Source organism: Benincasa hispida, chromosome 6 (assembly GCF_027475165.1).
Source record: "Benincasa hispida cultivar pf3 chromosome 6, pf3_genome.v1.1, whole genome shotgun sequence".
Classification (NCBI taxonomy): domain Eukaryota; kingdom Viridiplantae; phylum Streptophyta; class Magnoliopsida; order Cucurbitales; family Cucurbitaceae; genus Benincasa; species Benincasa hispida.
Window position 1 is genome coordinate 17,713,856 of NC_143483.1, and position 72,089 is coordinate 17,785,944.

The following is a 72,089-nucleotide window of genomic DNA, read 5'->3' on the forward strand; positions in this document are numbered from 1 at the left end:
TTTTAGAAGCATACTTATATTGCTCAAGCAAAAAGTTCATACTTAGGGGCTGTTTGGGGCGTAGAGTTGAGATAGAATGTTTGGAGTTGTGGAATTCATATATCTGTAGAGTTCATATGTCTGTGTTTGCGGTGTAGAATTCGTATATCATGCCGTTTTTTTAAAAAAAATTATTTAATGATATGATTTTATGATTATTATTTTTGTTTTGAAACTTTTTAATTCAATAATTATACTCATTTTTGTTCGATTAAAATATGGATTTCAATTTTTTCTTTTAATTTTTAATTTTTTTCTTTTTTTTCTTTATTTATTTCTTTCTTTTTTGGGCAATGAACAATAATTAACTCATTACATTTGTGGTAGAAATATGTTTAAATAAAATGAGAAACCAAAACAAAATCAAAACTTTTGATTCTAGCTATTTTTTCTCCATTAATTTTATTATCATTTTTTTTCTTCCCATTGTTGATTTATATTTTTACTATGTCAATGAATTTTTTTAATTAAATCTCTATCATCATCGTAACAGTCGATGAAATCTCACCACATTTCTTCAACAATTTCACTTTCATTTCCTCTAAATTTTGAGGATCGTCAGAGAACAAATTCCATTTTTCACTAACTTTTGCTGGAAAATGTTTCAATATTTTTTTTTTTCATTTTATGGTTTTTTCTGGTTATATGTTACATACATTTCAACTACATGCATACTTTTCGTCTGAATATTTTTAACACTTATTTGATACGTGAATTCAATTAAATAAAAATATTTTTCATAGATTTTTACATATAAACATTGCACTTAATGTAGACAAAATAATATTTTTTATATAATCAGCAACCCTACAACATATTTTAACAGTCATCAGTCTTATAGTGGTCATAAATGGTTGTCGAAGTTGATTATCGAATATGATTTTTGCTGGAGTTTGTAGGCGGAGGTGGTGTTCGGAGCCTGAAGTTTGTTGCATGAAGGTGTATTGGAGTTGGTTATCGAAGTTTGTCACCGAAGGTGGTTTTCGAATCCCGGAGTTGGTCGGAAAAAAGTGGTCGTCAAAGTTGATCGTCGAAGATGATTTTTGCTGGAGATTGTAATCGGAGGTGATTGTCGGAGCCCGAAGTTAGTCGCATTAAAGTGGTATTGGAATTGGTTGTCGGAGTTTGTCGTCGAAGGTGGTTGTCAAAGCCCTTAATTGGTCGTCGAAGTTGCTCGCTCAAAGATGATCATCGAAGGTGATTTTCATCAGAGTTTATAGTCGGAGTTGGTCATTGGAGTGTTGGGATTGATGCCCTAAATCTCGTAGGGTCCTATAGTTTGTAAACCTTGTATGAACAAACATTTATGTGATTAATAATATTTTATATTTTATTCACCTTGTCTATGAAATATATGATATTTTAGTTACATTAACCACAAATCAATAAACGAACATCCATGGTTATCGTTGTAACTTAAACATGTACATGGAGACATACAGGTCGATCATGTTTAAGTAATAACCTAAATGGTCTATAGTATATGAATAAGACTAGGTACCTTATCCTAGTGACACTACGAGTATGACCCGCTTTGTAGGTGTTACAAATGTTGTAAAAGGCTACAAATGATATGATTATGATCATTCATGTATTAGATATGAGAGCGGAGATATTTTATACAAAAGAGTTTATATAAGACCGGACCACGAAATGTTTAGTTTCATTATATAACGTCATTCATAATAGAGATTTTCATTTCACTAGAATAACCATAGGTAACATGACATTAATTATGAGTGAGTTGTGAACTCTTGTCTATAAGAGCAGTCATTTGATTTGTATGGGTGAGAGTGGCCAGATCGCCGACTTAACAAGTCTACCATTTTGGGGATTCGTCTTATTGGAGAGTTGGGAACTTAGCTAAATTTCTCCCTTAAGGGCTGATTTTGGGTCTTGAACAATGTGGCACCATGCCCTCTTCTGGCCCGAGAGGGGTTTAGTCATGGTGAGACTATGATCTATTATTCATTAGATGGATTGACGGTACTTAATGAGTTAGATGTAGATGTAGGGGAAAGATGGTAATTGGACCTAGCTGTACTTACAAGTAATTTGTGAAGGGTAATCGTACTGTCGATTGATTATATCCAATTGACACGAAAATATATTTGTAGTGCGACTAGTGCATCTATCGGTCTTTAGTGAAGTATAGATGATGAATAGTGTAATTAAAGAATTTAATTAATTATTCACATACCGAGCTTCAAGCTATAGGTCCATAAAGTCCCCTAGGTGACTTAAGAGGATTTAGTTGAGAATCAAGTTTTGGATTAATTTGAATTGTTCAAATTAATAAGAGGAAATTTAATTATATATGATATAATTAAATTGATTCAATTATATGACATAATTTATATAATGTATTTGATACGTTATTGTTTAAATGGAGGAATAAATATTTGAATATGATTCGAATATATTTTTTATGAATTAGATTCGTAGTTGTCAAATTTAATATAAATATGATTTATATTAAATGTCATAAAATAGAGGGGAAAAACTATAGTTTATATCGTATACAATGCAATATTAAAAATATAGGTTATAAATATATTATGATAAATTGGTTATCATATTTATTTATAATTATTAATGATTTGATAATTAAATTATTATTTTTTCTCTTTAACCACTTTCGTGAGAAGAGTTTTTGTGGAAAATTGGGATAATAAAATATGATTTTTATATTTTGTGTCAAACACGAATTGGTTGAGAGCCTATGCAATGGACTCCTTCAACTATATGATTGAAGAAAATTCTATGTGATAGCTTGTTCTTCATTCAATCGTCTTCCATCTCCAAACCACTAACTCCTTCCTAACCAAGATAGCCATAGCCCACCACTTTTGGGTTCTCACCCCGAGAATACTAGGGTCACTAAGTGGTAGTGTCATCTCTTTTGGTTCTAGACTTGCTGCTGTTCGATGAGAGTTTGTTGCTTGTTTGAAGAGTTTGTGAAAGTTCAAGGGATTAATGCGAAGAAGAGTTTTTCAAAGGTATAATCTCCGAACTTTGTTTCTTATTCAAAATCATGTTGTAATATAGTTTAAATGCATAATTTGTATGTTTTATTGTAAATGTGTATTTCAATCAAAATGAGATTTGGACGATCCACTTCTGCTCATAAGTTCTTTGTAAAACGAGTTCCTTCACAGAGTTTGTTGTCGGAGTTAATTGGTCGTCGGAGATCCTTCACGGAGTTAGTAAATTATACTCGATTTGTTTTTGTAAAATCAAAATACGAGAGATATAACATATTATAAATAATATGATACTTTATATAATAATTGAACTTATTTTAACACATAACAAGTCTATAAACAAATCTAATATCGGATTAACTACAACTAATCAGATGACTTATAAATGTATTATATTAACATATTCGAACAATATTCAAAGATTTTAAAAAAAAAATCACATCATTTTAAAACTTGCTACTAAAAAACATAGAAATAAAAATGTTAAACTGCCATTTTATTTTTATTATCCAAGTTTAATGTCTTTATATGTAATTAATTAGTCTTAATTTATTTTTATTTAAAATTTGTTAAAGAGTAATAATAATTTTAATAAAAAAACAAATATATTTTAAAGATTTATAGTAAAAATATTAATAGATAATTAAAAAAAAAAACCTAAGCATTCATGATAATTTAAGATTTATTAAAAGGTAAACGAAATAAAATTGGACAATTGAAATATATGAACTAAAATTAAATTATGTTAAAAGTATAGACAAAAATGGTATTTGGTTTAAATAAAAAAACCGTTTTTGCTTAAATTTCCATTAACCATAAAAAAAGAAATCAGGCCAAAAGATCAAATTCCCCTTTCCGACACAGCGTCCGGCTATCGAGAGCTAACCAGACGGTTCAAACACTGAGCACGGCGGCGTCTTCTTCCTTCGTCTGTGGGTCGGTCTCTAACCTTCAACTCCTCTGGTTTGGAGCTTGAAAAGAGTCTTTATTCTATGTTTTATCGAATAATCTTTGACATGAATTCAAAAATTGTTCGTTCTAACGAATGAAACTATATGGATTATTGGATACTAAGAAAGTTGGGATCAAAACATGTCGAACGTATTGCGTTTTAGGTTGTCTTGATTTGAAGATGAAAAGATGACAGTCTGGTGATTTTGTTACTGGTTTGGTTCAATTAGGTTAGTATTTGTTGTTATTACCATTTAATCTGGGGGGTTCTTTGCATTGTTGTTTATTGGAGTAAGATTAGAAAGTCCAGTTTGCTCTTTTATTCATAATCAGATGGATCATTCTGTTTCGTAAATCATGATCTTCCTGCTTGATTTCATATATCTATAGTTTGTGATGCTTCTTATTCAGTTGCCTCATTCATCCTTTGTCTGTTCTAGGGTTCTTTCTGCTGTGAGGGGTTCTTGTGAAACTGAACTACATTGCTTTATATATATATATGGTAAAAGTCCTAATTTGTTGATCTTATTACTCATAATATCATATATTTTATACTTTAAAAAAAAGTTCACAGAAAAGGTTTGCCTCATTTTATTTCAATTGTTGGGTTTTAAATCTTAAAGAACTATCATGTTTCAAGGTATTTCACACCTTAAAGAACATCGTCTATCTTCTTTTTGATCCTTTGGCAATTTCCAAAGCTGCACAATGCTGCATAATTCATCATTTTCACCAAACGTTGTTGTCCAGAATCAGATTGATCCCATGGATGCAGCAGATGCCAGAAACTTTGTTGTGGGAGATACTGCTCATGCAGAAGTTGATGGCTTTAGGCATCAAGTCGATGAGATTTTTCTGAAGGTTGACAGGGTAAAACACTGATATACTGTAACCTCATTGTTCTGCACTTATTTTTCTTTCTGCTAGGTTTATTGCACATTTGATAGTTGGGGCATACGGCTGGCTTGGCAGACCCAGTATTCTCTGGCTGGGTGAAGGGTGACTGTTTGATATCCATTATCTAACAGTCATCATGAGGGTGCAATTTGCCCCACATATGTGCAAATATCATCTTTTAATTCATCAACTCATAGACTTGTATCTTTATCAAAATCTGAAAAACAAAATGACTTGAGAGACCAGTTTCAAATTTTAGGACAGCAATGCTAACATTAAATAGTAGTTCAGCTGGATCACACCCGATTTTTTTGTCCGGATGTCAAATATAATCACGTCACTTCCCCAAACTATAAGGATTGAAAAGTATTCTTACAAAATAGCAATCCCTTTTCTCGTCAAATTGTTAGTTTCAAATCTGAGCTTTCTTCTTTCCTTGCAGCTTGAGCAAAGCGTGAATGAGATAGAACAGTTCTATTTGACATTGAAAAAGAAGCAGCAAACTGGTAGTAAAGGTAGCTCTATTGTAAAGGATAAAGACAAGGAAAGACATGTTCCAAGTATTAAGAAGCAGCAGCAAGAAGCAGCTCGCAGAGAAGCTGCAGCTGCAAAGAGAATGCAAGAACTCATGCGGCAGTTTGGGACAATATTGCGTCAGGTTACCAACTCACTGGCATTCTGTTCAAATCTTTTGCTAATTGTTTGCGTTGTTTCCTGTTTGCGTTCTATCTCATAATTGGGTGCCTTTCTGATATTGGACCTTCCTGGTTGTTCCTTGAGAAATTCATGCATTCATACAGGTGGACTTGTCTTTGCATTAAATTTAGTGCTCTAAGATTAACGTCTTTTTCGGTATAAACATTTCTGTGTCCCTTGTATGCATCCTTAATTAAAGCTATATTGTCTACATTTAACCAACTTTGACGACATATAAATAATTAACTCCTTGGAATGGAGTTATTTGAAAATTGTAAAGCTATAGCTCCCACATTTGGACATATGGTCATTATATTTCTGCATTGACTTTCAGATATCACAGCATAAGTGGGCCTGGCCATTTATGCAGCCAGTAGATGTGGAAGGTCTTGGATTACACGATTATTATGAGGTGAGGTCTATATCCCTCTCTAATAAGGTGCATGAATTTCACATTTTCTTCCAAATCATACGGGACTACCCGCAGATTTTAAGCACTATTATGGATATTTCTTCAAATGAAGATTTTGAGAGATTGACTAGAGGAGGCTCATCTTTCATGCCTGTATCACCTTTTTTGTGTGTGTTTCTCCAGTCGTTTGTCTAGATTGCGCTAGTTTCATGCATTTGTCTTATGGTTTGTTCTTCTATTCTGTCTAAGCTGAATATTCAATATGCATACATTTACCTCAAAAATGTTTAAGAGGCATGGGTGTGATTATGGAGTTAGCTTCTCCTGCCATTAGGCGTGACTGCATGGGCATATTTTAGCATTGTTTGGTATGCACTCAGGTTCTATAATCCTTCAGGTAATATATGTACTCTATTTATTAGGTGATTGACAAGCCAATGGACTTCAGCACAATTAAAAATCAAATGGAGGCTAAAGATGGTACTGGATATAAGAATGTGAGAGAGATATGTTCCGATGTGAGATTAGTCTTCAAGAATGCAATGAAATATAATGATGAGAGAAGTGATGTCCACGTGATGGCCAAAACTTTGCTTGCAAAGTTTGAGGAGAAATGGCTTCAACTTCTGCCTAAAGTCACTGAAGAGGTAAGTTGTTAGTGAGAACGGTTCTTGAATGGATCCATATTCCTTAATCAATTCATGGTGCCTGGGAGTTCTGATTCTTCATAAACATGGTTTCATTTGTTTTAAAGAAATGTTAAAAAATATGGTTGAAGTTCTAAAAAGACCTCACCTTCCAGGAAAAGAGACGAGAAGAGGAGGAAGCAGAAGCGCTGTTGGACATGCAGCTTGCTCAAGAGGCTGCTCAGGCAAAAATGGCTAGAGACATAAGTAATGAGGTTTGCTATCCACCATGTTCCAAGGATCTAGCTATTTAGTGAGAGTCCTTTTTGCTCTTTCTATTAATGGGAAACGCAACAGATTGTTTAAACATGGGTTATGAACTCTTTTCAGATTTATGAGGTAGATATGCAACTGGACGAGCTTCGAGAACTGGTCGTGCAGAACTGCAGGTTTATTCTCACTTTTCTTATTTCAAATTTCAGCTTTCAAAGTCGTTTTCTGGTAACATGCATTGATATAAATGCATGATTGCATTCTCCTAAAGCATATTCAGAAGTTGGCATTTGACAGGCGTGTGTTGTGTGCCCCAAATAAAACTTTTACCAATTATATGTAATTCCATTTTGTGGTTGAGGGTTGGCAATTTATTGGGATGATGTGCTTTGTGACATTAGAACATGACTTGCATTCCATAAATGGAGTGTACTAATACCATCGTTGGAATGACTTGAATATGTTATTTATGTATTTTTCATCTTCGCGTTATTTACGTTTGACCCTAGGGGCGCCTCTGTTCTGTATTTTGAATAATTTTCTCCAGTAAAATTGTTCTCTTTCTGCCTCGTGGACGTAATTAACACATTGTTAGTGAACCATGTAAATTTGTATGTTGATTTTTTTACTGTCTACACTTTTTTTGTTTATTTTTATTTGTCGATTTGTAACACTATCATTGTGTGGTTCAGAAAAATATCAACCGAAGAAAAGAGAAAGCTTGGAGCAGCCCTCACCAAATTGTCTCCAGAAGATCTCAGCAAAGCGTTGGAGATTGTAGCTGAAAATAACCCAAGTTTTCAGGCTACTGCTGAGGAGGTGGATCTCGATATCGATGCACAGGTACCTCCTTTCTTCCTCCTTGTCTGCCTCGTACTTGTCTATGACAATGATTAATCGAGTTTATTGCTGCATCATGTAGAGTGAATCTACCTTATGGAGGTTAAAGTTTTTTGTTAAAGACGCCCTTGAAGTTCACGCTAAGAGCTCAGCGAGCACAGGTGGTGGCAACAACCAAAACCATACAAACAGCAATAACATCAATAGTAACAACAAAAGGAAAAAAGAGATTTGTGATGCTATAGCCAGAACAGCCAAGAAAAAAACTAAAAAGCCCTCTTCTTGATACAATAGATCAACTTTGAAGCTATCGAATCTTATAGTTGCTTTTAGTTTGTTTGTTTCTGTAACATGCTGCTGAAAAAGGGTATTTCTGAAGTGATCGGTGCCTACCTAACCTGTAAGTGTCGCATTCTTTCTCCTGTAATTATACTTTTACAGCTCGTCGCACGTTGAAAGGGCAAACTCGCTATTCGCTTGCGAAATCGTCGAGTTATTTTTTCCTAGGGAGGAATCTTTGGGGATGGAAACCGTTGATGTAAACCAAATCCTGAATGTCATTAAAAGAAAACTACCCAAATTTATTAAAAGAAAACTACCCAAATTTTTGGAGTGCAGCAGGACCAGAAACACATCATTGCAGTGTAGTTTGTAATGCCTTTATATTTCCATTAGATGTATGTATTTTGGTAGTAGCAATAGTTTTGAAACATGTTTTACTTGAGTGTTTGAATTTTCAATTTTACTCTTAAAACTCTCTGAAGTTTTGGTCCTTATATACACATTCAAACTCTTTTATGGTTCTAAAATTACTGCTTGGAACTTTTAGCTAACCAAAAATAACTTGACCTAATTATGAAGTGAGATAGGAACTCTTGTATTTCAATTTTGTTGTTTATTTTTACTAAACTTTGATAGTTGAATTAGTTAGAATTTGTGTTCCAATTTTGCCGTTCAAGTTTTCTAAACTTCGATGTTTGAATTAATCAAAATCTAAATCTAGTATAACTTTCATAATGAACTTAATTTTGAATTGAGGTGGATTCTTTAGGATTGTTTTTAAATATAGGAAAATGAGTCAACTTATTTATAAATATAGGAAAATGTCATTTTCTATTTATGATAGATAGTAATATTTTGTTATATTTAAAAATATTTTCAATAGTTTTGCGATATAAAACAATTATCATTTTTTTTATTTATAGTTAGAGAGTTAAGTTGTTTTATTTTTATTTAAGTTTAAGTGAAAATAATGTTTATAAACTTATTTTTTATAAATCAAAAGATAAAAACCAAATAGTTATCAAGTAAGTAGATTTGAGATATTTTTAAATTTCAGACCTCTTGGATACAATTCTAAAACTTTTGTAAAAGCTTCTAAGTAAACCTTTGTAGTAATTTTAAAATGGTTGAAAATACTTTTTTCATTCTAAAAATTATCTAAAATAAACTTTTAATTATTCAAAATCAACTTTAATACCAGGAAAGATGCGTTAAAATTATAAATTAAATATTGAATTTATTTTGAGTGTGATTAAAAATATGTTATTGATTTTTTAGTACAAATTGAGGATGAGAAATTTAAACTAAGGACTTCTTTTAGTTCTTTTAGAACTCAGTACATATAGATGTTAGTAGTTTTTGTTGATAATATGTGATTGATTTTGAGTAATTAAAAATATGTCTCATATTTTAAACACGACAAAAAGTGATTTTAATTTCGAAATCGATTAGATATATACATTTTGACAAAATGCAGTCATGGCCTCGTAAAATTATGTAAAAAAAATAAAATAAGGGATGGAAAAAAAAATTCGAGAAAAACAAATTATTATTATGGAAAGCTTAGTAAATAAGAAGAGCGTCGCCAATTACAATTGAGGAAAAAACAAAAAGTCAGGCAGCGACAGCGAGGCACTATTGAAATCGGTTCGAGGGAGCTTCACTGACTAGACTGACTCACTGAACGAACACCGTAGATCGCTCTGCCGGTCTCAACTTCACCACTCGTAAACAACCTGGTAATTCTCTCCTTTTCTTCTTCGCTTTTCTGTTTTAGAGCTTCAAAATTCTACAGAAACTTCGGTGATTTCTTAGTTTGCTATATTAGGATTCCTTCCGCTTTCTGTTTTGTCGCTTGGTTTGCTCGGAAAATGTAGCGAACTGCATGTGGCGCACCGTTCTAGGGAGTAAATGGGTGCTTCTCGATAGCCTTTATATAGGATGTAAACGTCGTGTAATCCTGCAAGTTTTCATGAATATACCATTTCTCGGTCAAATTTTGAAAATTGAGCTGAAGTTTTCTTGTTTGCATCTTTAATTTAATGTTTTGGTTGACTCTTTCTGTTATTCTAGTTGGTTTCGTGAGGTTACATATCAAGTTTGATTAAGCAAACATATTGCGTTGCTATTTTGTTCCTGAAGGGACATGTTTAGCCAAGGCTTTCTTTTAGGTATAGCTTTATCAGTGGAGGTCAGTGAACGTTGGAATAATGGAGGACCGCACAATATTTATACGATACATGTGCTTTTTGAAATGGAACTTTGTGTTATCTAATATGATATGAGAGCACATAAACCTTGACAGGTTTTTGGTTGAACAAAAAAGATCCGATCCAAAAATGGTGAATCCAGAAAAAGACATCATTTTGCGGGCATGTTGAGGATCCCATATTGAAAAAATGGAGAGACCTCAGAATGTTTATAAGATACACATGCTACTTTTCTTATTGCCAATTGCTTTTGAGATGGAATTTCATGTTACATATTAGTCAAATTAAATCATATGAAGGGGTTAGGCCATCGATCCTGATTCAATATTCACGGAGGAGTAAGAAAGGTAGTTTAGGGCTGGAGTTGGTTATGCATCAGGGAGGGACCACAGAGAGAATGTTTTGAGAGTGAGGGTTGTACATTGGTATATAAGGGAGAGTAGGTTGTTATTATGTTTTTATACTTTTTGTCTGCAGAGAATTCTCAGAGAAAAGGGGAGAGATTACCAACCCTTTCGAAGTGGCTGGGAGCTTTGTACTGCCTTGGGGGATTTTGCCCTTTTCATAGTATATTGGAGATAGTGAGGATGATAACTTACAAAAGGTTTATTTGTTCATAGCAGTCGTGGTGTTAGGAATGATTCTCACATAACAGTCATTGAAATGAATCATCTTATTTATTTAGACAGAAGGACATCCAGCATAAGATGATTGTGAACAACTCTGAACTTTTTATATTTTGAAATAGTTGTAAGATTAAGTACGTTGCCCTTCCCAAAATTATGCATTGGTTCTATGCTGATTTGGCGGAAAAGATGTAAAACCAGTTGTGTAGATAAGGTTTAATATCCTGAAAGTGAGAGTTTAGAATTGAGTGCCTGATGTTACTACAAAAGTGCAAAAAGAGGGCCCATTTAAATCAAAACTGATAGCAATCTTTTGTTTTCATTTTCATTTTTGACCAATCATATTATGACATTCTCATATTGAGTTGCCAAAAAATTCTTACTATAAATGTTCAACATGCAGGTTATGGAGAACCCAGGTCTAAATCACCCTCCTGAAGTAGATTCACTACGAGATGATTTTGTTGAAAGCTCTGCAGAAACTCAAACGCCTTCGACACAAATTTTTGAACAAGCAAAGCTGTTAGATTGCCAACACAAAACTTTACCAGAATCTGACTGTTCTGATGGGCAAAGGCATGAGGTCACGGAAAATGTTGAAACTGAGAAGTGCAGTTCAGAGAAGACCCAAAAGTTGGAAACTTTAGCTGTTGTTTCATCTGAATCAGAAAAGTTCAATAATTCGGAGAGTTTGGAAAAGATGGCTGATAAGGGCTGTACGGAACTAGCAGAAACTGACATTCTTAACATAAAAGAAATTTCTAACGAAGCTACAACTAACGAGTCTGGCTGCAGCAAAGTAAAAGAACAAGCTCAAGATGAACCTCAAAGTTCAGACAAGGGTGCGTTTATTTACCTTGCAGTACACACTCTTTGTTATTATTATTTATCTTAAGCAGGATACTGTTGAATGTAGACATGACCTTCCTTTGTTTCATCCTGCTTTTTGCTGGATAAGAAAATAATTTTATCCAAGGAATGTGGTGGGGTACTAAAAATTGTTGGTGGTTAGGGACAGACGTTCATGTGAAAGAAGAAGTAGAGAAATACAGCAATGCTGAGACTAGCATGTCGGACAATAAAATTTGAAAAGGATGCAAAAAGAGATCTTGTCCTTCATGTCTATGAGATAGTTATCAAGTAGCAAATATTAGAAACTTTCGTTTTGATTTCCCAATTAAAAGATATCCATTGTTCAAAGGAGTAAGCTAAGCAAAGTTGATTTATGCGTAAGATTGTCTGAGATGTGTAAATGGGCATGGAGCTCACAGTTTTGCTACACCTGTTGCCGAAATCTATTTATTATTATCTTTTATTACTTCTTTCAGCCACTGGTGGAGGTTTAGATGCATCAACGTCACATGGGAAGGAAATATCTGCGACAAAGGTTATTCAAACTACAAAAAACATAAAATCTGTGAGTAATTTTGATCATGGGTATTATTTATTTTGATCTTATTTTTTAGCTTTCTGCTAGATCTAGGAAATTAATGCATCCTGGTCACTTGTTTGATATGCAGTACCGATTCAATGTGCCACCCAAAGTACTACTAAATATTTTCAAATTAGCCCTTGGACTTGATAGCTTCTTCTTCTTCTTCGTATTATTATTATGTATAGAAATTTATCTCTCTTCTCCCTCCACCTTCCCGTCAATAAATTTTTCTCTGCAACAATGTGAAAAGACTGTCGATAATTTTATTGTTGTAGCTCACAATGGCCTCTTTATTGGATTGAAATGTGGACCACTTATCTCCCCATGTCTCCATTCTATTTAAAGGCCAGAAATTTTGTGGATTATTAAGGTGCAATAACTTTCAGGAAAGTGCTGAAGTCAAACGCAAGAATCCAAAGCGTACATTTAAGTCAGAAAAGGAGTTTCTTGAATTTACTTTAAAGTATCAGCAAGTTCATGCAGAAAGAGATGCAGGCAAGTAAAGAAGTGAACAAATGAAAAGTTTCACTTTCACAATCTTGTCTGTTTTCTGGTTCTTTTTATATTTGTTCGAGATGATGATTCATGTGGGTTATTAATTGTTCTGCTAAAGGGTGGTGTATAACAACTAATTAAACTCTATGCCTACAGGCTACAAGAGTAGTATGAACTAGAAGTATGAACTTTGTTGATTGCTATTAGATTGCTTGGATGTTCCCCCTGTATCTTGAGTAAAGCCTCTGTCTTCAGTTCAGACTTGTTGGATTGGAAATGAAAATTTTCTTTTTAGCCGACCTATGGGCAACGAAAATTTGCTTTTATATTTTCTTTGACAGTTTTCACCTTTTTGTTAACTTTTTATAGTATCAAGCCGAAGATAATCCACAATGCTGCAGTTTATGTCAGTCTTATTATTTTTCTTTTTTTGAAAGATATATCGGTCTTATTTTTGGTTACTGAAAAGTTTTTGTAGTTTGTCTTCGCAGATGCTATTTTACAGTATTAGCATTCCTTTATTCAATTATTTGGAGGTCAAGAAAACTTTGTGGGCGTTAATAATTATTTATTATATTATTATTTCATTTGGGTGAAAGATATGAATATGCTAATAGCCTGTCATCTGTCATCTATATCTTTCTCTTTTCAGCAAAATTTTTGTCCTGTACTTTCATATTCAAATTAGACGCATTCTGATTGATACTTAAGTTTTTAATTGCATGCTATGGATTTATAATGTCATCATCTTCTATGCACAGCTATTGTTGTACGGGACAAGTTGGAGTCACTATGCAGGGAGTTGCAACGTCAAAATAAAATGCTAATGGTATGATCTACATATTTAATCCATGCAAAAGTTAACTTTTTTAATTACGATTCTAGCCTCAGTTTTGTGATTTGTAACGTTTTGGTATTGTACTTCTATTTATCTTTATTTAGTTATTGTACTTCTATAAATGTATAGATTTGGTTTCCACATGTTAATTTTGACGTGACACTTGTGTTAAGTATTTCCAGTTGAAGTGTATGGTATTGGCCAGGCATGTATGTTTTGCATGCCACTTTTAGTGGGCCAATGCCAGAAAATAGCAATCGGGAGCAGGATTTGGTTGTTTGGACATGTTCTCTTTCATGTTATCTAAGGCCTCGTTTGGAAACCATTTGGTTTTTTATTTTTTGTTTTTTAAAAATAAGTTTATAGACATTACTTTACCTCCAATTTTCTTCTTTTGTTATCTACTTTTTACCAATGATTTAAAAAACCAAGCTAAATTTTGAAAACTAAAAAAAGTAGCTTTTAAAAACTTGTTTTTGGAATTTGGAATTTGGCTAAGAATTCAACCATTATATTTAAGGAAGATGCAAATCATTGTAAGAAGGGAGGAAATAGGCTTAATTTTCAAAACCAAAAACTAAAAACAAAATGGTCATCAAACAGAGCCTAAATTAATTGATTTTAGTATAACTTAAATTTAATTTGCTTTATTAAATTAATGTGTAGGAGAAATAAATGAGACCACAATAACAAAAATTATCTTTTCAAATAACTTTTAAAATAAAACTTTAAAACTTGAAAGTTTTATAAGAATAGTCTATCCAAAACAGTTTTTTAAAACAACATTGGAAGGTCATTTCAAGAATGCCTTAGTGAATAAGTTCCTTATTATCTTTCCAAAGATTGAAGCGTTGAAGGTTGGATCCCCAATCCCAGAACTAGGAAAAAAAACCAAAATAAAGTTTGAAATATACGCTCAAACTGTGCCTCAATCATCTTCTTTCTCCAATTTTCTCTGAACCTCTCTTGTATGCCTTTTTTTTTTTCTCCCGTATCTTCCGACTTCCATCTCTATTATTACTTTCCTCTATTTCAGTTACCTTCTAATAATTAATAATAGCTACGTGAATCGAACACAGGACGAATGCAAACGGGTCTCAACTGAGGGACAAAGCCTCAGAACAGAATTATCAGTTAAGTTTCAAGATGCAATCAAGGTATGATTTTCTTCGAGTAACTTGATCAGAAACTCCATAAAATAATTAAAAAAATCTAATGGACTCTTAACTAACAATTCCTCCAGTAGAATTGTCTGATGGATTTGAGGCAACAATTGTTAATTTTGATTTTCAATTTTTTGCCAGCTGCAGTTGGTTACTAATTCTCTTTTATCTATAACAATTTTGAATATGTGTGCAACAATATCTTGAGAAATGTCTCTTTGATTTTTTCGATATTAATTTTTTTTACTAAGTATTTATACATCGATGGTATTTACATTAGAAGTTAAGACTTCATTATGGGAAGATTTCTTCAACCCCCCCCCCCCCAAAAAAAAAAGAAGGAAGTAAAACGCAAAACTTAAAAGTATGGCAAAGTAGGGGAATATGTTTCTAGGATTGCAAAGTTAATATTAGTAGGACGAGTTGAGTTTTAGCAACTTTACGAGAAAATGATCTGCAATGAAAAGAACTTATTAATGGGTTTTGAGTGTGTTTGGGATACCGTGCCTTCTTTCTTTATTTAAGGTTGAACCTTCTATTTTCCCTTTCTTCTTTACACTTCGTATTTATAGAACTGATAGTGTCTTATAAAAAGAAATTATAATGATAAACACACTTTTAGGGTTTGTTTGATAACAAATATATTTCTGGTTTCCTGTTCGTAATTTTCCCGTGATAATTGTTACTTTTTCTTTTCTTTTCATACACCTTAATTCTGAAAACAACAAAATTAAGGCTTCATTTCGCAACAATTTCATTTTTAGTTTTTTGTTTTTGAAATTTATACTTGTTTTATCTCAATTTCTTTACTCAGGTTTCACATTTTTTAAAGAAACTTTTGAATTCTTAGTTAAATTCCTAAAACAAAAAAATTATTTTTTAAACTATTTGTTTTAGTTTTCATATCTTGCCTTGGATTTTGAAAAATTATTAGAAAGTAGATACCAAAACAAAGAAATAGGTGAGTAGTGTTTAAAAGTTTAATTTTTAAAAACCTCATGATTATCAAATGGGCCTAAGTTTCTTGTTTATGTCCCTAGTTTTTTCCAAAAACATCGGTTAAAGTATTCTTTTATCATTTTTACTTATAAAATGCGTAATAAAAATCTAAAAATCAATATAACATAAATTTTTTCATATCTAATTTTTAAAATTTATTATCATGTAAAACTTTTTTTTTTCTTTGGGTAACAAGAAACAATAAATGGTTACCAAACATGTTTCTTCATAATGTTATCAAGCACAATTCCATTTTTTTTTATTAAAAAAGACGAAAATAAGAAACAAAAATGGATATGTTACTGAATGGGTCCTAAAGTGTGCACGTAAATTGACATTGGTGAAACTTGACAGGCAAGTCTAAAGTTGGGTTAAGAGAATGATGACTCCTCTCTTTGTGGTTGTTATTATTTATTGTTATATTCCTCTCGTTGATTATATTTCTGTGCATTCCTTCGACAGGATGTTAGCAATAAGCTAGAGGAGCAAAAGGATGAATGCCTTGCACAGCTGAAAGAGAATGAAACGTAAGACCATATACATTGTTGAGAATATGTTTTATGCTAAAAAGTTAAAATAAACGTATTTTGTTTCTTTAGAAGAAACTGGTATTTTGTTTCTTGTTTTGTTTTTTTTGTTTTATTATTATCATTATTATTTTGCATATTTGCGTGAAGAATAACCTAGAATAAGCGTACATAGGAACAACTACGTTTCATTGTTATTTGAGCATTAGCAGGAGCAACCTACAATTACTGCATGTCATATTGATATTACTATTTTCTAAAAGTGACAATGGTGTTATATATTCTCTTACTGTATTGGCAGGAAGTAAGACTCATTACTTTTTTCTTTTTTTTAAATAAGAGAGGCTACACTCTCACAGTAAAGAGAAGAATATATGGTGTAAAGATGTCGATAAAAGTTGAACTGCATGAGAGAATCTTTAAGGACTTGAAGGACTGAATGCCCTGATCTCTTTGCCCATGGGAATGGATTGGGATAACAACAATAGCTCGTACTAAATGGAAGTTGAAAGAAGAAAATTCCCCAGAATCAGGCAGAAATAAAGCATCTGTGTCATTTTCGAGGGAAAAGATGTTAAAGAAATGAGGGAACATTCAGTGTATTAAAAAGCCCTCCCAAGCAGGTGCCTAGGTTCAAGGCGTAGGTTTGGCGCACGCCTTTTGTGAACCCCAAGGCTAAAAGCCCGGGGTCTTGGGGCTTTTTTATTATTTAAAAAAATAGTAATAATTAGAGTTTTTACTTATTTATTGACTAAAAAAGACCAAATTTATTCAACCTAAATACAAAATTTATTGTGTTTAGGTTTTTTTTTTTTTTTTTTTTTTTTTTTTTTTTTTTCCTTCATATTTCCACTGTGACTATGCCGTCTCTTCTTTATACACTACTTTTATAAATAGTGGGACTCACAAGAAAAAAGTCCGCACTTGTTTTTGTGATTTGCGCATAAGGCCATAAGACAATTATGCTTTATTGCGGCTCGGGCTTTAAAAAATATTGGGGACGCTGTTTGGAGAAGGCTTGAGCCTATACAATGGGCTTCTTGAAAAACAGAAGCTCGTTCCTTTCTAAATTGAAAATGAGCTAGAAATCAGTTAAACAATGAGAAAGGGAATTTCATGGATTTCTTTTGAGTGCCACTAGACTCCCATATTTGTATCAACCATTTGAGCGATGCCCAAACTTCCCAAAAGTAATCTTGTGCCAGCAGAGACTCGGGCTCTGGCGAAGACTGGGAGAACAATTGGGTTCTTCTTCTTCTTCTTCCTCTTTTTTATTTTAATTTATTTTCATTATTTTACTTTTTTCGTTAATGGCTGTAAGAGTAACATTTTTACGGTCCCCTTTGATGAATATCTCCTTCCTTGGCTTCCAATTTTAAGTTTTTTCATCCTTATCCTTGGACCCGTCTTTGCTTTCTTTGAGCAATTAGTATATTATAGTTTCTGAAGTAAACAATATCAACATTTTAGATTCTCCATTCAGAAACGATGTTGGTAGTTAATAAGGAATTGTACCCTTAATGTGACATTTCTTTCATTTGGTTTTACTAAATTCTTGCATACCATGTCCAGCTTAAGGAACAAACTGAAGCAGCTTGTTGATCAGTTCTCTCTTTCCGAACAACAATTCACACAAAAGGTAAAGTTTACAGTTTTGCGGCTGAGGTTAGTATGGCTTGGATGTTTAACTATTTATTTTGTACGGCCGAATTGATTCATAATGTTTTGTACATGAATGCACAGTTGAAGCAGAAAACACTTGAACTTCAGCTTGCTGATCTGAAAACTAAGCAATGTGAGGAGAAATTGTTTCAGGAACAATCTCAAATGAAAGTATATGCAGAGCAAATTTCACAATTATTGTCAACAGAAAAGAATCTGCGTTTACAACTAACAGCTGATGGAGAAAAATTTCAACAATTTCAAGTAGGGCTTGAGTTTAGCCTTTTTTTTTAGAAAAAAAATTAATTTAGAAGTATATTTCATACAAATGGCATCTCGTTATGCCATTTAAAGAATGACTTACCAAATTAACCTAATCTTAATTTATGTATTGATAATGTTACAGGATGCATTAGTAAAAAGCAACGAGGTATTTGAAACCTTCAAACAAGAAATTGAGAAGGTACCACCCCCCAAATCTCTCGCTCAAGATAGCATTTCAGGGCATAGTTCTCGAAACGCCTTCTTGTTGCATGATACACTCGATTAAACTTCTATTATACATGCGCTCATCTCCTCTCAATTCTTCTAAAAAATATATGTAGATGACAAAATCCATCAAGGAACTCAAGAAGGAAAATTCATTCTTGAAGAGCAAATGTGAGAAATCAGATGTTACTCTGATTGAGCTTCTTGATGAGGTATATTTATATTCACTATAATTTATTTTACACTTGTTTGTGATTCGCTATAATTTATTTTACACTTGTTTGTGGTAACATCAAACAGTAATACGTTGTTTGGACTTAGTTCATTGTTTCTAATTTAAATAATACTTTAAAGAAATCGTAGCTTGGCTGGTAAAGATTAAAACGACTGCAATTGAAATTAGTAATTTCAAATTACTATTCATCACAAGTCCATGATTTAGGAAGAAAATGGAATTAGTTCTAAAATACAAAACAAACTATTTAAAATGAAAAAAAAAAAAAACGTTTAAAAGATGGCTATCTAAATATATGTTCGTTGGATTTTTGTTCTAAAATATAAAATGAATAAAAAACATCGAACCATCTTGTGAACAAACCCTTGGAATTCAATTGATTCATCATATGCTTAGTTCTGTTTTCAGCTGAATTTATGCAGGTATATGCTTGTATTGTTACCGTATTGAGTGAGTCTGATTTTATTTCCAACTAGTTGTTTTATCCTTAGTCATTTAACCTTCTAGAGAAGTCGGATGTTTGAATTTCTGCTCTCATTTCTTGTTTGAACGGCAACAAATTCAGTCATTTGTTCGTTGACTTTCACGGTTTATTAATTGAATCACTAGACTAGTCTTTACATCAACCATAGTATTGGATTTTGAGTGAATTCTGGTTGAGCAGCGTGAGGGCTTGAAGAAACAGCTGGAGAAAATGAAGAACCAGAAGGAAAAGCTCGAATCCTTGTGTCGATCACTACAAGCGGAAAGGAAACAAAGTTCTATGGGAAGCAATAACTCTGATTCACCTTCAGTTTGAAGTCTTAACTTATTTTGTAAAATATGATATGCTTGAGAGGATTTCAATACCTAACTCATATAATTTGACTGTCTTCAAGCTGAGGAAATAGTTATATTGTGATTTGAAGATCACCATGTCCATTACTATCAGCTTTTGTAGGGTTAATATTGATTTTTGTTGCAGAAGGGGGGAAAAAAGAAGAAAAAAGAAAGTCTTCTTGTTTCTAATGAACAGAGTTATGAACCCAGTTGCAGTTTTGAGATGGCTTGACACTATTATATTTGTAAATTTCAATCTGAAATTTGACATGTTGAGCTCCTCTCCCTCTGTCCAAATTTGAACTTTTGATGACTAATATTTGATTTCTTTACTTAGAAAATAATGTGTTTATCATATTGACTCTTTTAATGATATTTGGTTTTTCTCTCTCTTTTAAACTATAAGATTTTCAAATTCTAGTTTGCAGTGATTTTAATTTATTGTCTTTTTAGTTTTAGACGTGGTTGAAGATTTATTTGGATTGACTTGAGAAAAAAATATTTTTTAAAAAACTCATTTTTAAAACATTTGTGATAAAAATTTATTAAAATACACCTGAAAAAAAACTTATTAAAATACATTTGAAAAGTTATTTTTAGTGGTTGTCACATTTTAATTTTGTCCAAAATGACTTGTTTTTTAAATTAAATATTTGAAAATCTATTCCAAACACACGTGGTGAATAATTTCAATAGAAATTTGCTACATATTTGTACCTAACGTTAAAATTGTAAATGGAGCAAACTATACAACTAAGGATTTTATAATAATTTGGCATCACAAATTGACCATGCTTTAGACCCACATTTCTAAAATTCAATGAAAAAAACCCATTTTTCTATTGGTAGTTATTGAATGAAATTTATTAAATTGACTCATAATTTAATAAGTGACACACTATATGTATAGTAATGTGAAGATATTAATTTTTTTTTTCTTTAAATTAAGGGATGTTTTCAAATATTGCATAATGAGTAAACTTATTTACAAATATAACAAAATATTATTGTCTATCAGGGATAGACAATGACATTTTGCTACATTTAAAAATAATAGTTTTTCTATTTAAAACAATCATTCAAATATTGCATAATGAGTAAACTTATTTACAAATATAACAAAATATTATTGTCTATCAGGGATAGACAATGACATTTTGCTACATTTAAAAATAATAGTTTTTCTATTTAAAACAATCATCCTTAAATTTAATATAATATTAGGACTATAAACGAAATTACAATTTTATTTAATGTACTGCAAATTGTATAAAAGATAGTTCTTTAACTTTGATGAGGGTAAATTTACTTGACATTTTGAAGATCTTCACTACATTTACAAATTTTGAACGGTGATTTCATATAATTCATATATAATATTATTTGTTTATATGACGAACAAATAGTAGAAAGATGTAAACAACTCGACCAAAGAGTTCACATACACACTTTACCTATCTCTTGAAGCAATGTACAAAATTTCATTTATGAACTTGCTGTTATATTTACAAATTGCATCAAATCAATCAAATGTTTTTCTAGATTATGAAGGGAATGCATAAAATCATAACTTAAATAAATATCTTATTCTTATCCAAAACTTGAGTTTAACTAGATTGATTTAGACATATGTCTTCGATCAGGAGATCAAAGATTCGAATCTACTTACTTTCAAATATTGTTGAACATAAAAAAGAAGAAGGAAAAGAAAAACGAGATGAATATACTATCAATTAATTTTTCCATAGTCATGAACATAAATTCTCAAAAGTTTAAAAATGAAAATTAAAATTAAATTATAGAAAGAAATTTTAAGAGAAAATTGAGATTGAGGCATGGAATAATATAACAGTTGATAATTTAGGAATATTTTATTGAAATTACTGTAGAACTTTACAATAAAGAATAGGGGATAAGACATAATGTGAGGGATTTAATTTATCCTAATTGTTAATTCAATTTACACTTACAATCATCATCTAGAATAGTATGACAATTCAAATTACTATTCTAAATCATCATCTCTTTTTAGATCACAATTTCCATTTAACATGCAAATATGAATATAACTCAAGAGTAATTGACATTTCTAAGTTTCTGTTCTAGACCCCTATCACGTTTTTGTAGGTCACAATTTTCATTCGACATGTCAATATGAGCGTAACTCAACGATAATAGGCATTTCTACACTAATAGTAATTTTGAAAAAAAGTCAAGTGTAATATTGAAACTTAAAAGAAAAAGTGGTTTTTTTAGTTAGCTTTAAATATATAATTTAAAGGATGTATTTGGGGGTAAACACTATCCTAAAACTATAATAACCACCCATAGTAAATACTATTTCGTATTCCCAATTAGTTATAGTTAATGATATTGCAAAACTCCAATTTGTTATAATATTTATTATTTGCTACCGTTTTTACTATTTTACATTAATTATTTTTTTTTCTTTATTAGAATGTTTACTATTTTTTTTTTCAAACTAAAACAGTTTACATCTCAAACACATAATAACTCAACTAAAATAGTCTACACTTCAAATATCAATTATTATAACTTAACTTTAATAATCTAGGACTATAATAACCAACTCTTTACCCCAAATGTCCCCAAAGTAGGTTAATTTTCAAAGTTAGTCCCTAGGGTTTGAAGAAAGTTACAATCTAGCCCTAATGGTTTATAATTAGAATTTAGTTCATATTGTTTGATAAAATACTTGTGATAGGGATTATTACGAAAATTTTATCAAGCTGTACACACTATTTATGAGATCTTATCAAAACACATAAGGATAAATTTAAAAATTATAAGGATCAAATTCTAACTTTATCCAAATTATAGAGATCAAATTTGCAATTTAACGTATACTTATATTTTATAGGTTAAATTATAAAGAACAATCTTGAACTTTTTCGGTTGTTTAAAAAATACTCTTATATTTTCAAAAATTGCAATATTACCCTCGAATTCTCATAAATGTTTCAAAAATATCCTTAGAGAAGAAATTATTTAGAAGTTGGACGAAAATTGAGATGCGAAACAATGGTGTAATAAATGATATAGAACGAAAATTTGAATCACTATATCATTTTAGGACATCACCATACAGCTTTAACTTTTAAGTCTCTTCGAAACTTTAAAGAATTTATACTCTAAAATTAGTTTTGAAACGTTTATAAAAATTTAAAGATATTATTGCAACTTTTAAAAGTATAAGATTAAAAGTTGAAAGGCAAGCGTAGCTTATTGAGGTGGCCGTGGCCCCCCACTCTCAGCGCATTCTTGCATTGCAATTCGTCTATATAATCCAAAATCTTCCCACTCAGGTTGGTTACGGCAAAAAGCCTCTCTAACAAAAACCGTTTTGTTTCATTTCTTTTCAATTTTCCCACCTCCATTGATGTAACCATTGATCCTTCTTCTTCTTCTTCTTCTTCTTCTTCTTCTCTGCAATGGACGTCGACGGCAAATCCATCGACCGTTGCAGTTCCAGAAAACTCCAAATCAATAACAACAGCGTTGTTGGAACCGACTTCTTAGAGACTAACAAGGCGGACAGAGCAATGTGGCTCTTGAAATGCCCGCAAGTTGTAACTCGTGCTCTTTCTAATTCGCCCGATGGCCCTTCCCGTCCGGTCGCTAAGGTCATCGTTTCTGTTGACCCACTGCAATCGAATGACGATGATGATTCTTCCTCTACTGAGGTATATGATGACGTTCTGCTATGGTGATTTTGGTTTTGGATTCAGGGCTCTCTTCTTATTGCATTGTGTGATTTCTTCTGTTTCTTAACTTGCTTGTGCATGCTTTCCATTTTAGGTTGGCTTGTGCTTTTATTTTTCGTTTGGTATTGTCTTTATCTTAGGGCTTTGTGTTTGTTTCTGTGTATGCATTTGCCGTTCTTTTTGTTTATAATTTGTTTCCTTTGGAGCTATTCGTTGATTACTCGGACTTTATATATATATATATATTTTATCTTTTTGTTCTTTCCTTGTGTCACTGGTAATGGAAAGTTTTGTTGTTTGTTAAAGTTTCTATGACGTGTGGTTAGTCTAAATTGCTTTTTCACTATTGTGTTCTCGTGATGCTTTTCTATGAATAAGACCCCTCTGGTTTACATGCTTGCTTTCCTAACTACCAACTGGTCCCTCCGGGGACATCCCATAAAATTTCCTAACTACCAACTGTGTTTGAATACGGGGGATCAGGAATTTTTGGAGATTAGAAAAAAAAATAGTGTTCTTATTACTCTTCCCTGACTAAAGGGTATGTTCCTTTCCTAACAATCAGCTGTTGTTAGTGATCACTATCAGTCCCCAATTTCTCATGTTTAACCTCGCTCTGAGCCTATGATCAAATGGTTCGGGTCCATGCTCTTGGTCATGAATATTTCCTCACCATTTTTCCTTATTTTTATATTGGAGTTGTGGATGGTGCATAATTTGCACATCGTTATGTTCATAATGCCTGAGACTGACAAGGCAGGGTTTCGATGTTCCAAATTAAAAACTTCAAATGCTTAACGACCTTTATCTTCTGCTACTAAAGTCATTCGTTAAGAAATTGGTGATCGATTGTGTGAAAATCTATGTAACTCAAGGGAATATTTTTTTTTTTTTTTTTTTTTGTTGTTGTTGTTGTTGTTGTTGTTGTATGCATTGATTCTTATTTCAACAAATGGGTTGGTGGGTTCTGCATCACAAGGTAAATTATCTGGTTTCTTTCTTTGAAAATGGTACTCATTGGGTGTTTGAATTGAATGACATTACTTTTAAAATGGTAGCTCATATGTTGGCTACTTGTGTGCGGTGAGCTAGGTATTCTGAAGTTTGGTTAGATCACATTCTCCAGCATGAAATGGTGACCTTGGATGATACTGTTTTACCTGGAGTTCAATGTGATTGAATTTAACAATGGTTTGTCATTTTTAGCCGGAGAACTATCCAAATTTTTATTGCTCCTGTATGGCTGTATATATGCTAGCAGCCTAGAGATACTGACACCATTTGTACCCTGTATACCATCTCGGAGTGAAGTGATAACCGCTTTGTTTTTTCTCTCCTTTTTTTTAACAACTATGGTTGTCGGTACAAATCCACCTATTTATGTTATTTGAGTTCTATAGGTTTTCATACACCCAAATATTGTAGGGTCATGTGATTGTCCAATAAAGTTAGTCGATATGTTTGTAAGTAGCTTGGTTGCCTTGAAACTTACAGTATGAAGAAAAAATATCTTAAAGGAGTAACAGTACTAATCTTTAGATTGTGAAATACTTTATCTTCCAAAACTCCCGGTTTAGAATTTCTTGCTATCATCTGAAAGGAAGGAAACAAATCGTAGTTGCCCTCTGATTTAGTAGCATGTTAAATAAGATGCTCTGTGGAATAGTTGTGACTTGTAAATGGTTTTAGCTAAAAATTACAAGACCTTTGGATTGACCACATGCAAGGAGGCTTTGTAACCTTTTAGTAAGAAAATATATGTTTATCATAATTTGACTGATGTAACCACAATGTTATGATTCCTTGCCAACCTGTAGTGCTAGCCGTGTCATGTTAATGATTCTTGCTTCTAAATCATTTTCAACTGCATTTAAAGCACATTTCCAAGATCGTTCATTGCTATTTCTCCTTTAGTAAACTATTAAGATCTTTGTCATAGAAGACAAAAACTTTATCCATGAAGTGGGAACAAATCCATGTGTTACTGAGAGCACACATTTAAATTTTGATTTCATAAAGAACAAGATCAACCTGTATTTGTGATGTATGTCTGACAACAAACGACTTTAAACATGAGTCTCTTGGCATATAATCCTAAGAAAAGTTTCAGTGATTGTTTCATAATACAGGACTTTGGTCGTCCTTTTTTTTTTTTTTTTTTTTTTTGCAATTTCAATTATCTCATCTAAATCTTCTAAAAAATGTTTCCTCTTGGCACTTGTAATTGTCCTATTATTAATACAAGAGGTTGGGGATAGAACTATTTGCTTACTCTCTGATGATGAATAACGAATATCATAGCTCTCGTATCCATGATTGGAAAGTTTTATATTAGCCTTGGGAGAAGGGTAATCTCCTTTGGGGTCATAGTCCTTGCGGAGGATCTTCATGTAGCTCTTTTCTCCATGGTGAATCCCTCTCCCTATGATTATACTTTCTTTATCTTGTTGTGGAAGACAATTTTTTTTGAAGAAGGTTAAGTTCTTCATGTGGCAGGTCTTTCACGAAAGAGTTAATTCTTTAGATAGATTTGCGAGGAAGTTATCCTCCTTGATAAGGTTGTAGTGCTGTATCCTATAGGAGCACAGTTGAGGATGTGGACCACCTTCTATGGAGCTGGGGAATTTTGCCTTTCTGGCTCAAATTTGTTCTTTAGGCGTTTAGTTTTTGTTGAGTGTGATCTTGGAGTTGTAGCTTTATGATTGAGGAGTTCTTTCTTCATCTGTCCTTTCACGGGAATGGGTGTTTTTTGTAGCATGTTAGGGCTTGTGTGATTTTGTTGGGCTTTTAAGGTGAGAGGAATAATATAATCTTTAGAGTGTGTGGTAGGACTTCAGTTGATGTTTGGTCTTTTGCTAGGTTCCATGATTTTCTCTAGGCTTTAGTGGTTAAGACTCTTTGTAATTTAATAACATCTTGAGGGGATGGTCAAATACCTCAAATCACTTGGCTATATTGTAAGTTTTCATCCTTTACCTTTCAATATAGTTTGATTGTGTTTTGGTTCCTATCATAATTATCCTCTTAGTTGCGTTATTTGCTTGATTGGAGTTCCTTTTTATAGATCGACTCCTTTTGTTTAGACTTTATTTTTGTATATCCTTGCATTCTTTCCTCTATTCTCAATAAAAAGCTTATTTTCTCATTATGAAAAATATTGTTCTATTATTAGTAGTTAGTTTGTGCCTAACATATTCTCACTTGCAAACGTAAAAAAAAGTTATCAGTGATCACCAAGTTGGGCCTAATTTTTTTTTTCAAGCATGGCTTCTTACATTGGTTATTATTTGTATTAAAGGAGAATCATGAGAATAATTATATGATCATCCATTGTTTGCTTTCTTCAGCTAACAATGGCTCTTGATTTTAGTTCACTATGGAATTGGCTGGCACTGACTCTGGAAATACATTAAGGTCATACTCCTTGAATATGTCCACGGACTTCATTCCAATGTCTGTATTTTCCGAGTCATCACAAGGTTGGTTTATGTCACTCTAGCCGCTTATTGAAAAATGACTCATGAATATGATGTTTTAAATGTTTGTGAGCTGGATGAACTATTACTCTGATTGTGATCTGAGATTGAATTTATATTATGTGTTCAACTGGTATTGACATGTTCGTCAATCTTGGATTTGAATAAATATTTAATCTTATTGACTTCAGACCATATGTGCATTAATAATTAATTTCAGAATCTGTCTGATTCAATATTAATTATTAACGTTATATTAGTAACGTCATGACTTTGATCATCAATACCGCTCAGTTTGTTGCTATTGTCTATTTCGAATAGAGGTTTGGGCGTGGGAGATATCTTAATAGTTAATACAGTTCGTGCTGGATATTTATATAGTGTGTTGTTTAAAAAGAAAAAGACAAAGGAAAAAAAATCTTGTAACGTGGGAGTTAGTATGAGAGTCTGTGTTCAGTTGAACCTGACTCCAACGAGTTATTAGGCTTATGCTTTAATTTATAATTAGGTGAGATGAAGTTTTTTGTTTAATATTGCCTTCCAATCCTCTTTAATTCCTTTTCCATCCAACATCTGAAGTGTCAAGACTCAGTCAGGTATCTTGCAATTTTTGGAGTCTTCTTTAAAGTAATTATATCTGAAAGTTGTTAACGTGGACTACTGATCTCATACTGGTCTCATACTATAGCTAGCACTGTTGGAAACTAAAACATCTTTACGGGAGATGGGGTAATTGATCTCGATGCACAAAGCCACATTCTGATCAAATTCTGCAGAAACATTTTACGTATTTGCATATTAATAAGAGTTGATCATTTGCGTCCTGACACATTTATAAGTTCTTTCCGCTGAGGTTCTCTAATGTTAGTAGAGGAGATTTCCATTTATTGAGTTATAGTACAGAGAACTTCTATTCAAATACCAGCATGATCTTTCATTTTGAAATTTTCTACTTTGTACATGACAAACAATAAAACTTACAAGTTGTGTGTACTAGAGATTGACTGCAAGAAAACGATAGCAGCTATAACTTCTATTTTTCATCTTGAAGTTTTATAATATTTTTACAGGATAAACATATGTAACTGATAAGCTCTGTGGGTTTACTTAAAATATTTCAAATTCTTCTTTCCCTTTAGGGAAGTTTACAGTCGAAGGGAAAATACTAAACAAATTTGACATGAAGCCACATGATCAGAATCTTGAGAGGTATGGAAAACTCTGTCGTGAAAGAACTCACAAGTCTATGACCAAAAGCAGACAGATTCAGGTCTCCTTTGTAACTTCTTATGCAGCATGCTTAGATGTTTGGTTACTTTACTTATTTCTCTGTCTCACGTTCTTCTGGTTAAAATTTCCAAATATTCCCTACAGGTGATTGATCATGTCACAGGAGGACATATGAGGCCTATGCCAGGGATGGACGTGTTATCGTTTGGAGCTGCAGTAATTATACTGTCTTCATTTCTACTTTGTTTGATATTATTAAGTTAAATTGTGATTTTGCCTGTGCTATATTTAAATACCCTCGTAGTCAGTCAAAAGTTTGTCCAAATGCTTCCAAAAATTAACTTTTCTAATGTGAATATGTGTGATGCTAATTTTGGTACAGGAGAAGAAGAAAGTGGTGAGCAAGGGATCGGAAACAAAGAGGTTGAGAAAGGAGCGTGGTGAATTGGAGAAGATTATTTTTAGGCTTTTTGAAAGACAGTCATATTGGACGTCAAAACAATTGATTCAAGAGACTGACCAACCTGAAGTAAGATTTTTTTTTTATTTTTTGATATATATATATATATATATATATTTTGAAGAAACAAAAAGAGTACATTGACTTATCACAAAAGGAATGAAGCCTAAAGTCGGAAGGGTGAAAAACTCCCTCCCCCAGATTAAACTTTGAGCTAGGCTATAATTACAGAAAACAATTCTTGCATCTTAGTCACCGTAAGGAAGAGTTCAATTGTACACCTGTCTTTCTTTCTTCCTTTCTTTTTTTGATATCTATGAGTTGTCAAAGCCAGCTTACGCACACTTCGACTAATCTCGTGGGAAACCCGTCTGACCCTACAACATTTGGATGTCAAGGAAACTCATAGGATATTAAAACCTAGTCTGGTCACCATAGATTGAACCCATGACCTCTTAGCTCGATTGTACACCTATTGACTACTAAGCTTGCATGTATAGTTTATCATCTCGTTTATGCAGTTTATATAGAATTGAAACCACATTGGTAAATACAAATATAGATAAATGAAACTGTGGTTTTATGCCGATTAGCTTTTAACATGTTATAGAGTCTTACATTGCGGTCGACTCAAACATATTCCGGAATATAAAACTAAACTGTACTTTATATCCACTCCCTTATTTTTCATTTGGGAGAAGGGCACACATCTCTCAAACATCTGCATCCTTGGGAAAGAAGCAAATCAACTGCTCACTTGAAACACTAAAGTTCTAGTTGATATCTTGATTCTGATTCTGCTTCTTGGATTGGTTAAAGCCTGGAACATTCAATCTTTCTTTTTTTGCAGCAATATATGAAGGAAATACTTAAAGACCTTTGTGTCTACAACAACAAGGGTGTTCATCAAGGAACATATGAGCTGAAGCCAGAGTACAAGGAATCAGGCGAGGAAGCGAAACCATGATAGGTGAGGTATGTTCCAAAGAACTGAGAAATGACTTTGGTTTTGGTATTTGACTAAACATTTACTGGAAGATTTGTGTGTGGAGGGGAGGGGGCCGCTCTTTTCTTTGGCTTTTAAGTTTAGGCTTAGAGGATTTCCCCATTCTCAACTCATCAGTAACCACTGAAATTTTGTAGAAATGTGAACCGATCATCGGCTTCCTCCCGACGGTATATTGTACATAGTGATCACAGTTGGTTGCTGCTTTTGATCGTAATTTCTGTTGAAAGTTATTTTGTAATTTGTAATTATTGATTGCTTAAAGTTGAACTCATGGATATCCACATCAGATATACCATAGGAAGGTTCTCATGTTTCCAGGTTCATATATTTTCGATCTTATTTTATGTCCCCCTTACTCTATTGAATTACTTGCATTTTTCATTTTATTTTTTTAGGTTCAAACAAAGTTATGTCAACTACTGTTGAGTTATCTTTAGGTTGGTTCGTGAGCAATCCTTCATCCCTTCTATAATGATATAAAATTAAGAGTGTTCTATTTCAACCTCCTCAAGTTTACTTCCTATGGTCAATTGGAAAATCAAATTAAAATCATTTTTGAAACTTTAAGGACTCAATAGAAAACTATATATATATATATATTAATGACGAAAAATGTTAGTTTTGAAACTTTAAGGGGCCAAATACAAATGAAATTCAAATCTTTAGTACTGTATTTTACTTAGAAAATACCTAAGTTTGTTACAATTTGATGAAAAACTTCATTTAAAAAAAAAATGTTATAAAGCTAAATATTGATGGTTTGATTTTTCACCGTAGCAATTATTGAATCAAAAAGCGCAATATTCAACTATATCTTTAACTTTTAAGAAGATATTTACTTTATTCTATGATCACTCACAAAAGATCAACAATGTAAATTATAGTTTATTTCAACAAATTTTATTGGATAAGACTATAATATTAATTTTCCATAGACATGTTGATATTTCTTTTGATATTTTCACATTTTCATGGGTTCGACATCGGCATGAGAGATGTATCGATATTTCTATTATATTATAAAAAAATCTATGAAACACAAAAAATAAGCATCAAAATGCTAGTAATATAAATATAATAAATAATATACATGTTAAGAAATTTGAAAATCATAAAATATTTATTTACTAATTTAAATTTATTTTTTGAATCTTTTGTTTTTCTAATTATTCCAAAAAATCCTTTGAAATTGATATTTTCATTGAATTTTTTTGTAAAAGTAAGACATCAATATTTTCATTGACATCAACATTTTAAACTTTGGATAAAACATCAATTACATCTTCTTCAAAAGTTGAAAATTTGGCTCATTATTTTTACCTAGAAACAAAACGAGGTAGATTGTAGATGGACTTTTTATTTTATTTTATTATTTTATTCTTATTTTTTTAAATGTTAGTTTTTAAAACTAATTAGAAAAATATAATGGCACACAAATATTTTTATAAAATATTGTTGTTTAAACCCAATTCCCTATGCCTAGGAAACTACTTTGTTTAAAAATAATAATAAAATTATAAAACGTTGCAAGTTCAATCTTTTTCCCCACTTTGTTATACCCATTTACCATCCTAAATTTAATGCGATATTCTGAACGTTTCCTCACCTTTTTTTATAGTCTCTTTACTACATACATTTTAATAGTTATACAATTTGTTAGCACATTTGTCATTTCCCTTATCATGCATTTTTTTTCGTTTTCTAATAAGTTAGGACATTTGTTATTTCCATTATGAAGCATTTTTTTTTTGTTAGTACATTTGTCATTTGTCATTTTTATAACTTCAGACATATACAATTAATTTACTTTAGAATTAGGGAAAAATGTCGCTTTTAATTAAAATGTTAATTTCAATCTAATAACTTAATGTGTCCCCCAAGACAAATGTCACTGATTTCGAGCGGGTTGTTGTCGATCTTGGACCTTTGGTTCCTGTGGTGCCTTTACAGGCGTTGTGTTAAGACCTTAATTCTTGAGCACTGATACAATTGATGAAACCTTACAAACAACAGAGCCAGGGCGTGTGCATGGAAAACGTATGGGTGAAGAGTAGGGCATGTGACATAGGCAAGCACGTGCATGGTACCAGCATGTGAGATCCTGCAACTACCTATGGAGGCGCATGCAACAAATCAATGTGTGCGCAAGCACGGGCATGGCCCAGGCAGGCGATAGCGCATTCAAAGGTGGAAGTGAGTTATTCTATGCAATAGTGGTTATTCTACGCAATAGTGGAAGGGAGTTGTAACTCTCCATCTATCCATCTCTCTCGCTTAAAGTTATAGGAAGTTTTTTGTAGAGCGAACAAAGAGAACATAATGATTGATCTTGTGTTCTCTGCAAAATTCTCTCTACCAAAAACCAAGATCTCTCTAAACACACTTTTATAGAAATGTTGTTTTGTAAAATTCTCCCCTTCCAAAAGATCCTACAATTCTGATTCTATCCATAGAATAGGAAGACTTCCAAGTGGTGGTGTCCTTATTCGTGGTTGTTATTGTTGAGGAGGAATTCTTGAAGAAAGTCTTCAAGGAGTTCAGGAAAGCATTGAAGAAGGTCTTCAAGGACATGTCTTCTTCCCCTATAAAGCATGCTATAAATTTATGTTTATCATGTTCTGTAATTTCTTTGTTTTTTTTTTCAAGTTTTCCAATATTTGATGTTTCACATAGGTTGGGATATGGGCTTATGTTTAAGGTTGGACTGATCCAAGTTTGACCCATATAGTGCTTGAGGCCCATAGGGCTTAGGCTAGGGCCAAACCTAAGCCTTTGATTCTTTGGGCTGGGCTGGTTCGACCCGACCTAACGATGAGACTGAAAAAGACTTTGGAGATTGTCTAAGGCATTTATTTCTTTAGGGATTCATTCTTTCTAAGAAAGATCACTTGCATTCCTTGAGAGGAAGTTCTTTTCCCTTGCAAGCTCAAGAAATCAAATTGGCTCCATTATAATTCATCAAGGTGGAGTCTTGATGGAGGGTTCCAATACTAGTTTTGTAGAGCCGAGCATGTCATGGGTCTCATGACATGTACCACTAGGATGTACATATTCCTTATTCATATTATAATGAAAAAGGTTGGGAATGAGTTTTTCCATACGTTGGCTAGTGTTTACTCTATTATTATGCTTGTTGTTTGTGATGTGCAGAGGTGCACGTTGGTGTCATTCTTTACTCATGCACGTGGGGCGCATGGATCTTGTGAGCCGCGCGATGCGGGAGTCATGACCAAAGTGACATCAATAAGAGTGTTCCATTTCGTAAATAACCTACATGAAGAGCCATTTTGGAAAAGGGGAGGGTTCACTAAGGAGAGTATCCTTAAGCTGCATGGGGTAAAAAGGCGAAAAGGTATATCCTAAACTTGACATCGTGATACGTGTATGGTATAAATATTGTCCATGGTCTCCTGACCCATCTATATCTTTGAACGTATGTAGATGAGGGACCAACTTGAGAATTATAATATTGTCATCATCGAGGTGAATGGACTAGCATTATTAATTTGGCTTTGTGTCTACATCTGTGCCCGCGTCATTAGAGGCATGTCTTTGATGTTGTGGTGAACCTCATCATGTTCAACTTCCTCTTCTTGAACACGTCTTCTACACCTAGGATCAGTTCAAGGTACAATAGGTTTATTGTACATATGGTGTAGTTGCTCCATGTATCTATCACCATTGGATTTGTAGATCTTCTAAGAGATCATGAATGTGGTTGAAACATGATATTTGTAGATGATAAAATGACTTAGACAATATTTAAATAAATTTAGATTAAATAAAAAAATTAATTATAATACATATAGTTTGACCAAAAGATGCTCTCTCACGAGTAATGTAGCGTATTGTGATATTTTGATACCAATATATATAATTTTGAGTCGTATCTCCATCATGCGGATCAACTGAAATACCAACTACATTTCTTAAAAAAAAAAAAGAAAAAAAAGTAGGGATTTAGTTGAAGGAAAGTGGGTTTCGGAATAGGACCTCTCGACGGCTGTTTATTTATTTATTTATTTGGAATGGGACGTCTAAGAATCATGCACAACTCACAAATCCGACGAATTATTTTTCTTCTCTTTGGAACGTCTGAAGTGGCGAGGAGAGGGAAGATGGTTTAAAAAGATGTAGTTTACAAGTTGAAGCTGCGATCTATTGCAGTCGTGTTTGTCAAATCTCGTATGAAAAGGTTGGAAGTTCAAGCTGTGAGCTCCTTTTTTTTTTTTTTAAACAACACAGTGGGCTGCTCTTGGGGAAAATGTACTTTAAAGATGTTCGCAAGTTCAACTTGTGAACTTCTTTAAAACTAAAATATTTTTATAAACAATTTTGGACTACAACTTTTTTTTCTTTAAGTTCGATTGTAGATAAATTCATTTTGTAATTAAAGTTGTTTTGTTCTTTATGAAAAATTTATGAAATAAACTAAATTACAGTCTAAACATACTCAATAACATTTGTTGAGCTAGGAAACAATTTTTTTATTCATCTCATTCCCACTAGAGATGATCATTGAAATCGCTAAAATCAAATCGAATGTTAAATCGAATCGAAATCGAATTGATACCGAATTAATGTAGTTTGGTTCGATTTGATATATGTTGAGACCGAATTATTGCGGTTCGGTTTGGTTTCAAATCTGAAAATTGATTTGAAACCAAATCGAATCACTTCTTAATAAATATATTAAAAAAACAATATAATATATATATATATATATATATATATATATATAAAAGTTTTTTTCATTTTCCTTAATCCTTAGGGTTTCAAATCTCCTCTCAAATCTCATCTCGCGTCTCATTCTTCGTCTCAGACTCTTCATTGCCATGAGTCGTCTGCCACCTCTCACTCTCCTCTCAGATCTCACGTCTCACTTTCCGTCCTCTGTCCTCCGTCCTCAAATTTCATTTTCCTTCCAGGTACCATTGTTTCTTTTTCTCTTGCTTCATTTTCCGTCCTCAGATTTCATTTTCCTTCCAAGTACCATCGATTACTTGCAGTTAACCCACACATAGGCGAAAATCTGTCTTTTGTCGCATGAAGAAAAATTTCATAAGACGTCTCATAAAGTTACTTCATGAGACAAAAGATAAAATGTGAAACTTAAACTTAGGACCTCACGTAAAGCATTTCTATCTTGAAAACAAACCATGATAAATGCAGTCTAGTTCGATTCGGTTCGAATTGAACATACGGTTTGGTTCAAATTGAACATTAGAAAAAACACATTTTGAAATTTGCGATTCGGTTTGATTTGAGCTCCAAAACGAACCGAATCGAATCGTGAGTACCCCTAATTCCTACATTTGCTTAGCCAGGAAAAAAATGGTAAATACGATGGAAGAAAGAAATAATCAAGCAAAAGAAGGTAATGTTGGAATTAATTTAATAATTAATTCATATGTGGATAAATTAAGTAGCAATTATATCTGGGCTATTTGATGGGCATATTGTGTGATCTTAATTATGAGTCCATAACTTTCCATATAGAAGTGTGACCTACTGAATAGAAACCAACCTATTGGTTCTAGAAGGTTATGGTCCAAAAAATACTATGCCTCTCCAGCCTCCTATCTCGTTATGCTCTAAGTTCATAATCTTAATGCTTTCTAGATTTTGGTTTTTAATCCATGTTTAGATCCTAAATATTGATTGTTCTGAATAGTTATTTTAGTATAATAATTAATAAAAAAAATTTTCATAAATAGAAAACATGTCAAACTGTTTAAAATAACAAAAAAAAAAAAAAAAAAAAAATACTGATAGACACTTATAGATTTCTATTATCATCTATTAATGATAGACTTTTTAAAATTTCTAACACTGATAGATACTGATAGACATTTATAGACTTCTATTATCATCTATTAATGATAGACTTTTGTAAATTTCTAACACTGATAGATACTGATAGACACTTATAGAATTCTATCAACCTTCATTAGCCTCTATCAAAGAAGATCAAAATTTTACTATTTTGTGTAAATAGTTTTCCTTATTTTTCTATTTTTGAAAATTTTCTATAATTAATTGGGTTTTATGAATTTTCCAATAGGTAATGCCAATTTAATAACAATTTTGTTTTAGCCTTTTGTTGAACTTATGTTTGTTTCCTTTCAATTTTCTTATTTATTTTCAAATTTGTTAAAGAAACATTTAATACTTTGGTTGTTTTTGAAAATATCAATAAGTGGATAACAAAACTTATGGAGCTATGAAGGTTGTTTATTTGATCTCTATACTTTGTGTCTAATAGGTCTCTAAACTTTCAATTCTATATCCAATAAGTCTCTAAATTTAGTAAGTATGATCTTAAACCTTCAATCCATGTTCAATAAATTCTTAAATTTCTAATTTCTTTGTCTAATAAATATTTGACATAATTGAATATATTAGACACAAAATTGAAAGATTAGATTTTCATTGGACACACCATTTAAATTTATTTGTTGAATATCTAATAAATATTTGACATAATTGAATATATTTATACACAAAACTAAAAAGATGTTTTTTTTTCTATAAAATATCTTTTAAAACATTACATACAGAAATCTAAAAATTAAAAAAGAAAAATCCAAAATTTGCAAAACAACGGGAAAGGTTTTTTTTTTTTTTTTTAATATAACAATACTAAGAATTAGGGATCAAACCATCGCCATCTAAAAAGAAGGTGATACCAATTACCATTGGTTTAAGCTCACTTAATTAGAAAGTAAGGCCACGTTTACCCAGTTAGACTGGAAAATGATGTAAAATGGTTGGATTCCAATAAGTGAATTAATAGAAATGGGCCTACCGTAAAATGGGTGGATTGTGTTTGATGACGTTTACCCAAAATTTTTTCATAGGTAGTGTAATTGTGATTTAGGACGTTTACCATCCGACTTTATTTGAATGGTTAAATTTAAATGACTAAACAACAACCCATAGCGTTTAATCAAATTTTTCCAAACGACATAAAACCCTTGAAAAGCACTTGAAACTGCTTTATTCGCTTCTTATTTAGAGAAACAAAAGAATTTGAGGTCTGCACAGTGCTACATGCAATGTTGTGCAAAAGCACCGTACGATGTTATGATTGGAAACTATCGGATGAGGGGCCGCATGCTAAGTAGCGTCGCAATATAGCGCTGCGACACCGGGTTCATTTTAGGGAAAGAAAGGTCTCTTTTGGAAAAATCTCTCTATAAATACAAGGGATTCTCAGCGGCCTCCATGAACGAAATTTAGAGCCCTAAAAGTGAATTTTGCTGCAGAGAAGAGTAGATAGTGTAAGGAAGTTATTTTGAAGGTCATTTGAGATTCCATAGTGCAAATCAAGGCCTTCTTGAAGGATTCAAAAGAAGACGGAAAGCTTCGGCAATAGCTTTTCCTCGTTTCTCTTACTCTCTTTACTATTTAAGCTTGCCAAATTGTATGCAAATATATATTTGTCAACTATGAGTGACTAGACTCTTTAGTTCTAGGATGTTGATGAATTTTTTTTATGGATTTAAATTAATGCATAATAACTTTATGAAAATTGTGTTGTTGAATATATTTTTTAATACTATTATGCTTATTTTGCATTGATTGATCATCGATGCACATTAGGTTGAAGGTTCAATAAAATAACTTGCATGTTTAACCAGATTTATAGTATTGAATCATTATTAATCTCTCATGAAAATAGTTAGATTGATAATGAAAGTTGCTTATGACTTTACTTAATGTCATGCTTATTATTTTGGTTTCTAGAAATTAGTAATCAAGTATGTTTGCATGAGAAAAGTTTATTGTTGAAAAATAATAAACCAGAGTTTAGATTTTAAACTTAAACATCTCAATATCACAAGATTATGTAGGACCTTTACATGATTTAGTTAAGTAATTAATGAAATCAACACCCTAGGATGCTTTTATCCTTTGAAGTTCAATCTTTATTTACTTTACTTTTGCTTCAAAAATTCAAATCAATCACTTAGTTTCCGTTCCTTAGATAAAATTAACACGATTACAAAATAGTTAAACAAATTTGAAATGTTTGATCCCTAAGGATGATACTCAGTCCCTCGAGATCGTGTTACTATATTATCAATTGACGTGTGCGCTTGCACTACATCAACTCCTCACGCTACATTTCGAAAAATCTCTCAATCGTTTGCGTTTGCGTTTTCTTCTTCTTCTTCTTCTTGCTTCAGAATTCAAGTTATATTTGTTAGGGTTTATTGTCCGGACATTCCATCATCTATCAGTAAGTACACCATTTCCATCTATTTTACTCAGTTAATTCATTCCACACTTAGTCCTCCTCCAATTTTCTGTTATTTTTGAAGGAGTTAACTATTAACATGTGGAGGCAATAGAGAATCTTAAGTACTCTAATTAGGTTAATTTCAAAGGAATAATCCTGGATTTTAACATAGATTAAAGGGTTGGAATATACAACATTTGTAGCTAAAATTCCTTTTCGGTTTTGATCAAATCTTCTCATGATTGTTCGTAGACCATCATGAGAGTCTTCCCGACTATTCTTCGACCTTAGAACAGGATGGTGGGACTCGGTGAGTGACAAAATTTGGAGAAAAATGTATAATGGTTTGAGAGAGAATTAGGGTTAGGGTTCTTAAAAAATCACAAGGTTTTCCACTTTTGCCAGAACAATTCTATTTATAGGAAAAATTATGCAAATCATGCAAAGTTGAGTTAATGAAAATTTGACATTCAAAATTCCATTTAATGAAAATTTGACACTAAAAATAAGGAACTCTTATTCAAGAGTACCTACGAGTGGAAACAGATCTTTCCAATTCATTGTGACAGAATTTCCACATATACATTCAAACATACTAATATGCATTCATAATACTAAATTATTGACATGCTCAAAAGAACAATAAATAAGAAATCAAGAGATCATACCAGTTCAAGACTTATTCTTCAAGCAAATCTCACTTTTTCTGAGACGGTAAGCTATTACTCAGCAAAACCCATTCGTCTACCTCGAACAGTCTCCACACGAATAGAAGGAAACAGAGATGACACTACCACTCAGAACTCTCAGTATTCTTGGAATGAGAATCCAAAGGGTGGGCTTTGTTCAGATTTGGTAGAGGGAAGGAGGAAGAGAGATCGTATACAACGATCAAGCAAGTGGGAGATAGACTTGTCTATTGTATAGACAAAATACTTGATCGTTTAGGTGAAATATACGATCGTGTAGGAAAAAGATAAGCGATCATCTAAACAATCGTGTAGGAAAAGGTAAGCGATCGTTTAAACGATCGTGTAGGAAAACTAAGCGATCGTCTATACAATCATTTAGTAAATATCGGGCGCTAAACGATTGCTTAGGAAAAGGTAAACGATTATTTAGTAAATAGCGTGCGTAGGTGTAATCGTTAAGTGATCGCTCAGCGACTATCGTATAGGTAAGCGATCGTTTAGGCACTATCGTATAGGCACAGATTTTCTAAGCGATGACACTCTTCAACACAATGTCTGCGCTTCCCATGCTTAACACACCGTGAGCTATTTAAGCGTCTCAAATTGATCTTTCAACTTACTCATTCGTTATGAAAACAGAAGAGACGCCATCCTATTACCCATTTAACCGTCCAATTAATAGACAATGAATATGATCACATCACATTCATTACTTATGGATTAATATCATATATTAATCATAGTATTTTTCCTCCAAATTAATATATCTCATACATAAAATTAATTATATCATATATAAATAACTAGTTCAATTATATCATATATAATCGAACTTCCTCTTGTCAATTTGAACATTTCAAACTGACCCAAAAACTGACTCTCAACTTGTATCCAAGCTACCAAGGGGACCTTATGGACCTATGGCTCGAAGCTCCAACTGTACGTGAATAGCTGACTAAACTCTTTAGCCACGATATCCACCATTCGTTAACTGCCAGGCATTCCACTAAAGATATACAGTTGAACTTTTATTACCATAGATATATTTCTATGTCCATTGGATATAACCAATCATCAATACAATGACCCTTCACAGATGCTCGTAATTACAACAGACCAATTTAACGTTTTGCCCCTGTAGTTACATCTTAATCCTTAAGTACCACTGATCCCTCTAATGAACAATACAACATAGTCCTACTATGTGTGAACACCTCTCAAGCCATGAGAAGGTGTGTGGCACCACATCGTTCGAGCCCCGGGATCAACTCTTAAGAGAGCAATCTATCTACTTACCTTTGTTTCGGGGAATGAGTGAACTCCATCTTGCGAAGCTGAGTTCCCAGCTCCCAAATCAGACGAATCTTCAAAGTGGTAGGTTTGAGTCGACGCTCTGGCCACTCGCACCCATGCAAATCAAAGGACCACTTTCAATGGCAGGAGTTCCCAACTCACTTAGGATTGAGGTCATGTTACCTATGGTCATCCTGGTGAAGTGAAGTCTCAGTTATAGACAAAGTCATATGATGAGACGTTAACACTTCGAGGTCAGGTCTTATACAAACTCTTTGTATAGGACGCCCTCGCTCACATGTCCTCTACACGAATGATCGGGATCAGACCATATATGACAAGTCACAACATTTGTAACAATTCCACAAAGCGGGCTGCATTCGTAGTGTTACCAGGATAAGATTTTCCCTATATCCATATACTACAGACCATTTTGGTTGTCACTTAAGACATGATCCACTTGTATGCCACTACATACATGCTTAAGTTACATAAAGACAACTAGGGATATTAAGTTTATTGGTTTGTGTTAAAATAAAAAATATCTAAATGTGCAAAGTCAGAAAGTGAAGTAAATATCATATATATTAGACATCACAAGCATTCTTACAAAGTTATTTACAAACTACAGGACACGAGACTTTAGGGCACAAACTCCAACATAAAATTTCATTAACTCTAAGTGAGATTAGTGTCTTCAAGTGGGATGAACAACTAGCAAGAGTATGTTAATCAAATCCACGACAAATGGATTTTCTGTTGGGGTTGATGCCCTAAATCTCGTGGGTTCTGTAGTTTGTAATTGTATTATACAAACAATTTATTTATTTAATAAAATATGAGGTATCTTATTCGACATTTAGTAGCATTAACCATAAAACCAATAAACAAACATCCAAGGTTATCTTCTGAAGCTTAAACATATATATAGAAACATACAGATGGATTATGTTTAGGTGATAACTTGAACGGTCTGTAGTAGATGAATAAGGCTGGGTACTTTATCCTAGTGACACTACAAAAATGACCCATTTTGTAGATGTTACAATTGTTGTAAAGTTCTACAAATGATCAGATCTTGATCATTCAAGAGACATGTGAGTGAGGGTGTTCTATAAAAAAGGGTTTGTATTAGACCGAACCACAAAATGAATAGTCTTATTATATAAGACCGTTAATAGTAGATACTTACATTTCACCAGGATGACAATAGGTGACATGACTTGAATCCTGAGCGAGTTGTAAACTCCTGCCTATGAAGGTGGTCCTTTGATTTGCATGGGTGAGAGTGGCCAGTTCGCTGACTTAATAGGTCTATCATTTTGGAGATTCGTTTGATTGGGGAGCTGGAAATATAACTACACAAGATAGAATTCACTCATTCCCTAATGTCGAGGTAAGTACATAAATTGCTCCCTTAAGTGTTGATTCCATGATTTAAACAATGTGGTGCCACACCCTCTCTTGACACGAAAGGGGTTTGGTCATAGTTGAACTATGACTTATCGTTCATGAGAGGGATTAGTGGTAATTAAGAAGTTAGATGAAACTACAGAGGCAAAACGGTGATTTTGGCTCAACTGTACTTACAAACAATTTGTGAAGGGTCAGCACACTGTTGATTGGTTATATCTAATAAACACAGAAATATATCTGTAGTGCAAAGAGTGCAACTACCGATATTTAGTGGAGTGACTAACAGTTAATAGAAGTTGATTAATTTAATTAAAGGGGTTTAATTAATTGATCAAGTACCGTTGAAGCTTTAAACTATAGGTCCATAAGATCCCCTCTGTAGCTCAATTGGGATAATCAAATTTGAATTTTTCAAATTAATTGAGGGATTTAATTATATGTGATATAGTTAGTATAATGTATTTGATACATTATAAAATAAAGTTTATTTTGAGAGGAAATAAATATTTGAATATGATTCAAATATTAATTATATGGATTAGAGTCATCTAATTTAATATAAATTTGATTTATATTAAATATTGTAAATGATTAAGTGAATTCAAATTATAGGCTATATTGTATTTGATACAATATAAAAACTATAGGTTATGCGTTATATTTGATATAACATATAGTTTAATATATACTATATGATAAGGTGGTTATCATATTTAAAATCAAATTTGAATTTAATTAAGGAGGGAGTTATAACTCCCTCCTCTTGTTTCTCTCTTACCAAGGACGTGGGAGAATGGGAGGTTACGATGATGATTTCCTACAAAAAAGACACAGAGTGGCTGTAAGGTTTTGGCTCTCCCAAGAACGATCTCTAGAATAATTTTCTCTCAAAATCTTTCATCTCTTTCACTACCAAATTAATATACAGAGCTCACAAACTCTTGTGATTCTCAACCATAAGGAGAATACAGAAGGATCTTTTGTGGTGGTATCCACATTGGGTATTACTATTTTCTTATTCATTGAGATCGAGTTTCAAGAGAAGAGTTCCTGATCATTGGAGAGGATTTTGTGAAGGCTTTGTGACTTCAAGGGTTAGTAAATCTAAATCATATTTTCTCTTCTCTGTTCTGTTTTAAGCTTGCTATAAAATTATTAGAATGCATATTTTTTGTTTTTGAATTTAATTCACTGTGAAATTGTAAATTGGGACCGATCCTTGCTTCCACATCAAACATCACAGTCTTCAATTGGTATCAGAGTGGTGGTTTTGGTTCTCAATTTTAAATTTCTTGAATTATTTTTCAGTTTATGGTGGGTACTGCATTTTTTTATGCATTTCATGTTAATGAATGTTGGTTTTTCAATTGTGGATATTTTGGGATTGGTCTTTAGATTTTATTGCGTTTTCTTTACAAATTGGTCTGTAAGGGTTTGGTTCTTTGAGCATAATTATGCAATCGAATCTGTATATTCATAGTCTGGGTTGATCATGAATTGTTTCAATGAAATTATGGAGAAAACGAGGCTCAAATCGGAGCAAAATCGAAGATCGCCACTGTATAGTAGGCTATTGTACAACAAAGTTACAACACTGCGAAGAGATGAACATAAGAAATTTTTCGTAGTGTTGCAATGCTAGGTCACAGTGTTGAAATGTTATGAGATAAAAAATTCGCGGTTTAGTTGCAGTTCGACCGATTCGTGTGCAGTTCGAGGGTTCGAGCGGTTTGTGGCTTGGTTCACCTGTTTTGGTCCGATTCAGCTGCTTATTTATGTAATAGTTAATTTTCTAATTAATTAAATTAATATGAAAGTTATATTAATTTAATTAATTGTTTAGGAGTCCAATCTCGGTCCATTTATTGCACTTTAAATTATACATTTGATGTATGGTTTATTTTTTTATATGTCATAATGTTTGTCATATATAAAATCCCACCATAGGTTATGCATTTTTCATGCATCATAAATATTATAATTGTTATAATATAATTGCATGATTTATTTTATAGCATGTTCATGCATCATATAATATAAATGTTATAATATATAATGCATGCATTGATGACATTATCATGCATCATTATATTATAATTGTTATAATATATAGTAAGCATGTTTGGATGAATGTCATTATCAATTTTATTACTTTAGTATATAAATGTTATGTATGTTGAGTAATGAAATGAAAATTGTATGAAGCATGTCATTACTTTAGGTAATTTTATAATTGTTATATTTTTCCTAAGTATGAACTGTGTGTGCGTATTACTTGTTTTACCAAGAATATATTTTTATGGACTTCCTTACCACAATTAATTTACCGCTTTATCGTTTGCTTTACCAATTCCAATTCATTGCTTGTGTTTACCAATAATATGTTTTATGATTTCCTTACCGTTCTTGAGTTACCTCTTTACCATTTGCTTTATTGATGCAAATTTATCACTTGTTATCGATTAATGTTGTATGTGAAGGGATCGAATCCCTAGCGGAAGCGATTGATCACCTATTGCTTCGATTTTATTTAAAATTCACAATATAGAAAAGAATAACATAAAACATTCACACTGTTGTAACTTTACAGGTTAAACATGAAAATTTAAGGGAAGAAGAACCCACCTTTGAATACATTTCTTCAAATCTTCTCCAGGTCTTCACAACAATTCTCCGTCCTCTACAACCGATCTTCTATGAATAGTGTTGTGACGCTACTATAGGGTATTTCCTACTATTCTCTTAGCAGCAAGTACCGTTTTGTGGGAGTCTTCTTTTGAAAGAGATGGGAAATTTCGATTGTGGAGGAGAATTTTTTTATAGAAAACAATTTCTTTGCAAAAACCTTGAGAGAGATGAATGGGGAGTCAAGGAAAAACTTCTACAGCAAAATGATCAAATCATACATCCTTAATCAAAATGCAAAACCTCTTTTTGCATTTTAACTTGAAGTGGGAAGTTATCCCACTTCCTCTCTCCCACTTCCTTAATTAATTTAAATAAAATGAAATTAAATAATAAATAGTTAAGTAGTCTAATTAATTGATTAATTGATTTTTAATTAAATATCACATATTTAATTGAATGTACATTTGAATCATATTCAAATACATCTCTCTCATAGCATGTAGTTTTAATATGAATCCAATACATATAATTTTAATATGAATCCAATTCATATTAATAACTATTTGAATCTTATCCAAATACAATAAATATCCTTTTATTATAAAGTTTAATTTTGAATCTTATTCAAAATTAACGTTATGTTATAATTTATCAATATATATCATATTAATGGTATCATATGCAATTAATATTATTCCCTCATTTAATTTGAACAATTTAAATTATTTTAAAACTATTGGTCCTTGTTTACCTGTTGTGAGCTAGCAAGAGGACCTAATGGATTTACAGATTAGAAGTTCCAATGATCTGAGTTTAAATAACTGAACTTTTTAGTTACATTATTCAATATTCATTAATTGTGGGCCACTTCATTAAAGATCCACAGTTGCACTCTTCACACTATAGAATATTTTGCGTCCATAGAACTCAGTATTACAAATAAGTCAATCCTTCAAGTGTAGTGGGCAATTGGGTCATGGATGAAATCTAACTGTCGAAGGAAAAACCACACCTTATGTTGTGACAAAAGTGATAAGACTAAAAATTAATTATTCAACATGTTCATTGGGATAATTTTAACCAATCACCATTACTGATACCATTACCGTTATGGCTACTACCGTTGATGCGTTCTGTACATGTGATGAAATATTAATGCTTATGAGATTTAACGCATAGTTTTCTTTAGTCAAACCCAAGTGCAAATTTGACCAAAGTTCCTGGTGAGTCCAGAGTCGAACACATGGATTGCTTGTAAGTATGCGATGAAACGAAAAATATGATCTTAGCGCGAGTTTAAAATGTCCAAAGAAGTGATTGAATAAGCAAACTTAAACCTAAATATGCGATAGGGATTGTGTCTAAAATGAAAAAGTGCGAGTTGGATAACAACTATGCTATAGGAGGGTTGAGAAGATTTTTTACTAACATTTTCTAAATAAATAGATGAAATATGTGATCAAGCTATACACTCAATGTTACGACCAACTTTTCTCAGTATTCTTTGCCACATTATTTTATCTCTAAGATGCATGCGATAGGTGTAATATGCAGAGAATGTACTTATTTCTAAGGAACATTTTCTCTCGTTTTATGAGGTCTTAATCTAAATTTTCTCAAACTTAGATTTGCTTTGCTTAGAACAATTTCTCAATTGATTCAAACAACAAATATAAGCATGCATAAAACAAGTTGATCGCATGATTCCTCTAGTTATTTAGTCGTGTTAGCTACAATCTTCTCAACCCATGAAGTGATTTAGCTATGCATGATATTGGTGAAAAAGATAGACAAGATGTATAATAAACATGTATTCATACTACAATTTTGAATTTGTCATTACAAGAAATATAATACAAATACACAAACAAAAAGAAAGGGTCAGAGAGTCAAGCCGTGGTTCGCAATGTCTTGCTTTCTCTAGCTTGTTTTATAGCTGCTTCCTTAGATAATCTAACAATATTATCTTCTTCTTTCCCTAGAGTCCTAAGCTCTCACCAAAGAGTTTCTATGGAAGATTGATAGGGGTTTCAAGCAGAATCCCTTCTCAAGATGTTCTTCTCATCTCCCACAATGTATCCTTGATATATGGCACGATATATATTGAAAAACTCAGAACTCCTTCTGCATTGCATTTGCATGGGTATTTATAGGCGTTCGCGAGCACTGCTTTTCTCAAGCTTATGATTGCATTGATGGGACGCACCTGTCGCGCCGACTGCAACGTGTCAGTGGTTCATTGAATCTTTAAAAAAAAGTTTTTCTATCGGCCACCAACGCAACTTGTGATGTGACACCCACCGCCCATGCCATGTCATGCCTCAATGCTTGCAGCTTATGCGATCGTTTTCATTTTCTTCTCAGGTCGCTGCTTGCTTTGAATACATTAATAGGCATGCGATCACATGATCATCAAACTGCTGAAGGGTATACTGCACAAAAGTAGCGAAATTAGTCTGGAATTTAAATATGTTATGTGTTAGAAGTATGTGATCGCATGCTTTGATTTTTGTATAGATTTATTGATAAAAATTATCTAAATTGTATGCTTTTGCCTTATTATTTTAAATGAAAAAGATATAATAGCTTGTATTTTTACAACTTATCAATCACTCATCACCCATTTACTACAAAATTAGATAGTGATGTAGTCACGATGTGAGTGACAGACGTTGATGGATTGACCACTGTTGGAGGAAAATTAAGGATGGGGTTGTGCACACAATCATGCGTTAGACATGGCTTAAGCTATGCGTTTACACCCATGCGTCTGAGGTCATGCGTTGAAATGGAAATATGCGTTAATCTAGTATGCAATGACCACGCGTTCCTATCACAAGTTTTCTTATGCTCACGCCAAGTGTAACGCGAACGCAAGTTTCTCGGGTAATCCGAGGTCGAACACAGGGACTTGTCACTCAATAATACTTGTGAAGCAATGCATTTGAGGCGATGAATAAAAATAAAAAGAAGAAGTTTAATGGATTTACACACTACTTCTACTCCTAACTAAACAGATTGAGCAATAGAAGACTTGTGATGAGAATAGGTAGATACACAACAACCATTAACACATAGTAATGTTTATTATCTTAAATCGCTCGAGTAATCCCAGCTTGTCACACTAACACATCGCACACCTCTCGGTGATCAGCCACATGACTATATCTCTATAGTGCATGGTTACGTCGAACATAAGATTGTGCCTATCTCTAGGAACAATGCATACTTTTCTTTAGTGCGTTCCATCTCTTACCTTCTCAGGCAGTTAAACGTGGTTATTTAACTTATAGACAAGCATTGCAACAACCCATAGACAAGCGTTGCTACAGCCTTTCACCAAACAAAGAGGATTAACTCACTATACTCGCACAACGCACACTTCTCGGTAGGTTGCTACATGCGTCCTATCTCTAGGCTACACGATTAAGTATGCGATTGCCTTTGATCAATAAACGATGAGGGTAAACGATGATAAAGATAAAGATGATGAAGAAGATGGCATTGAAGGAATCAAGATATACATTGATTACAAAATGTCTTAATATCTTAAGCTAAAATGTAATACAATACAGAGGTTAGAGGAGAAATGAAGGACTTTACGTCAAGGCTGCCGGTGGTGCCATGGATGAGATGTCTCTCTCGAGCTCTTTCTCCGACAAAAGCTTCTATCGTCACTCGGTTTGGTTTATGGAGATGAAGAATTCTCACTAAAAATCTTGTTCATCCTCTCATCTGTGATCGCAAACCTCTGCCCTGAGGCAGAAGTTCGGATGCCTTGAAATGAAGGTCCAAGGGGCTATTTATAGAGTTTTAAACGCCGACAGCTATCATGATTGCGTTATGTCTCATTGCTGCTTTTGTCGCGGTATGGGCATTGTCACATCGTCTTATCTTGTTGATACTTCTAAGGTATGCATTCGAGCTTGATTCAACTGAAGTATCAACGCATTCTACCCATCTCACGATCTTCTATTATGGCTATCACTTCGTGGCCGCAATCTCCAATCGCATTCTCTTGATCACCGCAACTTCCATTCGATGGACGCATGCAATCACCACATGCATTCGTCTATGCAATAGCTCGATTTTCAACGCATGCGTTTGTCTTTGTGTTCGTTTGGCTTCACCGCATGCGTTTGATTGTGAATGCTTATTTTCAACGCACGCGTTTGATTCTTGCGATAGCTACAAAAATAGACGCTTTGGCACGAAGTAACGCATAATATTGGGTTAGTGAGGATTTAGGTGCTAATCGACGCAAAACTCAATTTTTCACAAATTCTAAGTATTATCACCGCACTTTCTACTTGCTAGCCCTCATAATTCTAAATAAAAGGCTTATAATAACTGGTATTTCTGCCAGTTAACAAATGGGGGTTAATTCGGTATAAAGAGTTTAACCGATTAATCTCGGATCGTTGGAGCCCATAATCTGTAGGTCCACTAGGTCTCCCTATTAGCTCACAAACGGATTAGCCTTAGAGTAGCGTGATAAGTTGATTTGAAACGTTCAAATTAGATTTAGGGGAATTAGTAATTATATGTGATATAATTACACGTTTAAGTTTGGAATTAAATGAAATTGGAGAATCGATTAATATTTAAATATGATTTAGATATTAAATTCATGAAAAAGATTCATGAAGGTGAAAAGGTGTTAAATTAATTTAACATTGGATATTAAATTAATTAGAATTAATTATTAATTATTAATTTAATTAAAAAATTAATTTTGAATTAATTTTTGTAAAATTAATAAAATTTCAATTTAGTCATTAGAATCAAAACCGAAAAGAATTTTGATTTTGAAAATCAAAATTGAAATAAAAGAAATTGGAAATTTGGAAAATCCAAAAAGAGTTGGATTTTTGCACTCACTTCTTCAAGCATCTTACTCATACCTTATTACTTTTCATTCAAATTTCTTAAGCATGAGCTGTGATTCATGCAGGAAATTTAGTTGCATGACCAAAGTTGGAATTTTGAGTGGAATGGGCATGCAATTATTGCTGAATTCTGAGAAATTAAAGGTTGAAGAAAACTGTTCTTCATAGTGAAACCAAAAAGCCTTTCTACTCCATTTTCCCTAATTCAAGTTTTGAGATCCACAACCCAATCTAAAGCACCAAGAGAATAGTAGGGAAGACCTTGTGGTAGTTCATATCTAAAGGAAGGGAGGATTAACATGATGCATGACATTACTTAGGTAAATATAAAGAGTTATATTTTATTAATGTCTTGTATATGCTTGGTAGATTTTCATGAGTGATTAATATAAGTATTACATAAATAAAGTTGAAAATCAATTTGCATTGAGCATGCCATATCCATAGTTTAATATAATTGTTATATTAAAGTCATGAAATGTATGTAATATTGTTTTCTTGTAATTAAAATTTGATTGTTACTCTAGTAAACCATAAAAATCATATTTATAGGGCTAATAATTAATTTTGTAATCGTTATAAAATTGATAATTAGTAATTGTTTACCTATAATAAAGAGTTGCATGCAAACTTAGGATCTTAGGGAATTGGATTTAATTTTAAAATGTTTAAAATTAATCTAGACCTCAGATCACATTAATCCTGATATAATATTATAATTACGTCCTATTTGTTTTAATAGATTTAAAATATAATTAATAGGACAAATAGGACTATATGTTATAAGGAAACTCTAACGGTGAAGTTTTGTCTAGGTTAGGGGTTCTTAAAATGACGGTTTACGATACACCTCCTACCTAGGAACTAACTCGAAAATTGAGTTGAATTAACCTTAATCCTATTAGCATGAAATTTCACTAGGTTAATTAAATGGTTTAATTCACCTAGAGCATTAGAGTAAAGACCTTATTATAAGAGTCATAATATATATAGACTGTTAGGATTGGTGTCCTAATTCTCTCGAAGTCTCGTAGTTTATAACTTTGTACACATTATTATTAATAAAATAAGAGTTAATTTATTTGCATTTACTCATATCCAATAAACAAAGATTCATGGTTATTATATGGAAACTTAAGCATGTATATGAGATAGACAAGTAGATCATGCCTTAAGTAATAACCTAAAAGGTCTGTAATATAAGGATAAAGGAGGGATACCTTATCCTGGTGACACTATGGATACGACCTGCTTTGTAAATGTTTACAAGTATTGTGAACTGCTACAAATGGTCTGATCCTGACTATTCATGTGGAGACATGTGAGCGGGGGTGTCCTATACTGTTGAAAGTAGGATTTTTAACCTATGGGCATTTAAGTAATTGTCTTCATCCCTAGGGCTCCCTACTGTCTATTTATTCGCTCTGTTCCATCGTATTAATTGTATCAATTCAATAATAAGAAAAAGATCTATATCGTGGTTTTTCTCTCTGTTCTAGGGTTTCCACGTAAGTTGTGTGTTGTTCTTGCTTTTCTCCTTTTCTCTTCTATATTTCATCATGGTATCAGAGCATGGTGACAAAACCCTAGTTGTCATCGATGAGAATCAACCACAGACTTCTTCAGCAGCCTCCATAGGAATCGACGGAGCTCCAAGCATTGACATCAAAGCAACTATTCAAGCGGCTGTGAAGGAATACCTCCAAGCTGCCCTACCACAGCTAATTCCGGCCGTCGCTGCCTTCTAACTGCAGTCGATGGAGGAACGATTCAGCCTAGCCAAGGTGTTTCAGCCACTATGTGAGGGAGAGCCAGCTGCTTCAGTCCAGATCGGAGTTGTGTTTGACGATTAGAGAAGGGCGATCGCACCCAGCCGAGCCAGTGGATCACTACAGGTGGGAACGCCGTTCGACAGCCAGGTACTTCCGATCGTGCCAAGCCGTGCTGATGAGTTGCTGCCGAGTCTCTCTTCCACTTTGTTCGCACCGCTTGTGCCGATCGCACCTAGCCCGATTGATCTAATCCCAGTCCAACCGCTGCCTTCTCATGCACCGAACCGAGCCGACGATAACTTGCAGCCTCCATTCATGATCAACCCAACTTGCAGCTCGAGTCCAGCCCTCATGGCTGGCTCTATTCCTATCCAACAGTCAATGGCTACGTCCTTTTTAGCTGCGCTTAATCATGGTGGCTCGACCTAATGCCCTGATGACGTTTGACGACGGTTGGCATACTTGCAACAGCAAATTTCAGACTTGGATATAGCTCTTGGCACAAACCCTCAACCAATTAAATCAGTCAACACGGAGAATCCGATAAATTCATTCTCTATTTTGCCCAATGCAACTTATTTATCTGGGTCAATGGGAAATTCTGTAGGATTCCTCGTGGGAGAAAAATTAAATGGAAAAAATTATTTCTCCTGGTTCCAATCGGTCAGAATGTCCTTAGAGGGACGACACAAATTTGGGTACTTGACAGGAGAGATTCCAAAGTCTATCCCAGTCGATCCTCAAGAATGGATCTGGAAAGGGGAAGATTCGCTAATACGTTCTGTCCTCATTAATAGTATGGAACCACAGATTAGCAGACCGTTATTGTATGCTGCAACTGCCAAAGATATCTGGGAGGTGACACGGGATATGTACTCAAAGAGACAGAATGCATCTCGGCTATACACACTACACAAGCAGGTCCATGATTGCAAACAAGGAACCATGGATGTCACATCCTATTTTAATAAATTGTCATTGTTTTGGCAAGAGATGAACCTATATCGAGAGATTGTCTAGAATTGTGTGCAAGATGGGGCTCAATACTTGAAACTTGAAGAATCCGACCGCGTGTATGTTTTCCTGGCAGGATTGAACTCCAAATTTGATAGTGTTCAAAGTCGCATATTGGGCCAACGACCTACCCCCTTTCTTAGAGAAGTTTGCTCCGAGATACAACTGAAAGAGGATAGGTCGTATGCCATGAATAACCCTGTTACTGCTTCAACTGATGCAGTGACTTTTATTACAAAGTCGCCCAGTGCCGATGGTGATAAAAAAACTCCTGCTGTTTGTGAGCATTGTAAGAAGCCATGGCATACAAAGGATCAGTGTTGGACGTTGCACGGGAGACCCCCGAACAACAGGCGATGACAGTCTCATTAAAAATCAAACACTGGTCATGTCCTCGTAAGTGACTCAGTTAATGAAAATGCACAACATCAATCCTTAGCTGACAATAAGAACAATTTGAGTGCGGTTGGGGTGAGTGCTATTGCACAATCAGGTACATTTCCCTCCTTTAGCCTTATTAACATTAATGGAAAGAAACCCTGGATTGTAGATTCAGGGGCCACAGATCTTCTTACCAGTTCTTTAGATCTGTTTATTCGTGTGCGGGGAATGAACATATTAGAATTGCAAACGGGTCCTTTGCCCCGATTTCAGGGAAAGGCTATACCTCCCCGTTTGACGGTTTAGTACTACGTGATACTTTGTATGTGCCTAAGATCTCATATAATCTTTTATCTGTCAGTAAAATTACGAGGGATCTGAATTTCAAGGCGATTTTCTCACCAAATTCTGTTTTTTTTCAGGATCTGAAGTTGGGGATGACGAATGGCACTGCCCGACATGATAGAGGGCTCTACTTCCTTTCTGACGACACTTCTTCTAGGGATGATCATAGAACTGGTTTTATATCTTTAAATTTCTCAACTTTTGAGAATGACTTTATGTTATGACATTTTCGTTTAGAACATCCAAATTTTCAATTAACATAGCCTCTTTAAATTGTGATGTGTGTATTCGTGCCAAACACAGTCGTGTTCCTTTTCATTCTCAGCCTTATAAGCCTTCCAGTCCCTTCACCCTAATTCAAGTGATGTTTGGGGCCTCTGATGCTTGATTTTATGAAGTGGATTATGGATGATATGCGATGGTAAAATTGCGTTGAGCACTCAAGTTTCCTCAGTGGAATCCAAGTGTAAACTCCACTGAGTTTCCTGGTAAGTCCAGGGTTGAACTCAGGGACTTATGAAAACAGGTTATGCTGGTAATTTTTAGGAAAACTTTTCGGTAGCCAAATAAATTAATTGTTTTTGAGTTATTGATTGCATTAATGAAAAAATAACAAATGCGGCAGAGTTTGAAAAGAGTTGGTAAACGGAAGATACGATGAGTATGTGGTGAACGGGTTGAGAAGGGGTTCGGCTAACACTTCCTAGGATACGTTCATGCTTTGCGATCATGCAACATGCATACAATAGTAAACCATCTTCCGATGCGAATGTTACGACTTCTAATGCTAGAACGCATACGATATATGCGATAAGTCTATAGGACCTACACATAAGCCTCTATTCTTATTTATGCGATGACAGAATAACACACACATAAATAAGGCGACCACATAATATCATTCCTATCTCTAGGATGCATGCGATGCAGGTTGGCAAACATAGCTTATCTCTAAGTCCCTATCTCTAGTTTATGCAGTTCTAATCTTGCTCTTTCGAGTCTAGATTCTAACCTAGCTCTCTCGAGTATTAGGTTCTCTTTTCAGACTCTCTCTCGAGTAGCTCTAAAAGGGTATTTGGCACAGCATAACACAAGATAATCGCAAACAATGAACTTCCTAGGTTATGTTAGCTTAGTTCTTCTCAACCCATTCGACTGGTTTAGCTACTCATGCGTGCTAAGAGAGTGAACAAATGTGAAATAGGACTTCCATTGTATAAATATAACGATGAAGTACAAAATAATAATGCAAGTATAGAATAGAGAGCCTGGTAGCAATCTCTTGCTGTCTTGGCTTTTACACTGTTTTTCTACTCGTGTTCAAAAGATAATCTCGCTCTCGAGAGAGTCGGCCCGTTCTCTACTTCTACGCCTCAAGGTTCTCTCTTGAGCTGCCCTGAGCGATCTTCGGCGTCACCACTCTTCTCTTGCTCCGCCTTAAAATGAAAGGAATACTATGAACAGACTTATGAACTCGCCAGATGGGTGAACCCCTTTTCTGAAGGTTGCCTTTGGTATTTATAGAACATCCAAGGTGAACGGAGACTTCTCTCTCATGATTGCACAGATGGGATGGCTTTAATTTCCCTGACTGATGCACCAAATATTTGTCATCGAAAAGCTGAATGTACTTGTTATTGTTAGCAGTTGTCAACTTAATTCGGATTTGACTGTCACCAGCTTTCCATCCCATCGCAATTAATTAGCCTTTCACCCAGATGCACCCACCATGTTTTGCCGACCAAGTTGTGACAATCCTTTTTGAGCAAATGTTTGCAAACACGATCACCGCAAAGCCTTGCGGTAATGTTGCGCTCGACCAATGATTTCCTATGATCGCAATTTTTGCCTTGCATCATCGCATATTCTGCACAAAAATACAAAAATCAATTGCTCTAATGTGATGAATGCATGCGACCGAAATATTATGAATCTGGTGCTTTTTGGACGCAATTTAACATGTTTTATCAACGCAATCCAACATTGTTTAAGAACATAGCACTATGATAACATGCATTTCTGCCCGTTATCAGCCCCTCAACAACTACCACCTCCACTAGCAAATGTTGGTTTATCACCTTTATAGACGACCACATTCGCCTTACTTGGGTCTTCTTATTCACTGATAAGTCTGAGGTGTCATCCGTCTTCCAACAATTCTATACAACTGTTGAAACTCAGTTCAATGCAAAGATTGGAATTTTGAGGAGTGATAATGGGTGAGAGTTCTTTGACACCTCTTTCCGAGACTTTCTTGTGTTAAAGGGGATTGTCCACTAAAGCTTGTGTGCCTATACCCCTAACAGAATGGAGTAGCCGAGTGTAAAAATTGTCATTTGGTGGAAGTCGCTCGGTCTTTAATGTTGTCTGCCACTCTTCCTTTCTACCTGTGGGGGGGATGCCATTCTTACTGCCGCTCACCTCATTAACCGTATGCTCTCTCGTGTCCTCAACTTTCATAATCCCTTGGATCTATTCAAAGAATCTTATTCGACCATTCACTTAATCTTCGATGTTCCCCTTCGGCTTTTCGCTGCATTGCTTTTGTTCATTCTCATGGCCCAAATCACATAACGTGCTCAGAAATGTGTCTTTGTTGGGTATCCTCTCCACCAACGTGGGTATAAGTGCTACCATCCGTCTTCTCATAAGTATTTCGTCTCCATGGACATTACCTTCCTCGAGGATCAGCCTTTCTTTCCCGTTAGTCTTCTTCAAGAGGAGAGCTTTAATGAGGAGACTAACTGGTCCTTTTATGCTGTTCCCTTAGAATCAACCCCTATTCCTCCTCCCAGCTCTAAAAATGTATGTTTGGTCCTTCCTACCAACTAGATTTCATAGATAACTTACTATAAGAAGAATCTTAGAAAGGAAGCAGTGCCACGTGTTGAACTGTTGGCTCCGATCCATGAGTTAGACCTTGCATCAGGTCCAGGTACGTGTATTCCTGAAACTAATGATGTTGATATGTGTACGGAGACTGAAAAATGCAGAGAGGATAAGGACGAAGGAAGTGGCGATACTGAAAGGTTGATAGATGAGGAGACAGCTGAGAATGATAGCAGTAGGGAAAATTGAAGGAAATCGAATTCGAGGATTTCCATGAGCAGCGGAATAGATCATTCCAAATTATAATAATAAGTGAACATACAAATTACAGTCGGAATAGAAATGAAAGGTTATGCAATCAATATAGAAATTACAGCATGAAAAAACAACTGAACAATGAGAAAAGCTACGAACGTTTGTTGACTCGTCTTTATGCTCCTTGCTCACGAATGTTTGAACACAGCAACCTCGAACGCTCGAACAACACGACCGCTCCACAGCACGAACACCGCACACTGGAACTCCATGATCGCCTTGGTCACGAACACCCCAACTACATGAACGGCCTCCACAGAACCTCGACGACATCGAGTTGAGTATGACACCACCAAGAAGGTTACCTTGGTATTCTCGGTGTGAGAATCTGGAGGGTGGGCTCTGTGTGGACTTGGATTGAGGCAGACGAAAGAGAAATAAACAATCGTGTACATGATTGGGCAAGTGGGAGATGGCTGAAACCTATCATATAGGTCGATGCTCAATTGTTTAGCAAAAGCTAAGCGATCATCTAGCAAAATCTAAGTGATTGTTTAACTCATCGCTTAGTATCATGTCTGTCGCCAACAAACAATACACGATTGTTTACCTGTTTTTAAGCTGTCGTTTAGTAAATCCGTATTTACTTGACAAGCTCCGTGAGATTCTTTTCCCGAGAGAAAATCTCAAATCAATTTTTGCCAATTTTTTTTCAAAAACTTACTAAAATTAGGAAAACAATTTTTCTTTTATCTCACGGTTACCATGAACCACTAATAACCTCCCACTCAATTGGTTATTAGAGAAAAAGATTTAATTATCCAATAATTAATATTATTATAAATATGAATGATAACCAACTTATCATACTATATATATAACCTATAGTTTTAATATTTCATCTCATGAAGCATATAAACTATAGTTCTTTTTCTATTCCATGGTACTTAATGTAAATCTTATTTACATTAATCCTCCACTAGATGTATCTCATACATCATACCGATCATATCATATATAATCAAAATACCTCTTGTCAATTTGAACATTTCAAATCAACGCCAAGAACTGATCCTTAACTGAATCCATTGAGCTACCAAGGGGACGTTATGGACTTGTAGCTTGAAGCTCCAATGGTACGTGAATAACTGACTAAACTCTTTAGTCACGGGATCCACCATCCGATAACTATCAAACACTCCACTAAAGACCGATAGCCGAACTCTCCTTACCACAGATATATTATATGTCCAAAATAACCAATTAGAAGTGCGACAACCTTTCACAGATCGCTCGTAAGTACAGTTTGGCCAATAACCGTTATGCCCATGTAGTTACATCTAACTCCGTAAATATCACTGATCCTTCCAATGAACATAAGTCATAGTCCTACTATGACTGAGTTCTCTCTTCCAAAGAGAAGCTGTGGCCATTATGCTCAAGCCTTGGAATCAGCCTTTAAGGGAACAATCTCTCTACTTATCCCTGCTTCGGGAAAGAAGTGAATTCCATCTTGTGGATTAAGTTCCTAGCTCCCAGATCAGACATGTCCCCAAAAAGGTAGGCATGTTGAGTTGGCAATCTGGCCACTCTTACCCATACTAATCAAAGTACTGCCTTCAAAGGCAGGAGTTCTCAAAACACTCAGGATTGAGGTCGTGTCACCTATGGTCATTTCGGTGAGATGTAAGTCTCTAGTATCAATGTCGTTATATACAGAGTCTAGTCATCTCTGAAGGATCTCATACCGAGAGTTCCATGAGCGTGTTCAGATCGCTCCGATTTCACAGTGATCGAAATACAAACGATATACATTCAACATATATAGTTATGCACATTAATCTAATTATCGGCATGCTCAGAACAAAATAAATAACATGGAAAGGATTCCATACCAGTTGAAGACTGTCTTCGAACTTTAGAATCCCGAACAGCGGATCCCTCCAATAGATTCCATAACAGGGACCCGTCTTATCTCCTCAACCTCTTGAGGCATCTTAGAACACATTTCCTTAGACAAAGTGACTCCATGCCTGAATGGCAGTAGGCCCCTCTTGAAGTCCTGCATTGAGTACTTGAGCAACATCTTTTCAATGTATGATGCCTGAGACAGTGCAAGCACTTTGTTCTTACAATCTCGAAAGATCTGTATACCTAGAACAAATTGAGCCTCTTCCAAATCTTTTATTTGGAATCGGGTAGCTAGCCAGTTCTTAACTGCAGTCGGTAGACCTACATCATTCCCAATGAGTAGGATATCGTCTACATGCAACACTAAAAAGACTACTGAAGCGTTGATGATCTTCTTGTAGACACAAGGTTCATCAATGTTTTGGTTAAAGCCATACGACTTGATCGCAGTATCAAATCGTATGTTCCAAGATCGAGACGCCTGTTTCAGTCCATAAATGGACTGATTCAGTTTGTAAACCTTTTGCTCTTGACCTTGGGCTATGAATCCCTCGGGCTACACCATATAAATGGTCTCCTCAAGATTTCCATTCAGAAAGGCCGTCTTGACGTCCATTTGCCAGATCTCATAATTATAATAAGCTGCAATGGACAGGAGGATGCGGATCGACTTTAACATGGCAACAGACGAGAAAGTCTCCTCATAATCGAATCCCTCTACCTGGGTATAACCCTTTGTCACAAGTTAAGCTTTGAAGGTCTGTACCTTCCCATCAGCACCCCGTTTGCACTTGTAGATCCATTTACAACCTATAGAGCGAACCTCATCAGGCTGATCTACAAGATCTCATACCGAGTTGAAGTACATAGACTCCATCTCGAGATCCATGGCCTTGACCCATTTATCCGGATCAACATTCTCCATTGCCTTCTTATAAGACAATGGAACCTCAACGTCGCCATTTGCTACCATAGCAAGGATTTTCATGAAACCCAGATAGCGACCAGAGATTGAGAATCAAAGATAAATGGTGCTATTTCTTCACTACAAAATCAAAGGACCGCAATGATGAACTTAATTCAGGGAATTGCGATCAGTAGCCCAACACCGAAAAATGGGCAAATCAACGTAATTAGTGAAAACACCACAAGGTGTGCGACTTGCGGTGATGGGCACGTGATGGAGGAATGCTCGCAAAATCCACAGTCCATTTACTTTGTAAAAAATAATCCCTTTTTGAATACCTACAACCTCGGGTGGAGAAACCACCCTAATTTTGCATGGAAGAATCAGCAACAGAATTTTCAATCCGTGGTGCAGAAAGAAGGGCCACTTGGATTCTTCCCACGCAACAACGGTCAAACGAGCAATCAAGCCAATAGCTCACAACCACCACAATCCTCTTCCTTGGAGAGCCTATTGAAGCAATATATAGAGAAAAACGAAAATGTGCTTCAAAGTCAGGCTACGCCCATCCGCAACCTAGAGTTACAGATGGGCCAGATTGCGAGTGAGCTAAAAAGTAGACTGCAAGGGGCTATTCCGAGTTCAATAGAACTCCCATGCAACCCAGGGGGATCAGATAAAGAGCAATGTCAGGTTGTGACATTGCGAAGTGGGAAGATTATGGAGGGAGAAAAGAAGGAGCTTAGTTGCACAGCTACCACTGTGGCAGAACCTGAAGTTGCGGTGATGCAAGAAGAAGAAGAAGAAAAAGAAGCAATAGGGCCAGAGGTTGCGTCGACCTCAAAGCCAATGGAGACGGGGACCGTGAAAGTGAAGTTACCCTCTTTTCTGTAGAGACTAAGAAAGAAAAAGAACGAAGAGGTACAGTACCAACGCTTCCTGTCTATGTTAAAGCAATTACATATTAATATTCCATTCAGTGAAGCGATTGAGGAGATGCCTACCTATGCAAGAAGAGAGGACTGGTAAGTTTGCCACGGTGGCGTTATCACAGAGTTTGAAATCAATCATTCCACCGAAGATGACCGATCATGGGAGCTTTTCCATACCTTGCTCCATAGGAGGACTGTACATCGGGCAAGCCTTGTGTGACCTTGGAGCCAGCATCAATTTGATGCCTCTGTCGATCTTTAAGTAGCTAAATGTGGGGCAACTTGTGCCCACGACCGTGACTCTCCAACTAGCCGATCAATCTCTAGTGCATCCAGAGGGAAAGGTGAAGGATGTTCTGATCACCATTGAAAAATTTATCCTACCAGCCGACTTCATCATCTTGGATTACGAGGCCGACAAGGATGTGCCCATCATACTGGGGCAACCATTCTTATCAACAGGTCGTGCCCAGATTGATGTGCATAAAGGAGAGATCACTTTGAGCATCAACGGACAGAAGCTCAAGTTCAACATAATTCGTGCCATGAAGTTTTCGGACGAAGAAGACTTGTATGACTCAGATGACGACCAGAATTTGATTGAAGAAGAAAAGTTTGATGAAGAAAATGAAGAAGAGGATGCCAGCGTATACGTTGCTGCCTGTAATGCGATCATAACAAAAACAAGCTAGGGAGAAGAGATGATCGCAGACTGGTGATGGGAGATTAGAAGTCAACTTTACTCGATAACTAAAATCCCTTGGACACGGTATGCGATGCATGTTCTTAAGATATGCATTGATAGTCATGCGTCGATGGCCATTCGTTGGAATGATAATGCGTTAACGAATGTATACGATGACCATGCGTCCTGTCACAAGTTTTCTTACGCTCATGCCAAGTATAATGCGAATGCAAGTTTCTCGGATAATTCGGGGTCAAACACAGGGACTTGTAGCTATATGTATGCGATAATGTGCATGCGACGTTTTAAATAAAAGAATGGATGGGAGGTTGCTAAGTTAATCCTACTCTTACTCCCATCTAACAGACAACGTAATGAGAATATGCATGAGAGGTAGAGACACGACAACACTTGGCATGAAATAAATGTATGGGAAAATAGATAAAATGCGGAGATGATTTCATTGCAACCCTTAAAAGTGACCGCAAGGGCAATCTTAATCAACGCAAGCCATGCAATCATGCTACACACGTGAACTTAACTCTAGGACGTATGCGGTGTATCTGCGATATTGTCGAGAAGCCTATGCCTGCCTAGACCTCCATAACCAGCTCACTAGCTCTCGCCGCATGAGCGTGGTTGCCACATAACCCCTTATCCTACTTCCTGGAAGCATGCAAATCCATTCTGTAGGGTGCATACGCTGTGTGAAGCAAACAGAGCTTATCTCTAAGGTCCCCATTCTTGCCTATGCATTCCAATCTGCTTTCCCGAGTCTTATATTTTTGTTTTAGACTACTCTCCCAAGTATGCCTAAATGATGAATGAAGCGCTCATAGGACAAGGTAACTTGCATGAACTTTGCTGACTTAAGATTGTTACTATCCCTAGTGAACAATGCATACATTGCTTAATATGACCAATCACTTACCCTTCCGGGCAGTTGATTGTTGCTGACTTTACTTATAGACAAGCAATTCGTTAGCCTATAGATAGGCATTGCAGCAGTTTCACACTAAGCAAATAAGATTACTCACACACTCGCGCAATGCACACCTCTCGGTGGGTTGCTACATGCTTCATATCCCTAATCCACATGACTAAGTATGCAATACCCAAGCAATCCCACTAAGTGTTGCAATGAAAGTAAAGATGCTAAGCAAAGAAGATGGAGATGGAGTCGAAGGAATAGAAAAATTCATTGAAAAAAAATTGTATTAATTATTTAATCACAAAATGTCATACAATACAATATAAGAAAAGAAAAGGAAATGGAATGATCGGCTGAAAGCAAAGAATTGCTTACAGCGGATGTGCATCAAGGCTGCCAGTGGTGCCATGGATGGGCGGAGAAGCTGACTCTTTCGAGATCTAGCTTCGATCGTCACTCAGAATGGAGAAGGAGGTGAAGAACTCTCAGCGTCTTCTCACGCATTGTGTCTGGATCGCGGGGAAAATCCCCGGATCACAAAGATAATCCTCGGATAACTTTAATTTCTGCTCATCAGCTTCTATTTATAGAGCTTGGGTCACCGACAGCATTAATTGGACTACTCAGAGTCTGACATTCGACACGTTAATCCTTTATGAACCTCTGCCACTAACGACATGGTAGGTGAAATGTCAGCATCATCTTTTGGTTTTTCTCGAGGTAGATGCATTGATGCACTCATTGCACCAACCTTGTGTTGATCCCATTAGTATGCGTTGTCGCATAGCCGCAATCATTCAGTGACTGCATTCGCTTAATACTGCAACTCTACACGATGACCGCAATCGCTAGGCGAGCATAACTCCCATGCGATGGACGCATATGGCTGATTGCCGCAATATCCATGCATTGATCTACGCGTTTGACCTTGCGATGGAGTGTTTCTCCACATGCGATCGTCTATGCGGTGGTCCGGTTTCCACATTTGCGTCCATTTCCTATTTTAGCTACAAAAATAGAACATTGAATGCATAATAACGCAAAATAACGGGTTAGCTGAGATTCAACATGCTGATCGGCGCAAGCTCATTTTCTCGTGAATTCCTATCATGATTGACGCATATTCTGCTTAACAACCTTCATAATTCTAAGTAAAAGGCCTAAGATGACATGCATTTCTGCATGTCATCACAGACCAAGAGGAAGAGCCAATAGAAAAAGAAGAAAGAAAAACAATGCAACCGTCCCTAGTAAAACCACCAACAGTGGAGTTGAAGACCCTGTCGAATCATTTGAAGTACGCGTTTTTGGGGCAGAACGAGAAGCTGCCTGTTATTATTTCTTCTGAGCTTAACGAAGACCAGGAGAATGCATTGATGAGCATTCTGAGGAAGCATGTATGAGCAATTGGCTGGATGATCACCGACATTAGAGGAATTAGCCCAGCGTACTGTATGCACCGCATTCGTCTTGAAGAGGACCACAAAGCCACGATCGAACATCAGTGCAGGCTCAACCCTACGATGAAAGAGGTTGTTAAAAAGGAGATCATTAAATGGTTAGATGCGGGTATTATCTATCCTATAGCAGATAGCATGTGGGTCAGCCTCGTGCAATTTGTGCCGAAAAAAGGGTGGCATGACGGTAGTCCCGAACGAAAACAATGAACTAATACCACAAAGAACCGTCACTAGGTGGCGCGTTTGCATGGACTACCGCAAGTTGAATGTGGCCACAAAGAAAGATCATTTCGCTCTGCCATTCATTGATCAAATTCTAGACCGTCTAACTGGAAATCACTTTTACTGCTTTCTGGATGGTTATGCCGGGTATAACCAGATTATGATAGCTTCAGAAGACCAAGACAAGACCACATTCACCTGCCCATATGAGACCTTTACTTTTCACTGCACGTTCGACCTCTGCAATGCGCCAAGCACGTTCCAAAGGTGCATGATGGCCATCTTTTCAGACTATCTTGAGGACTCTGTCGAGATCTTTATGGATGACTTCTTTGTTTATGGCAACACTTATGAAGTCTTTCTAGCCAACTTGGAGAAGATACTGAAGAGATGCAAAGAGACGAATCTGGTGCTTAATTGGAAAAAATGCCATTTCATGATGAAGGAGGGCATAGTGTTAGGGCACAAGGTTTCCCGGGATGGGTTGGAGGTGAATAAAGTAAAAATCGAAGCCATTGAAAAACTTCCAACTCCAACAAGCGTGAAGGCTTTACGAAGCTTCTTGGGGCACGCTAGATTTTACAGACGCTTTGTCAAAGATTTTTCCAAAATAGCGTGTCCATTGAGTGCGTTGTTAGAGGCTGACAAAAAATTTGATTTTGACAACAACTGTCTTAACACATTCAGAGTTTTGAAGAATGCGCTGATTACCGCACCCATGTTAATTGCACCTGACTGGGCACTTCCTTTTGAAATTATGTGCGATGCAAGCGGGTATGCGAAGGGAATAGCTTTGGCACAAAAGAGAAAAACAATCTTGCATCTCATCGCATATGCGAGTAAAATATTAAATCTTGCTCAGACAAATTATACCACCACAGAGAAAGAGCTTCTGGCGGTAATTTTTGCGTTGGAAAAATTTTGAGCATATCTATTGGGAACAAAGGTACTCATCCATACTAATCACTCGGCCATAAAGTACTTAATGACAAAGAAGGACACTAAGCCGAGATTGATCAGATGGGTTCTCCTTCTTCAAGAATTTGACATAGAAATAATTGATCAAAAGGGAACAGAGAACTAAGTTGCAGATCACTTGTCTAGATTGGAAAACCCTGAAGTTGACCGCAATGAATCAGAGGTGAGTGCGGTGTTCCCGGATGAGTAGCTATTCCATATTGAAGAATTGCCTTGGTATGCAGACATAGTCAATTATCTAGTTTGCGAGCAATTTCCTGAAGATTACACCTACCACCAATAGAGGAAGCTCAAACATGAATGCTGACATTATTATTGGGATGAATCAAATTTGTATAAAAGAGGGATAGACTAGATTTTACGATTATGCGTACCAAATGCTGCTCAACAATGCATATTATCACAATGTCATGACTCACCATATGGTGGGCACATTGGAAGGCAGCGCACCGCAGTTAAAGTTTTACAAAGTGGATTCTTTTGGCCTACATTGTTTAAGGATGCAGCTGACTATGTAATGAAGTGCGATCGGTGCCCAAGCACAGGTAACATTTCATGGAAACATGCAATGCCAATGAAAACCATTGGAGCTTGAATTGTTCGATGTGTGGGGTATTGATTTCATGGGACCATTCCCTCCCTCGAATGGTAAACATTACATTTTATTAGCCGTCGATTATGTATCCAAGTGGGTAGAGGCAGTGGCATGCGCTGCAAGCAATGCGGCGGTAGTTTCCCAATTCCTCAAGAAACATATTTTCACTCGTTTTGGCACTCCTCGTGCCATCATAAGTGATGAAGGGTCCCACTTTGTCAATCATACTGTTAAGGAGCTGCTACGCAAATACAACATTCTCCACAAGGTGGCCACCGCATACCATCCGTAGACGAATGGTCAGGTCGAGGTGTCCAATCGAGAAATTAAGCTGATACTCAAGAAGGTAGTAAGGCCTTCACGAAAAGATTGGGCAACAAAGCTTGACGATGCATTGTGGGTATACCGGACTGCATTTAAAACACCAATAGATATGTCCCCATATATGTTGGTATTTGGTAAGGCGTGTTATTTGCCTCTGGAGCTGGAATATAAGGCACTCTGGGTGGTAAAGAAGCTGAACTTTGATTTGAAGAAAACAGGAGAGGCGCGAAAAATGCAACTGATCGAGCTAGAAGAATGGAGGATTAACGCATATGAGAATTCGAAGATTTACAAGGAGCGCACCAAGCACACCAAGCGCTGGCACAACAGACACATATGCGGTAAGAACCTCCAACTCGGGTAAAAGGTCTTGCTCTTCAATTCAAGACTATAGCTCTTTCTTGGCAAGTTAAAATCACGCTGGTCCGGACCATTCATCATTAAAGAAATATTCCAACTTGGTGCGGTGGAGCTGATTACCGAAGACGGGAGTCGTACGTTTAAAGTTAATGGGCAACGAGTAAAAGTGTATCATGGAGAAGGCTGGCATCGCCAAGTCGAGTCCGTGGAATTAAGAAACCTTGAATGAAGAAGGAAGTAGGTGGTCCCTGCGCTATCAGACTATCGAAATTCATCAGGGACGCAAGTTTTGGGAACCATGAAATTTTCAACTTTTCTCTACTACTCTGAATTTTCATTACACCATATCTTTTCAACTTTAGCTATTTCTATAAAAAAATTATATAAAAAAAAACATGTTGTTTTGTTTAAAATTATTTGACCCTCTCGCTTTTTTTTTTTTTTTTTTTTTTTTTTTGCAACGGTTGAGGCACTGGATTGCGAAGATGTTTCACAAAAAAGTAACTTATCTTATTCCGTCACCATAATCTAAAGAAGAGAAATCATCAAGGATGCATCAGTATACAATGTGGGCGACAACGCAAATTTGGGGGTTGTATTCTTCCTTCACTTTATTTCAATTTTGCGCTATCACATCGCATTTTAGTTTTAAAATTTTTATCACTGCATCTTCTTTGATCACTGCAATCATTTGACATGGATAAATTTAGTAAGTTACTGCATGATCTCTTTGTCAATTATGATTTCAATGATGAAACACATGCTTCTATTTCTTTCATATATACTAGAGTCTACTTAACTTTAAGATAGTCACCTCATGAAATATTTCTAGAAGTTAGAGGTTTGCTAGTTTTCTTTCAAACTCTCTTTATGAAGCTTTCTAAGAACATCACATGACTTACCTCAATCTTTCGGCAATGAGGACATTGCCGCATTTTAAATTTGAGGGTGAGGTATTTATTTTCGACCTTGCTATTTTGAAAAAAAAAAAGAGAGAGAAGAGAAAATTTTTGAGAATAACAACTCCACTGTTAACGCAAAGGGGAAACCCATGTTGATAAGAGTTAAGTTGTGAAGGGCACTTACCCGTAGTTGGATGTCCACATGACATACGTGGGGGCAAGCCATAACGAAAGTAAGTCACAAGGATCAACGCATAAATAAATGACCGCAACTCCACTGCCAAGTAGGTATGAGTTTAGTCTGAAAAAGAGCGCATTGCTCGTAGTTGGATGCTCGCATGGCACATGTGGGGGCAAGCCAAAACAAAGGCAAGGCACTTGGATCAGCGCAAGGTTAGAAAAAAATAACAATGTAAAGAAATATGTAAGGATAAAATCATTTGACACCCTGGTGGAAAAATTTTCTCCTTGAAATAAAGCATGCGATGTTCCAGGAGTTAGTAAAGTCTTTTTGAAGATTAAGCTTGCGGTCCTTAGGTCTTAGAAATATTTTAAGAGGAGGCTTGAATAAGACTTACGAAAACTTTGGTATATAGGATTTGAACGAAGCATCCTTGAGAAATCTAGGAAAAGAACATTGTGGTTGACTTACTAAAGGAAATATTTAGCTTATGCTTGAGGATAAGCATTGTTTAAATTTGAGGGTGTGATAACGGGTAGAAATGCACGTTATCATACTGCTAACTTCTTAAACAATGTTGGCTTGCGTTAATAAAATATGTTAAATTGCGTCCAAAAAGCATCACATTCATAATATTGCGACCGCATGCGTTCATTGCATAGAAGAAGTTTATTTTTGTATTTTTATGCAGAATATGCGTTAACGCAAGGTAGAAATTGAGATCATAGGAAATCATTGGTCAAGCACAGCATTACCGCAAGGCTTTGCGGAGATCATGTTCGCAAACATTTGCTCAAGAAGGATTACCGCAAGTTGGTCGGCGCAACATGGTGGACGCATCTAGGTGAAAGGCTACTTAATCGTGATGGGATAGAAAGCTGTTGACAGTTGAATCCGAATTAAGTTGACAGCCGCTAACGAACAAGTACATTCATCTTTTCGGTGACAAATATTCAGCGCATTAGTTAGGGAATTAAAGCCGTTCCATTTGTGCAATCAGGAGAGAGAAGCCACCTTTCACCCTTGAAGTCTATAAATACCAAAGGCATCCTTCAGAAAAGGGGTTCAGCTGTTGTTCACCGTTTCACCCATTCATAAGTCTGTTCATAGTTTAGCCTTGTTCTTAGATTTTCTCTTATCTTAAGGCGGATGAGAGAGAAGAAGGTTGTGTCGATAGATCATTCCGATAAGCTTGGGAGAGCATTGGAAGCTTTAAGGATAGAGAGACGGCTGACGCCTGCGGAAGCAGGAACATCTTTGGAGCCGAATAAAGATTTACAGTGTAAAAGCCTCGGTCAGCAAGGAATTGGTACCAGGCTCTCTATACTTTCATCTTCCATTGTTATTTTGTACTCAACTCATTTATAAAAATGGAATTTACTTCTCTATATCTGTTCACTCTATGTTATTTATGCATGAGTAGCTAAATCTATTGAATGGGTTGAGAAACATTTAGCTAGCACAACTAGGGATCTTTATTCTATGCGATTATCTTGTATTATATATGCTTCATTCGTCCATTAGAGATACTCGGGAGAGTAGTCTAAGGGCAGGATCTAGGTTTGGGAAGGTCAGATCAGAATCTAGGCTCGGGAGAGTCAGATTAGAACGCATAAGCAAGAGATAGGAGCGTAGGAATAAGCACTATTTCCTGTTAACGCATCGCATGCATCCTAGAGATAGGATATGATTGAATGCGGTCATCTTGCCTTTATGCATTTTGCATCATCGCATAGGGAAAGAGATAGAGACTTAGGGATAACCTCTATGGACACTTTTGCATGCAAGACATGCGTCCTAGACTTAGGAGCATCGCATTTGCATTGGAAAATGACTTGCTGTGCATGGTTGTAGCATGATCGCATAGTCTGACGCATTCCCAAGTAATGCTAGCTAAAGACCTTCTCAACCCGTTCATCCGCATACTCAGTGCATCTATCACACAACTAACTTTTCTCAAATCCGTCGTATTTGTTTATTTTTCATTAATGCAATCAACAACAAACCAACAATTAATTGAGTTACCGATTACCGCAAAGTTTTCCTAAAAGTTACCAATGCATCCTGCTTTCCCAAGTCTCTAAGTTCGACCCTGGATTTACCAGGAAACTCAGTGGGGTTTACCCTTGGATTTCACTGAGGAAACTTGAGTGTGCAACTCAATCTCATCATCGCATATCATCCATAATCCACATCATAAAATCAAGCATCAGTAAACAAAACAAGACACTAAAATGGAAAAAAGAAATTTTCCATTATCCATCTTTGTAGTTGCTCACACATGAAGCATTTGCTTTGTCTTCTCCAAGCATGAGCTGCAACTCATACAACTCTTTTCTTTGCATGTTGATCTGCAATATAATGAAGAGATTTGAGTGAAAATTGGGCATGCAATCTATAGAGATTTTGAGAGAAAATTTAGTTTGAAGAAAGAGTTCTTCAGCTAGTTTTCTGCAGTGAGCATTTCTTTTTCTACCCTTGATTCAAGCTTGTTTTGAGTCCCACAACTCAATCTAGAGCACTAAGAGAATAGTGGAGAAGATCTTGAGGTGGTCTACAACAAGATTTGGAGAAGATAGCAGCTAGTGAAGGAGCTTTGAAGAAGTTCTACAAGAGGTATGTCTTGAAACTCACTTGTTTCTACAAAAGCATGCTTTATATTTTGCCAAAATTTAGTGAATTTGAGTGATTAGATGATCTTTGTGCTTTCGCTACTATTGATACAATCCTAAAATTGTTATCAGAGCATCAAATAAGCATTCAATTCGGTTTAATTTTGGTTTAGTGGGTGTTTTATATGAGAAATATGAAACTGATGCACTGTTATGGTTTTCTGATATTTGACATTTTAATTCTCTTTAATTTCTCATTTAAATTTGTAATTGGCTCTTGTTTGATGAGCTTTTATGTGTTAGCAAAAGTCTGTAATTTATTTGGTGTCATTATAGAAGAAATTAAGATGTAATTGAAGAAACAAGTGAAGAAAACCGAGCTGCTGTTCTAGTTTTTCAGCTTCTGCTCAAAATCGTTGTTGAGGTTCCAGTTGCTAAACGATTGTCTAGTTCCAGACGCTACACGATGTGAAGAAAACCTAGACGATCGTATAGCAATGGACGTTGGTCGTTGTGATGTTGAATGCCAAACGATCGTGTACTTGCGGGAGCTAAACGATGTGTTTAATTTGCTATACGATAGCATTAAGCGATCGTTTTGCTTTGGCGTGGGAACTAAATAATACATTGAATTTACTATATGATGGTACTATGCGATCGTTTAACTATGATTGCGATAAGCGATGCGATGAAGTGCTACACGGTAGCACTGAACGATCGTTTAGATGCAGAGCTAAGAGATCTTGTAGACGAAGTGCTAAGCGATACGTTGAAGTTTCTATGCGATGGAAGTAAACGATCGCTTACCTATGAAATGCTAAGCGATGCGATGAAGTTCTATAAGATGGAGCTAAGCAAACGTTTAGCTACGACAGATACTAAATGATGACATGAAAGCGCTAGGCGATGGTGTTAGGCAATCGTTTAGTTCTATGCGATAAAACTAAGTGATAGCTAAGCGATAGTTATGTGATAGTTATGCAATAATTAAGCGATGGAGTTGAGCGATCATGTAGTTTTATACGATAGAACTAAGCGATTGTGTAGCTTTATGCGATAAAGATAAACGATCATTTAGTTGAGGCAAACAATAAGCGATCGTATAGTTCTTCACAACACAAGGCAATGGAGCTAGACAATAGCCTTCAGCGCTACACGATTGGCCTTTGCAAGATTTTGAGGTTGGACCGAGAGCAGCCGGTTCGATCGGTTTTCTCAAGGTCCAATCTGATTCAGCCTCAAAGTGTTTTGGTTGGTTCGATTCAGACTTTGATGGTCCGGTTTAGACTCACCAGTCTAGTTCAAGATGCTTGGGTTCGGTTTGGAGCGGTTCGAGCGGTTCAAAGATGATTTTGAAGCTGATTTGTAATAGTTAGGCATCTATTTGTTTATTTTTGCCAAAACTAAAACCATATCAGTATGTGTTTAATTATTTATGCATTTGATGTATGTTATAATTAAATAAATCTAGTATGTGCATATAGTATGCCATTTAGATTTAAAAACCCACCATAGGAAACATGTTACATGTATTGAAAGTATGTTATAATTGTTATAATATATAGTATGCATGTTAGGGTTTCTTGTATTTAATATATGTTATATTAAATGTTGAATGCCTCATGTATGTTATGGATGTTTAGCATGTCTAAACTTTTATAAGTTATTATAAAATTGGGTTAGACATTTAAAGTTCGTAAACAACAGTTGTATGCTCACGTAGGTTGACCACCTGTTTTAATTGTTAAAACTTATAAAACCTAGGTTACAAACTCAACTGGTATATAATCCTGTCTAAGGCTGAGGGTACTTAAGTTGACAGGTTACAGAACACCTCCTACCTGGGGATTATGGCCAAATTATTGAGCATTTGTAACCGGTTTTATGAGCATATGTGAATGATGTGAGGTAATAAAATGGTTTATTACCTAGACATCGTAGGTTAAAATCCAATTATAATAGTTATACTTGGATAAACCACATAGACTTAGGGTTGTTTTATTAGCCGAAAAGAACCTAAGTATAAATCTACCCAAATAGAACACTTCAGTGGCAGTTTAATAACTTCTATATGATAGAGTTATTAGAAAACTTCAGTGGGAGATTAATAACATATATGATATGTTATTTTTAGCTCTCACATCTCTAAGAGTTCACAATCCAGATTTAAGCGATACTTCGTGTCACCCTAGAAGTGACCTCTATTTGGAAAGTATTTTTTAGCTTAAATCTAGATTTTGGTGAATAAGGGGAAGTTGTTCAAACATAAGTATATTATTCATCAAACAATGTGTATCATTACAAAACAATGAGACTCCGGGAGAATTAGGGCACCAATCCCAACAAAAATATGCCAGCAAATGGTAATGATACTAGAACAGTTGGTGGAGGATATTGCTGAAATCCCTGATACATAGATGACCAATCATGGTGAGAAATCTGGAGAGTTGGAAAATCGTGATGCCTTTTTCGACCTTCCTATAACCCTAAGGAAAGGTACTCGTGCATGTTCGAAGTATTCTATGCACAACTACATGACATATAGTAATCTGTCACTCGAGTTTAAAGCTCTCATTACTAGCTTGGACATTGTCATGGTCCTGAGCAGCATACGTGTAGCAATGGAGAGTCCTGAATGGAGATCTGTTGTTATGGACGAAATTAGGGCTCTTAAGAAAAATGGAACTTGGGAACAGGTGGTTTTTCCTGAAGGACACAGGACGGTTGGATGCAAATGGGTGTTCATCGTAAAGTACAAGTTAGATGGGACGATTGACTGGTATAAGGTAAGATTTGTTGCTAAAGGCTTCACTCAGACCTTCGGAGTAGATTACTCTGAAATGTTCTCTCGCATGGCCAAGCTCAACACTATTCGGATGTTGTTATCTATTGTTGTGAATAAAGATTGGTTGCTTCACCAGTTAGATGTTAAGAATGCATTCTTGAATGGGGAACTTGAAGAGAAAGTCTATATGAGTCCCTCTGGGTTCGAGAGTCAGTTCAAACACAGGGTATGCAGACTAAGGAAGTCTTTATACAGGTTGAAACAATCTCCAAGGGCTTGGTTTGACAGATTCACCACCCTTGTTAAAGCACAGGGATATAAACAAGGGCACTCAGATCACACTCTGTTTACGAAAAAGTCAGGCTCAGGGAAGATTACAGTCCTCATAGTGTACGTTGATGATATTGTTCTGTCTAGAGACGATGAGGTTGAAATTAGGAGGCTTAAAACAAAAATGGCCGAAGAGTTTGAGATTAAAGACCTCGATAAGCTGAGATACTTCCTTGGAATGGAAGTGGCTCGATTAAGAGAAGGTATTTCAGTATCGCAACAGAAATATACACTGGACTTACTCAAAGAAACATGCATGATTGGTTGTAAACCAATTGACACACAAGTGGAGTATAATGCAAAGCTCGGTGATACAAATAAAAAAATTCCTGTTAACAAGGAAAGGTATCAGCGGTTGGTTGGGAAGTTGATCTACCTATACCATACAAGACCCGATATTTCATATGGAGTGAGCGTTATAAGTCAATTTATGCAGGCTTCTTATGAGAAACATATGACTACTGTTGAACGTATCCTTCGGTACTTGAAGGGGACTCCTAGTAAGGGCCTGATGTTCAGAAAGTCTGATAAAAGGTCTATTGAAGCGTATATCGACTCTGACTGGACAGGCTCTGTTGTTGATAGAAAGTTGACCTCTGGGAACTGCACCTTTGTCTGGGGTAATCCAATCACCTGGTGAAGTAAGAAATAGGGGGTTGTTGCTAGGAGTAGCGGTGAGGCTGAATATCGGGCCATGAGCTTAGGGATTTATGAAGAAATCTGGCTGAATAAGGTGTTATCTGATCTTCACCAAGATAGTGAGCTTCCAATGAAATTGTTTTGTGATAATAAAGCATCAATAAGTATCGCAAACAAT

General features: G+C 35.1%; 4 protein-coding genes across 7 annotated transcripts; all 4 read left to right on the plus strand.

Annotated features, from left to right (window-relative positions):
* Nucleotides 1-3,813: 3,813 nt before the first annotated feature.
* LOC120079375 (transcription factor GTE6-like) lies at nt 3,814-8,335 on the plus strand. 2 transcript variants are annotated; one of them, XM_039033535.2, is made up of 10 exons: nt 3,828-3,959; nt 4,415-4,476; nt 4,725-4,844; nt 5,314-5,529; nt 5,902-5,979; nt 6,402-6,626; nt 6,782-6,880; nt 6,996-7,054; nt 7,571-7,721; nt 7,801-8,335. In XM_039033535.2, exons 2-10 carry the CDS (start codon nt 4,474-4,476, stop codon nt 8,002-8,004), a joined length of 1,155 nt encoding a protein of 384 aa, XP_038889463.1. In that variant the 5' UTR covers nt 3,828-3,959; nt 4,415-4,473; the 3' UTR covers nt 8,005-8,335. The 2 variants fall into 2 exon arrangements, with proteins under 2 accessions (XP_038889464.1, XP_038889463.1); XM_039033536.2 differs by lacking the exon at nt 4,415-4,476 and having other exon boundaries at nt 3,814-3,959.
* A 1,241-nt stretch (nt 8,336-9,576) lies between these two features.
* LOC120080482 (alpha-taxilin-like protein) lies at nt 9,577-19,779 on the plus strand. Of its 2 annotated transcripts, none has more exons than XM_039035151.2 (12): nt 9,577-9,739; nt 11,240-11,678; nt 12,165-12,253; nt 12,658-12,766; nt 13,528-13,595; nt 14,684-14,761; nt 16,229-16,293; nt 17,866-17,932; nt 18,037-18,219; nt 18,362-18,418; nt 18,561-18,656; nt 19,344-19,779. In XM_039035151.2, the coding sequence occupies exons 2-12, from the start codon at nt 11,243-11,245 to the stop codon at nt 19,476-19,478; spliced, it is 1,383 nt and encodes a 460-aa protein (XP_038891079.1). In that variant the 5' UTR covers nt 9,577-9,739; nt 11,240-11,242; the 3' UTR covers nt 19,479-19,779. The 2 variants fall into 2 exon arrangements, with proteins under 2 accessions (XP_038891079.1, XP_038891078.1); XM_039035150.2 differs by having other exon boundaries at nt 9,737-9,915.
* A 3,044-nt stretch (nt 19,780-22,823) lies between these two features.
* LOC120079471 (uncharacterized) lies at nt 22,824-29,721 on the plus strand. 2 transcript variants are annotated; one of them, XM_039033667.2, is made up of 7 exons: nt 22,824-23,202; nt 26,594-26,702; nt 27,839-27,969; nt 28,074-28,145; nt 28,312-28,458; nt 29,240-29,364; nt 29,533-29,721. In XM_039033667.2, exons 1-6 carry the CDS (start codon nt 22,951-22,953, stop codon nt 29,354-29,356), a joined length of 828 nt encoding a protein of 275 aa, XP_038889595.1. In that variant the 5' UTR covers nt 22,824-22,950; the 3' UTR covers nt 29,357-29,364; nt 29,533-29,721. The 2 variants fall into 2 exon arrangements, with proteins under 2 accessions (XP_038889595.1, XP_038889594.1); XM_039033666.2 differs by having other exon boundaries at nt 29,240-29,721.
* Nucleotides 29,722-51,002: 21,281 nt separating this feature from the next.
* LOC150035482 (uncharacterized) lies at nt 51,003-52,297 on the plus strand. The gene is made up of 3 exons (XM_090314327.1): nt 51,003-51,254; nt 51,354-51,623; nt 52,151-52,297. The coding sequence occupies exons 1-3, from the start codon at nt 51,003-51,005 to the stop codon at nt 52,295-52,297; spliced, it is 669 nt and encodes a 222-aa protein (XP_090170453.1).
* Nucleotides 52,298-72,089: the final 19,792 nt, after the last annotated feature.

What these genes read in the sequence shown, in the direction of transcription:
- LOC120079375 (XM_039033535.2), top strand. An exon ending in TTTTTCTGAAGGTTGACAGG is followed by an intron (nt 4,845 to 5,313) that starts GTAAAACACTGA and finishes CTTTCCTTGCAG; the next exon opens with CTTGAGCAAAGCGTGAATGA. An exon ending in ATCTCGATATCGATGCACAG is followed by an intron (nt 7,722 to 7,800) that starts GTACCTCCTTTC and finishes TGCATCATGTAG; the next exon opens with AGTGAATCTACCTTATGGAG.
- LOC150035482 (XM_090314327.1), top strand. Translation starts at nt 51,003, where the DNA reads ATGTCCTTAGAGGGACGACACAAATTTGGGTACTTGACAGGAGAGATT. An exon ending in TATACACACTACACAAGCAG is followed by an intron (nt 51,255 to 51,353) that starts GTCCATGATTGC and finishes GAGATTGTCTAG; the next exon opens with AATTGTGTGCAAGATGGGGC. An exon ending in GTGATAAAAAAACTCCTGCT is followed by an intron (nt 51,624 to 52,150) that starts GTTTGTGAGCAT and finishes GTTTTTTTTCAG; the next exon opens with GATCTGAAGTTGGGGATGAC.
- LOC120079471 (XM_039033666.2), top strand. Translation starts at nt 22,951, where the DNA reads ATGGACGTCGACGGCAAATCCATCGACCGTTGCAGTTCCAGAAAACTC. An exon ending in TGTTATCGTTTGGAGCTGCA is followed by an intron (nt 28,146 to 28,311) that starts GTAATTATACTG and finishes ATTTTGGTACAG; the next exon opens with GAGAAGAAGAAAGTGGTGAG. An exon ending in AAGAGACTGACCAACCTGAA is followed by an intron (nt 28,459 to 29,239) that starts GTAAGATTTTTT and finishes CTTTTTTTGCAG; the next exon opens with CAATATATGAAGGAAATACT.
- LOC120080482 (XM_039035150.2), top strand. Translation starts at nt 9,886, where the DNA reads ATGTGGCGCACCGTTCTAGGGAGTAAATGG. An exon ending in ACCTCAAAGTTCAGACAAGG is followed by an intron (nt 11,679 to 12,164) that starts GTGCGTTTATTT and finishes TACTTCTTTCAG; the next exon opens with CCACTGGTGGAGGTTTAGAT. An exon ending in AGTTTCAAGATGCAATCAAG is followed by an intron (nt 14,762 to 16,228) that starts GTATGATTTTCT and finishes TTCCTTCGACAG; the next exon opens with GATGTTAGCAATAAGCTAGA.